This window comes from Peromyscus leucopus, chromosome 1, assembly GCF_004664715.2.
Source record: "Peromyscus leucopus breed LL Stock chromosome 1, UCI_PerLeu_2.1, whole genome shotgun sequence".
NCBI lineage: Eukaryota > Metazoa > Chordata > Mammalia > Rodentia > Cricetidae > Peromyscus > Peromyscus leucopus.
Window position 1 is genome coordinate 95,129,422 of NC_051063.1, and position 72,089 is coordinate 95,201,510.

At 39.8% G+C, this 72,089-nt stretch overlaps 1 protein-coding gene, 1 non-coding gene and 1 pseudogene across 4 annotated transcripts; all 3 read right to left on the bottom strand.

Annotated features, from left to right (window-relative positions):
- Positions 1 to 520: 520 nt before the first annotated feature.
- Positions 521 to 42,756, bottom strand: Ipo7 (importin 7). 3 transcript variants are annotated; one of them, XM_028894625.2, is made up of 25 exons: positions 42,507 to 42,756; positions 33,177 to 33,258; positions 30,572 to 30,725; positions 28,576 to 28,734; positions 22,142 to 22,298; positions 19,617 to 19,706; positions 18,366 to 18,460; positions 18,167 to 18,251; positions 16,099 to 16,233; positions 15,305 to 15,404; positions 14,327 to 14,403; positions 14,098 to 14,214; positions 12,718 to 12,807; positions 12,156 to 12,321; positions 11,841 to 12,001; positions 10,856 to 10,984; positions 9,024 to 9,090; positions 8,820 to 8,945; positions 8,028 to 8,125; positions 6,853 to 6,948; positions 6,064 to 6,284; positions 5,771 to 5,976; positions 3,694 to 3,897; positions 2,858 to 2,974; positions 521 to 2,245 (listed from the first exon to the last, which is right to left on the bottom strand). In XM_028894625.2, exons 1-25 carry the CDS (start codon positions 42,588 to 42,590, stop codon positions 2,148 to 2,150), a joined length of 3,114 nt encoding a protein of 1,037 aa, XP_028750458.1. In that variant the 5' UTR covers positions 42,591 to 42,756; the 3' UTR covers positions 521 to 2,147. The 3 variants fall into 3 exon arrangements, with proteins under 3 accessions (XP_028750458.1, XP_028750457.1, XP_037067466.1); XM_028894624.2 differs by having other exon boundaries at positions 3,694 to 3,900; positions 42,507 to 42,755; XM_037211571.1 differs by lacking the exons at positions 28,576 to 28,734; positions 30,572 to 30,725; positions 33,177 to 33,258; positions 42,507 to 42,756 and adding an exon at positions 27,274 to 27,330 and having other exon boundaries at positions 3,694 to 3,900.
- LOC114710469 lies at positions 12,405 to 12,588 on the bottom strand. The gene has a single exon (XR_003737059.1). It is a non-coding gene; the product is annotated as a small nucleolar RNA SNORA23 (small nucleolar RNA).
- Positions 42,757 to 67,080: 24,324 nt separating the features above from the next.
- LOC114710467 lies at positions 67,081 to 67,220 on the bottom strand (annotated as a pseudogene).
- Between the last annotated feature and the right edge of the window lie 4,869 nt (positions 67,221 to 72,089).

Below are 72,089 nucleotides of genomic sequence, written 5' to 3' on the forward strand. Positions count from 1 at the left end.
AAGTTTTTCGGTCTTGAGACAGGGTTTTTCTGTGTAGCCTTGGCTGTCCTTGTTGTTAAAAGATCTGCTGGTCTCTGCTTCCAGAATGCTGGCTCAACAATAAATGTTTTTAAAGATAGGCCAGTACAGTTTCTTGAAACAAGAACCTCACCAAATGAGAATTTTCATTCTGTGTATGGGACTAACTAAAACCTTTATTAGATATGGTTTTCCGGTAACAGTGTGAAAACTGGATCAATTCAAAGATAACTGAAGTTTGAAAATTTAAAAAGCAGAGTAGATATTAGGGTACAAAAACATAAAGGAAGACCATAATGTTAATAATATTCAGTATCTCCCCTCTGTACAATGCTGCATATATATATATATATATATATATAACTACTTCATTTTTACTTTATTGATTTTGTAGAACAGTGACAATCCCTTAAGCAAACCTAGGGTATACACTTGGTGCCCAACTATGAGACGGTAGTAGTAGCACACTTGATTACAGTTTGTACCCACACATTTAGACATCTTTTTCTTTTGGCCAATATTTTAGTATTAAATTCAGAAATACATTCACACTCCTTCAGAGTTAAAATAGAAAACCAAACAGTGCTAACATCAGTGGCTTGAGTATTGGTATACAAGAAAAACACAACACCAAAGGGTTTTCTTAATTATGCATTTTAAATATCAATATGTGCATTTCATTTGTACAGTTTATAAATTTTGTTTTAGACAACAGTATGTAGTTTGAATCCACTGAGATGTTGCTTTCAATTTGAAATATTGTGTATACATGTATATAAAAAATAATCCAATGTATGACTCATCTGACAGATGTTTAAGATCAATAAGGGAGTATCTTTGAACATGCATTTAGGAAGAGAGGGGAGAAGCCCACCTCGCCACCCTGTTGTTGCTGGCTTGTTTCTGCAGTGGTATCAATAGTGGTTTTTAGAGGGAACCATGTGCCTTCAGTCTACAGTCAGAATAAAGATACCATAATCAAGACGGGTAGAAGAGAGGAGAAAAGAGGGATGGGCAGATATTAATCTTAAGTACATTTTGCACTCTTTCTGGTACAGGATAAAAACAGGTCAGTGGGGATAGGGATTAATTAGGAATAAATTGCAATCAGATCAAGACATAATTGCCGAATTAAGTTCTTTTAATATATTGCATATATAGATGTTTAGCCATACTCTAGATCAACTCTTTAAGAGTAGAATTTTTATATCCAATTTACATGCTTCAGATATCACCTTTGTTTGTTACATAAGGTCTTGTATCCAAATGTCCACTTGTACACTGAGAGCTTTAAGGAACAAAAAAGGACACAGAGGGAGTTGCCATTTTTAGCAGCAATGAAACATCACTAACCCCTTTTTACATACCGAATTCAAGTCACTACCAGAGGTGAGTGCACCACAAAGTCACCAGATACAAAATTGCTAGTTCATTTTTAAATTAATAATTAACCTGAAATTACCCCTGCCCCCCCACCCCATTACATCCCTTTTTATAAACAGCAAACAGTTTTGCTTTTATACATAGGCTAGCAGGCTTGTTTCAATATGAAAGTGCTAATTCATTTACAGATTTTAAAATCAGTTATGTAGTGCTACAATAAATGTCCAATCTACATAGGAACAATCTGATGAATGAAAATGATAGACTGAATAAGGTTATCTGATTACCTTATCTTATTTACATATAAAGGATACCCAATGGTAAGGAAGAGACAGAAATCGGACAAATACTTATAGGTGTAAGAATTACATCTACCTTTGAACTTTATATACTGTAAATGAGACATTTTAAATAGTCCTGTAGCCCATGCCTATTTTTTTCCTCAGAAAAAGAAAAGCTGCCTTCATGACATCCCCTCATTTCAGATTTCCACAGTGTCTCTTGAAGCTTCAGAGTCAGGATCTTACTTTCTTCAAAAAATAAAGAAAATAGCCCCCCAAGTTAACCCCTCCCCAGATCCCTCTAGTTTCTCGTCCAGTGCCAGGTTACATGATCAGCTCCCACCTCCTGGGGTTTCTGTCCATCTATTGATCAGTTAGTAGATAACATGAACCAGTTCTGGAACCACTACTAGGAGGAACACAAGCTCTTCACTACACTCACACAGCAGGAAAGAAAGTAGAAGCTCAATTCATCCCTGGTGCCGGGCCCCCAAAATTGAAAGAACTTGGCACAACTGGAGCGCTAAATTTGTATCCTCCATGTTTCTCAATCATTTTGGATTCTAGAAAACAAGGAGGTGAAACATTAACGGTCATCTGATCATCTTACTGCTTTAATAGACATATGTACTAGAGATCTTAGCCAATTTTGACTTACTGGTAAAGAAAAAAGTCCCTACACTTTACATTATACAAATAAATAATTAAGTACTCATCTTAAAAGGGGACAAATATATCTAATTGGTGAAATGCAATTAAATCCCAAATATAAAATACACCAGCATATTATGCTCAACTTACACTACGACTACTCAGATGGTTGATTGGATATTAACACTTACAGAAAATGGTAAGGCTATGTATCATACATAGTTGAATTTTAAAATGTATACTGAAATGTTTAAAGATAAAATATCTATGATCTTTAATAACTCAAAATTTTATATCTTCAACAGAATTTGTTACATTATCCTGAATTTAAGCAATTTTATTAAGGTACTACACACTGAGTGTAATCTAAAGTTATACTTAAAGACAATTCAGTGTGTATACCTCCAGCCCACATACATTTACAGAATGTTAAATGCCTTCAATTGTAAATAAAGTCCCTTCAATTATAAAGCTGTATGAAGTCATTAATTGCATCAGAGAAGAGTTATGGTTTACTAACATACCATGGGCTGCTCTTCTTTGATCAGCCAGAGTTGCTATGTCCTGTAATTGTTTTCTTTGTTCTTCATTAAGACCATGAGTCAAGGCCTGATACCATACAGGATTACGATTTTGAATAGCTGTATAGGGAGGAAAAGAGAGTGAGAGGAAGAACATTAGATATGATAATAACCAATTTGAGTTCCAAGACAGAGAAACCTTGTCAACACCCCCCCCACAAAAAGATTTAAGTCTCATCACTTTTTTTTTTTTTTGGTTTTTCGAGACAGGGTTTCTCTGTGTAGCTTTGCGCCTTTCCTGGAACTCACTTGGTAGCCCAGGATGGCCTCGAACTCACAAAGATCCGCCTGGCTCTGCCTCCCGAGTGCTGGGATTAAAGGCGTGCGCCACCACCGCCCGGCTAAGTCTCATCACTTTTTAATAAATAACAAACTTGACAGACTTCAGAAATAAAGCTAGCCTAATTCCGACAAAAGATTAAAAAACTAGTTCCAGAATGGCCAGGGCTATAGAGAAACTTTGTCTCAAAAAACAAAAAGAACAAAACAAAAAGGTTTTAACTGTATAATTCATGAAATTTTCTGATAATGTACATCTTTCAAATTACAAATTAAATGTAAGTAATAGAATACAGGCAGAAGCCAGACATGGTAGTACAAATGAGAGGCACGGTGGTACATATTATAGGCAGCCTGGTCTGCATAGTAAATTCCCATCTCCAAAACTCAAAGGAAGCAAATATTTTGTACTGCTTTGCCAAGTGAATCTCTTATCTAAGGGGTAGACATCAAAGAACAGATCTATTCAATTAAATGGTTCATTTAAGAAGTTGGCTTACTTTGAAATATAGCTTTAAAGATCTGATACTCATCAACAGGGTTGTCTTCATCATCGATGATTGTGGAATAGCCTTCCAAAGCTGTTTCCTCAGCATCATCTTCTTCCCAATCTTCATCATCTCCATCTTCACCTGCTTGCTTAGCCAGAATCTCCAAATATTCCTGCCCATCATCATCAATATCGTCTTCATCACTCCCCAGTTCTTCTGCCAAGTCAGGTATTTATGACAATGAAACATTCTGTTACTCAGCAAAGTGACAATTACTTCAACACTCTTAGGTGTCTATGAAACTCAACTGAAAATAACATAATAAAACTTTTTGTTTGTTAAGATAGGGCCTCTCCACAAACTCAGCCTGGAGAGGGACTCATGGTGTCATGCTCCATTTAGCTGCTGAGATTGCATGTGTGTGTCACAACACCTGGCTCCATCTATGATCCAAATACAGGTGACAAAAGGAAGGAAAACTGCCTGATCTCTTCAAGGTGATAGACAAGAATCATTGTCCCCATGTGATAAGGATACTGAATGGTTTTCTGTTATAATCCATGTTAAAAAGGCCTGCTAAGGCCAATCCTGGTCAAGTAAGTAATCCCAACATTGGGGAATAAAAAAGCTGAGTTCCAGGCCAAAACAGGGTACAAAGTAAAACCTTGTCTCTAAGATAAATTACACTAAAAAAAAAAAAAAGAAAAAAGAGGGAGGCAGGGGCGGCAACAGAGACTAGAGAACCAATAGTAAACTTCCAGAGCTCTTTATTTCACAGAAATAAAATACTACTTACCCAATCAAACAATCTAGAAAGCTTCAGGCAAACGAACCCCCACCCTTTCTCCTCCCAAGAATCTTTCACCTTCTTTTCAAGGAGGCTGAACTTTGCTTTGTCTTTTAATAACTGGTTTTGAGGGGCTGGAGAGATGGTTTAGTGGTTAAGAGCACTGGCTTCTCTTACATAGGACACAAGTTCCATTCACAGCACCCAAATGGTAGCTCACAACTGTCTGTAACTCCAACTACAGGGATTTGACATCCTCATACAGACATACATGCAAACAAAACACCAGTGTGCATAAAATAAATCATAGAGACTGGTTGTGAGCCAGGCACGGTGGTACACGCCTTTAACCCCAGTACTTAGGAGGACAGAGGCAAGTGGATTTCCATGAATTCAAGACAGTCTGATCTACATAGTGAGTTCTAGGACAGGGCTCTATATATAGAAAGAATATGTCTCAAAAATCCAGGGGTAAAGAACTTGAGGTGATTTTTTTGGTGATGGCATGATTTCTACAGATATAGCCACTTTTGGTTAGTATGCTGATAAGTGCACTGAGATTACAGGTGTCAAATTCAATTTCCATTAATAGCCTACAGTATCTTATAAGTATTGAAGCCAATATCTACCTTAATTCTAATATTTTTATCTAAAAAATTTCTTTCTTTTATTTTGGCCGGGGAGTGGTGGCACATGCCAAATCCCAGGACTCGGGAGGCAGAGGCAGGTGATCTCTGTGAGTTTGAGGCAGCCTGGGCTACAGAGCTAGTTCCTGGACAGGGTCCAAATCTACAGAAAAATCCTGTCTCAAGAAAGAAAAAAAAAAAAAAAAAAAAAAGAAAATTTCTTCTATAAGTATTAAGAAGTGTTTTGCTTTCATATGTATAAGTATACCATGTATGTGGACCACCTGAGGATGCCAGAAGAGAGCACTGAATCTGATCTTTCTACCTCTACATTCAGAGTGGTGGGTTTATAAGGTGCTGGGATGGAATTCAGGCTTTGTGCATGTTATGCAAGCACTCTAGCAACTGAGCTACATTCTTAGCTCATTTTCCTAAACACCTTTAATACTATTTGGCACTTATGGCCTTTCAAGTTTAACTCTGAAAAAATATGGTCTATTTAGCTAAGGCTGGCCATAAATGTGAGAACATGAGAACTGTTGTAGTCTACCAGGCACTGGGATATCAGGAGGTATTGGCCTATACCTGGCTTTCCTATAAATGAATCTGAGAGCATTTGGCTATGATCTTATGATAAAGAATTCTAAGATGATTCTAAGCACAAATCCCTTACCAGTTTCATCCTCGTCTTCAGCCTCATCGTCGTCATCACTGTCATTCTCATGTTCTGCATGACAGGCATAGGCTCTTTTTAATCCATTAAATAAAAGGATAAATGCTGGCAAAATCTGTCCTGAAACCTGATTTAAAACCTGTGGTATCTGTTCCATATCAATAAGGGCACACAAGCCCAGAACACACATCTTCCTGTCATGAAGCCTAAAATTGTAAATAAAAATGAGAATTACACTGTAGTCATAATATAAAGCAAAGTCCTGCATAAAGTTACAATTTATTATCACTTACCCCAGGAAACAGTCAACGTCATTAAGCCATTGTGTGATAAAATGATTTGTAACCGGTTCAACATTATTAGGGAAGCGAAGATTTTCTAAGGTATTAAGTAGTAGGTGTGGATTATAATACAAGGCTGCAATTGCAACTTGCAGGCACATTGTTCGGAGTTCACTTGTCTTAACCTCTCTCGTCAGTCTTTCTAAAGCCGCCTCCACGAATAATGGAATACACTGTAAAGAGAGATTACAAGATTTTCCAAGATTATAATAGCATCTTAACTAGCTTACTATATTAACTTATTCATCACTTCAACTGAACCTCTGACCCTAAAGAGGACATCTAAAGATGACTAGTATTTAACTGTTACAGCGTTTTCATGGGAAATCTAATTTTTTTTTGGTTTTTTTTTTTTTTTTTTTTGGTTTTTCGAGACAGGGTTTCTCTGTGTAGCTTTGCGCCTTTCCTGGAACTCACTTGGTAGCCCAGGCTGGCCTCGAACTCACAGAGATCCGCCTGGCTTTGCCTCCTGAGTGCTGGGATTAAAGGCGTGCGCCACCACCGCCCGGCCCGGGAAATCTAATTTTAAAGACCAACACTCTAGCTGGGTGGTGGTGGCTTGTGCCTTTAATCCCAGCACTCGTGAGGCAGAGGCAGGCGGATCTTTGTGAGTTCGAGGCCAGCCTGGTCTACAGAGCAAGATCCAGGAAAGGCTCAAAGCTACACAGTGAAACCCTGGGGGGGTGGGAGGGAGAGAGACCAACACTCTAAAGTCTAAAACAGAAAATCAGCAACACTCACCTGATCAATGCCACGCCCTTTGCACTGTAGAATGATGACCTCTAACAATTTTGCTGCATGACATTCTGCATCTTCTCCTGCAACTCCAGTAAGAACCTGATCAACACAATACAAATTGCAAGGCTTTGTGAACTGTTTAAATCAGGGAAATAATTTCCCTCTACATATTTAGATGAATAACTTCCATGATCACCAGAAAAAGGACAGATGCTATTTGTGTGTCACAGCCTACCCTTCTGGCACCCTAGTTTATAAGACAAAAGCACATGTCCTGAATTCTTCTTCTGGACTCTAGTATGTTAACAAACATTAAGTTCTCTCACAGAGGTAAAAACTAGAAAATGCAGGCAGTGGTGGCGCACGCCTTTAATCCCAGCACTCGGGAGGCAGAGCCAGGCGGATCTCTGTGAGTTCCAGGAAAGGCACAAAGCTACACAGAAAAACCTTGTCTCAAAACAAAAGAAAACACAAAAACAACAAACAAAACAAAAACCCACCCACCACCTCAAGTGTGGTAGCACATGCCTATAATCAAAATCCTAGAGAGGCTGAGTTGAGACAGGAGGATGAAAGCTTTTAGATTGGTCTGACACTGACACCACACCCACACCAAATGGCAGAGTAGTTTTGGTTAGTTTTTTTGGTTTTGTTGTCTGAAGACAGGGTCTCACCATGTAATTCTGACTAGTCTGGAATTTGCTCTATACGCCAGGGTAGCCTCTAACTCACTGTGCTGGAATTAAAGGGGTATGCCACCATACTCAGCCAAAGACCTGTAATCTCCAAGCATTCCTTTTTGTAAACATCTCTAAAGTCCAATCTTTAAAAAAATCCCAAATTTAAAATATTTTGTCTATTTATCCAGAATCTTCCACATGCTAGGCAAGTGTTCTATTAATTGAAGATATTTCCTCAAACCCAACATTTCATTCCAATTTTTTGGTAAGAGCCTCAGACTTGTTATGTACCACATGATAACCTTGAACTGTCAATCCCCTTGCTTGAACCCACAACTGTGAGTAATCATGCCCTTCTAAGAAATAATTTTGTAACTTTTAAAATCTTTAATTGTCTGATCAATATGTTCTGTGTTCAGCACAATCTAGGAGCATGTGTTATTTATACCATTTTATTGCAACAACCTTCTGATATCTGCTATTAGAAAAGGGGCCTACCTTTTTACACATACTGTATATCATCTCAAGATACTTGGTATCAGATAGAAGCGTGTCTGTATCAACTGTTACATAGTTATGCAGAAGAGGCATCATGTCTATAGTTAAAATTAAAAAAAAAAAAATCAATTTGTACATCCTTTACCTTTGTTTATCCCCCTCTGCCATACCCATAGTACAAATTCATGACAGTGATTGTGGAGAAAGAAGCAGGGTTGAAATTATCTGTAGCAAAGCATGATGGTAGTCACAAGGCTAAGATAAGAAGATGCAAAGAATACATAAAACTGGTACAGGCTATATACAATGATTTAAAAGGCAGAGTCTCCTATAGCTCAGGCTAACCTCAAACTAGGTAGGTAGCCAAGGATGACTTTGAACCCCTACCTACCTGCCTCTGAGTGCCACCACTATGAACTTACTCATATTTATAAAAATACTTCATTTATTTCTGAAAAAAAGTTTTCTCACCAAAAGGCAAATCTAGCACTATTCTGTCTCTATCAATCACTTTAAAAAGAATTCCTTTCTATTAAACAAAAAATACATACTCATACACTTATTTATATAGAATATTATTATGCATGTGTGTGCATGTGTGGTGTTAAAAGTAAACATTAACAATAATGATACAACAGACATTAATACCTATATGTCATCCTTAGGCATTGTTACTGATTAAACAATGTAGCAGTTAAAGCAGGAAAATGTACAGTGTTCAATTATAAGCTATGTGGTAATCACAGTGGGGGTTAAGTAACAATACATATTTTCATGTTGATTTGACTTTACCTGTAAAGTAATCAAAGCCATCTTGCTGAAATACTTCAAATACAAGGGGCAGTAACTGCCACATCTGTGGAGACACTTGTTGACATGTCAGACTATGTGCCAAAGAGAAGATCTCCTCATAGAATTCTAGAAGAGAATATCAAGTTGTCAAGAAATGCTTATTCACCTTAAATGATATAAAAATAGTAAAATCAGGTATAATACCTAAGACATGCTGTTGTAAAACGGTCCCAATGACTTGTAAGCAGATTCCCTCAAGCTGCTGGGTTATCTAAAAGTTAAAAAAATAAAAATTATAAAGTCACATTTTTATTAAGAAAGTACTTTAAATCTGTTCTGAAACAACATATAAAATTATAAAGAAATCTTATACTGACATTATTTTTATTTTTTTATTTTTTTTTTTGTTTTTTTGAAACAGGGTTTCTCTGTGTAGCTTTGCGCCTTTCCTGGAACTCACTGTGTGGCCCAGGCTGGCCTCGAACTCAGAGATCCGCCTGGCTCTGCCTCCCAAGTGCTGGGATTAAAGGTGTGCACCACCACCGCCCAGCTTATACTGATATTTAATGGAAAATCATTACAATGAGAAAAATAAGGAACCACTTGCTTATTAACAAAAATAACATAATGGGAAAATACTATCACAAATATATATAAAAAGTATATATATCACAAAACTATAAAAAGAAAGCAATGTATTTTGAGCATACATAAACTCAGTCCAGACAAAACTAAAACTGCCTGGTTGAGCCAGGCAGTGGCGGTCCACGCCTTTAATCCCAGCACTTGGAAGGCAGAGGCAGGTGAAGCTCCGTGAGTTCAAGGCCTTTGTTTATCCCCCTTTGCCATATCCACAGTACAATCACTGACACCAAATTCATGACAGTGATTGTGGGGAAAGAAGCAGGGTTGAAATTATCTCTAGCCAACCATTGTGGTAGTCATGAGGCTAAAGTTAAGAGGATAGAAAGAACATATAAAACAGAACAAGCTATATATAATGATTTCAAAGCCTTTGTGGGGATGCAACCAAAAAGTAAGACCTTATCTCAAAAATACCAAACAAAAAGAACATAATCTCTGAGGGACTCAATTTCATCTATCTGAAACTGTCTGTGCTGGGGTATAGCTGAATAGTAGAACTACCTCTTAGCATATAAGAAGCTCTGCCTTGATCCCAGCACAGGGGTGGGGGTGGGGTGGGGGGAGAATAAAAAATTAAAATTGGGTTCTTATGGGAAATAAAACCTAAAGAAAATCCAGTGAAAATGTTAAAATACTATGAATTTAGGTGGGACCAGTTTTTTTCTCTTGTTTTTTATGATCTAAATAATTAAAGCTTTTAATATTCATGATTATATTCCCCTTACATTTCAAAAAGATAATAGGCAAAAAGGATGAAGATAATGATAATTTCAGTATTATGGTAAATGTTTTACACCTATTTGTTTATTCATACATACATTCATGCATTCATTTGTGTGCAAATGCTGTGTCCAGGGACTGAACTCAGGTCATCAGGCTTGGATAAAAGGACCTCACCCTGGTGAATAATCTCATCAGTCCAAAACTAACCTCCAAGTGAAATTAGTACCATGTTTTCAAATAAATCACCATGTGCTGGATCTAAGAAAAATTATGAGCTACAAAAAATGGTAAAGCAAACAGCAGCTACTTCCCAATCACTGTGTGTATACTCTAAAACTTAACATTTGTAAGGTACCAATCTTTTTTTTTTTTTTTTTTTGGTTTTTTTTTTTCGAGACAGGGTTTCTCTGTGTAGCTTTGCGCCTTTCCTGGAGCTCACTTGGTAGCCCAGGCTGGCCTCGAACTCACAGAGATCCGCCTGGCTCTGCCTCCCGAGTGCTGGGACTAAAGGCGTGCGCCACCAACGCCTGGCCTTAAGGTACCAATCTTAACCTTACAACCAGAAGTAATTAAGTCATCAAATAAAAGCAGATAAAATGACTTGATAAGATTCCATAAGAACCGCGTAGCATGAGTCTTTATATTTTGATGTACTGTTTACTTCTTACCTCTTTGTGATCTTCAACCACACTCAGAAGTGTGTCTATTGTATTTAGAATTCCCATAGCAGTGACTGCTTTGTCATCACTTCCTTCCTCATCTGGCCCAGTCTGGATTACTTGGTTAAATGTCATTGCCTAGAATCAAGAGTATGAAATGTATCCAATGTTTTGGTTTTAAGACTGGGGGAAGAGTAAGAACACAGACACACAGAGTATCAGGCAGGATGTGTATCCCAGGCAGGCCTCAAATTTCCTGCCACAGTACTTGGGTGAATTAATTGCAGACTGACAACTATTAGGGTAATGATGCAAGGCAGAGAGTGCTTATCATTAATATTATTAGTGCCAAAAGGACTGGATGAACCCAAGAGTGCTAGTGCTAGAACCTTTCTTTGACTATGCCTAAATTCAGGTATATTAAATCACCAGGTTGCTGATTTGCCTTTCTAAAAACATAATTTAATGTTAGAGTGTGTTGTTTTCAAGTATGTCTGTGGAAAACCTGCATGTTTGGTGCCTGCTCACACAGACCAGAAGAGGGCATCATGGATGCTGTGGATCTGGAGTTGCACACAGTTCTGAGCCAACATGGAGGTGCTGGAAGTGCTTTAACCACTGAACCACCTCTCCATGCCTGATTTGCTTTTTGTAACTATACCAACTGTTCTGAGTATTCAGGAAACCCCACAGATAATGAGCCTAACACACCTAAGGGCCTAAACTATGACAATACAAGGATGAATCCCAGACACACTACATTTAGCTCTGGCAAGTTACTCAACCTTTTTCTATTTCACAATCATTTCAACTAGAAGCATGTGAAAAAATAAATGAGTTACGTATCTGTCAAGGGGTTTATACAACATGTTACATAGTAAGTTCCATGGAATATTTGCTGTTAGGGAAAGCAAGATACCTGTGACAATCTACAGAGATGATACAAAAAGTCAAATTAACATCTTTGCAATAGTAACAGGTTGAAAGAACATACCAGATGCTGTGTCATTTCTACAGCAATGGGAGTAACTTCTTCACTATATTCGCAGATCATTTTCTGAATTACATTTGTAAGATCATCATTTTCTGTTTCTCTTATAATATGAAGAAGAGCCTGCATTACAGGTCTGATAAATGGAGTGATGTATTCTTTAGCTGTAATAGAGCAGGGGAGGAACTTAATAAACAGGTAAATAATAAGTTGGATACAAAAAGAGAAAACACCAAGAGCTTTCATGGAGTATATTAAGTTAGTCCCTAGAATTCTGCCTTACAGTTAAATAAGGGTATTTGTACACAAAGCACTTACCTTTTTCTTGATTGCTGATCAACACTTGTAGTGCAATGGCAGCTTCCACTTTCACAGGCATTTCTCGATCATCAATCAGACATCTTCTTGTCAGCTCTAAAGCTGTTTGGAGGTTCTGATCACTTTTGAACTTCACTTCACAAAAATAGTGAAGTACCCAGCAAGCCTTTAAATACAGGAGGAAGGGTTGTGTGTATGTGCCGATAAACAGCTTGTAATAGATTTCCCAAAAATAAGCTCTTCCCAGAGTTTTGTCTGAGAATTTGGAGGCTGGTCAGTGGGAGGTGTGTTCAAACACATAACACTAGACCAGTACTATGATCCCATATTACTCTTTGGCTGCACATTCTTTGTGTGGATAGCAAGATCTGAATGCAAAACACAAACAGATACTGCTACCAGACATAGATGACAACTATGCACACAGTACTACAGCAGCCAGATGAAGACGTACAGAAAAAGAAGTCTTAACAAAGACACACATTTTCAAGCCAAACATTTTCAGTTATTCCTTAAAGGACATTTAAAAAAATACATGGAATAATACAATTTTAAAACTTACTCTTGCTCTCATGTAGCCTAGCTCACTGCTGAAGAGAGGAAATACATGATTCTGCAACATGTATTCCATTTGATCTTTGTAGATCTTTTTCTGTGAATATAAAAAAAAAATTTCTAAAAAGTTGTCTAAACACAAATTGTCTCAAATTGCAAATAAACACGATAATGTTAAAAGGGACTAATAAAGAGACACACATTTATTCTAATCCGTTTAATCTCATGAAGCTGTCATATGCTACTGATGTTAAAATGTTACAGACATTTTGTGTATCGTTTTTGGTTTTCTAAACATGAGCAATTTAGGTTCTGAGATATATGCAAAATGAAAATATACACTCTACACAAACTTGTAAAAGAATGTTCTTAGCAAGGTTCAGAATAGAGAAGAAGAAACATAGATAATATATATCAGCTGAAACATGAACAAATGCAGTATTAACAATTCAGTTCAGTATTTGGTACTGAGGAATAAGCATAGCCAAGTGCTAGATGAGAAACCTTTAAAACATTACACTAAATCCAAAGACAGTAAAAAAAGGACATGCAACCCTCAGTTTGTGTGAAAGGTCCAAAATAAATTCATAGATAAATGTAAGTGCAGGACTGGGAGGTTTGGCATGAAATAGGGGGAGACTTCTATTTTAGAGACAGGATTTTTTTTCTTTTCGTTTTATTGTTTACTTTTTTTTTTAACAGGGTCTTAGAACTTTGTAGACTTTGCTTTGTAGACTATGCTGGTCTTCAACTCACAAACTTCTGCCTGCCTCTGTTTCCCAAGTGCTGAGTTTAAAAGCAAGACAGGATTTCAATTTTGTGGTGATGAAAATGTCTTGAAATGAGATGGATGCAGTAATGTGAATACCTTAATAACCACTCAGTTACACTCTCTTAGAATTTTCTATTATATTTCTTATTTATTGTCTGTGTGTGTTTGCCACAGTGCTATGTGGACATCAGAGGACAACTTGCAGTAATTCTCTCCTACTATGTGAGACCCGAGAATTAAACTCAAGTCAGGTTTGGTGGCTTACCAGCTGTAGTTATATACTTTGAATAGACAAACTACATGGTATACATATCACACCTCAGGGAAAAACAAAAAACTAAACAAAACAAAACAAAAACCAAGCTATTAATTTAGGGGCTGGCAAGATGGCTCAGCAGTTAAAAGCATTCACTGCTCTTCCAGATAATCAGAGTTCACTTCTCATAACCCACATCAGCCGTTCACATCTACCTGTAACTCTAGCTTCAAGTTATCTAACAATGTCTTCTGGCCTCTGCAGATAGGTACTGCACACATGTGTTACACACATTACATGCAATATATATAATTAAAAATATTTATTAACTACACACACTCTCTCACATGAAGGAATACCTTTAGAAGTATTTCAGCTAAAGAACCAATCATATGTAAGGCTCCATCTTTTTTACGAGGATCAGCATTTGGTTCAGTAAGAATCTGGTAGCAAAATCCCATAGTCTTTTGCAGTACCTGAAGAGACAAGAAATACAGTTCTTGAAGAACACACAATTAACATTGAAAAAAGAGCATATTTGAAGAAATTTAAAATAATAAAGCAAATGTTATCTATGTGATAACTCACCTCTTTCCTTTTACTACAGGCTGTAAACAAAAGTGTCTGGGCAGCGGTAGTAGGAGAAATGAAGTCTTCAAACACATCTAGAAAATAAATGTAAAATGAAAATTTAGAGAAAATGATAGTTTTTGCTTTGTTTTGCAATAATGTAATTAGTATCCCAGGTTGATCTTGAACTCCTTATCCTCCTGCCTCTAACTCCCAAATAAAAGGATTACAGACATGGAATTTGGTACCTGGTTTACTTATTTTCTTTGGAAAATATTTCATATTCCTAATTTACAAATTAGGTTCAGTAAAAAACAAAGTCTTTGAGTCTGTTGTGGTGATGCAAACTTGTAATTCCAGCACTGAAGAGGCTGATGCAGGAGAATCTTGAGTTAAAGTTAGCCACAAGGGTGGCACATGCCTTTTAATCCCAGCACTCAGGAGGCGAAGGCCTGTGAGCTGGAAGCCAGTCTGGTCTACCTACAGTTCCAGGATGGTAAGGCAATACACAGAGAAACCCTGTCTCAAAAACCACACCCAATCAAACAAAACCTATAATGGTTCTATAATGAATGAATAGGCCTAAAAGGACACACAAGACATAAATTATATACTTTATGAAGCTCAGGCTGGCTGCACACAACCTCTATAATCTTAAACTTAAGTATTTTTTTCTAAATGTAAAAATTTTATTTAAAAAATATTTTGATTATATTCACTTATTTATGTGTGAGTAGATGGGGAGGTACATACCACAGTAGGTATGTTGTGGTCTTAAGAGGACAATCTCCTATTTGAGTTCTGAGGTCATCAGGCTTGGCAGCAAGCACCTTACCCATCTTTGTTGACCCTGTTTTGTTTTTGAGATAGTGTCTTACATAGTTGAAGCTGCCTCAGAATTTTCATGCAGCTGAAGATAACCTTCCATTTTCCTTCCTAGTTTTAGGATTATAGGCCTGCACCACCATACCCAGAAAGCAAGGTAAACTTTCTTACCAAACTTCATGCGTATATATTCGTAAGGGTCTTCTTGCCAGAGTTCCTCATCAGCATCTGTATAGCACATCAATGGAAAAATAACATCTTGGATAATGCCCTGCAATTTAAAAGTTAAGAAAGTAACAGTCTTCAGCTTTCAATTTTAACCTGTCCAATCTCCTTTAAGTAGCAAAACAAAATAAATATAAAATGATAGCAAACTCCATTAATTTATTTAATACATTTTACACCAACATCCAAGCTGTATATCCACTTATAACGATTACATACTAAGACACATGTATACATAGGTAGCACAGTTGTGCAGAGCCTGACCAGTACTACAGGGCCTAGGCGAAATCTCTAGCACCCCAAAACATGAAAAAAACAAGGGAAGTAAAGACAAGCAAATTCTAGAACTCTGGAAGTTAATAAATTATCAAAATAACAACATGATGAAAATAGGCCCCTGCTCAGTTCAAATCACATGACAAAAATATTAACTACAATCTAATGGTTAGAGCTTAGATATTAGTTGGAAGTTTGGGCTTTAGACTAAAATGTAGCTGGATATTCATAAAATACCTCTTATTACTTTACTTTATCAAAGTGTTCTCTTCTTTTTCTGCTGCACTATCCAAACAATCACCAGAACTAGACTAAGTTTCAAAACCCAAAATTATTTAACCTTGATTGCAATTAATGTATTTTATTACAACTGCTAACCAAAACAAACAAACAAACAAAAAAAGAAACACCAAAAAAAAATCAATCAACAAAACAAAAAAGCCATCCCGAGAGATAATTATTACTTGTATATGAGGCTTCAGGTTCTTCCAAGTAAGAGCATGGGAAACTCCTTGATTAATGTAATTTAATGTCTGCTGTAAAACTCGAGGAGCCATATATTGTTTCTCCTTGTACTGATATAACACTTTCAATAAAACCTTTAAAAAAAAGAAAAAGCACAATCAAAAACAAAATTCAGATAAATTTTATCCATTACAAGCTAATAAAAACACATCTATTACAAGCTAATATAAACACATGCCTATACATCGCCACAAAATAAAAAAACATACTCCTTTAAAAAAGACATTTAGAACTTGTGGAGAACTACATTTATTTCCAAGGCATTTAAAATAATAAATGGTATAGTGACATGGCTCTGCAGAAAGACTTGCCACCAAACCTGAATTATAACCTGGAACTCACTGGATTCTGGCAAGTTGTCCTCTGGCTTCCACATGCATGCAATGAAATGCACACTCATATACACATGTTCATGCAAAACAAGTATTTTAAATGCAATAAAATGATAAACCAAAGGAAGACTGTGTCAAACTCAACTCAAGGCAGTTTCTGCTTGGTGTTGTTGGCCATCAATTTCATTCTATCTCTGATATTTGTTCTTTGACTTACAAGTCTCACTGTGAGAACATAGTGCTCTGTCCCTGACTCTTTTAATTGGGATCTCCAGCTGTCATGAACAAGACTTCCTAAGTCAGTTTCTGCTGGATATCTTCAATTTGTTAATGTTTATCCCTCCTTTCCCTTTATCCACAATTAGGGAAATTTATTCATTCAAGACTAAAAACGGGCTGGGTGGTGGTGGTGCACACCTTTAATTCTAGCACTCCAGGACAGACAGAACTGTTACAGAGAAATTCTGTCTTGAAAAATTGAAATCTAAACAAATAAAACTACAAAAAACACCCAAACCCTGAAAATATGGCTATCATACATCACTTCCTGGAAGAGTACAAAATAATCAAACTCCTCAGGCCAAAAATGTTTAACAACTGCCAGAAGGTTCAAAAACAGTCTTCTAGAAGAAAAGAAGACAAAGATCAACTTTAAGCCAAACAAATCATGACAAACCTGTAAATCCCAACACTAATGAAATGAGGGAAAGGTTAGAATTTTCAAAAGCATTTTTAAAGTAGGGCTGGAGAGATGGCTCAGCGGTTAAGAGCATGACTGCACTTTCAGAGGACTGACGTTCAATTACCAGCACCCATAGGACAGCTCACAACTGTCTGTAACTCCAGCTCTAGGGCACCCTCACACATACATACATGCAGGCAAAACACCAAAGCACATAAAATATAATAAACTGAAAAGTAGGGCTGGAGTCAGGCTCAGTGCCACACCTCTGGTCTCGTACTCCAGAGACAGAACCAAGTGAATTTAAGCCAGCTTAGGCTACACAGAATAACTGCATTAAAAAAAAAAAAGAGGCTGTTGTTGTTGTTGGTGGTGCACCCTTTTATCTCAGCACTCAGCAGGCAAAGGCAGGCAGATCTCTTGGAGGCCAGACTAGTCTACAGAATAGTTCAGGACAATCAGGGCTATACAGAGAAATCTTGTCTTCAAAAATAAACAAAAAAATCTCACCAACCACCAACCAAATAAATGTGGGACAGGACAGACAACAGTGGTTAAAAGCACCATTTGCTCACACCCGAGCACTCACATATTGGCACACAACCAACTGTAACTCTAGTTCTAGGGGATCTGACACTCTCTTCAAGCTTCTAAGACAGTGGTTCTCAACTTTCCTAATGCTGGGACCCTGAAATTTTACCCAGGTTGTGGTGACCTCCAGGCATAAAATTATTTTCATTCCTACTTGTAACTATACTATAATTTTGCTACTATTATGGATTATAATCCAAATATCTGATATTCAAACCCTGTGAAAGGGTTGTTATAAATCCAAAGGGTTGCAACCCACAGGGTGAGAACTTATGCTGAGGGAACCAGGCATGTGCAAGTGGTGCACAGATGTATGCCCAACACCCATGAACATAAAATGAATCTTTAAAGTAACTCAAACGAAAGTACCACATCTCTATTTAAAGAAATGTTAAGACTTACTTGCTGGACACCAACAGCAAATGCCTTCAGAAAGACTTCAGCAAATTCATTATACTCCTTAGAAACATTTCCAGGGCTTCCATATCTGCATGAACATGAATGTGCACATTATTTCTTTATAATGCTTTACATCTATATTCATAATAGCAAAAGCTTGAAAAAAATAAATTTAAATTACTATGTATGGACAGGGGCATACCTTTCAAAAAGTCTTGCTAAAATATGTAAGGCCCACTTCTTACATTTCCACCAGGGTAATTCTGGTCTGTCATCTTCTTCAACTTGAAGTGTTTCCTATAAAGAGACATTTATTTAATAATATTGACAGACTATAATATAGGAAGAACTGTATCAGGTAAGAATAGACTCAATCATAAAAGTAAAGAACCTAAGCATTCAAAATTAAAGTAATGATAACATAATCATTAAAAGAATCAGCTGGGGGGACTGGAGAGATGGCATAGAGAATAAGAGCACTGGCTGTTCTTCCAGAGGTCCTGAGTTCAATTCCTGGCAACCACATGGTGGCTCACAACCATCTAAAATGAGATCTGATGCCCTCTTCTGGTGGGTAGGCATACACGCAGACAGAACACAGTATACATAATAAAAGAATGAGTTGGACTTAAGATATCCCTGACATTTTTAAGTTTCAAGTGAAACCCAGAACTGAAACATTCATACACTGCCACTGAGAACAATGCCAAATCAGGTGGAAGTCAATTTGGAAGGTACTACTACTAAAGTCAAACATGTATATCTACTCTCGGATCCAGCTTTATACTTTAGTATTTATTCAGGAATGAACACATGTGACAGAAAATACCCATTCATAAACCCTTTCAAGTGACTATAATACTCAAAGCACACCACTTGGGTATCCCCATAAACATGTACCACATCATAAGCTATGGCACTATGTAATACAAAAGGTATTACATGGCAGTAAAAATATACAAATCACAACCAAATATGAACAAATATCCTAAACATATTAAACAAAAGAAACTACAAACAAGATTACTTCTATTAGTTCAAAACAGACAAAATCTACTGTGTAAGAAATGAGAATAGGCTGGGCGGTAATAGTGCACGCCTTTCATCCCAGCCGGGACTACAAAAAGAAACCGTCTTGAACCCCTACCCCACAAAAAAAGAATGAGAGAACGGAAATGAGGTGGAAGTACGAGCATGAGATATACATACAAGCAGCTTATTTTTCTAGAAGTAATCCTTTGAGCACAAATGGAAACTGAAGAGCTGGCTATGGTGGTGCACACCCTTAATCCTGACACCTGGGAGGCAGAGGCAGATGTTGGAAGGGAAGGAGGTGGAAGGCAGTCAGTCTGATCTACAGAGTAAGTTCCAGAACAACCAGGACTACACAGAAAAACCCTATTGAGAGAGAACGAGAACACACATAGGAGAGAATGACCACATAAGAACTTACATTAGGTACATCCCTATTCACAACAGTCTTCAAAATTTCCACCCATTCTGTCAGGTTCTGTTGGTTTATCAGCTCCAGGGGTAGTGTATACTAAAAAACAAAAACAAAACAAAACAAAACAAAAAAAAAAAAAACACCAAAAATTAGTATTTTTAAAGTCCTAAGGGAATCCCATTTCCTTTTACTCTACAATACTTACCAAAGGTAGTTCACTCAATCCCCATTTCTACATTAGTACAGGGACGAATTTCCTTAGTGAACAATGGCATTTGCTAAGGGCATTCTTACTTTGCTCAACTTACTAGGAGCACATCTTGTTCTCATCTTGATGGAGAGTTACCACAGATTCCTAGTGAACATGTTTTTGTCAAGTTAAAGGAATTCCCGTGTAAAGATCCTAACACTTATTCCCCCCCTTCTCTATGTATGCTTACATGTATTCATTCATGTATTTATTTTTGCAGGGCTAGGGATCAAAGTTAAGGCCACAGGTATGCTAGGCAAACACTGTTATTTATCACTCTTATTTCCCCAGCTTTGTTCTCTTTTTAAAAAGGAGGAATTGCTTAATACATTTTAATGGATGCAAGCTGGACGGTGGAGGCACATGTCTTTGATCCCAGCACCCAGGAGGCAGAGGCAGGCGGATCACTGTGAGTTCAAGGCCAGCCTGGTCTACAGAGCAAGTTCCAGGACAGGCTACAAAGCTACACAGAGAAATCCTGTCTCAAAAAACAAAAACAAAAATTTAATGGATGCTTTACTAGGTATCTGGAAATATAAATTATGGAATTTAGGGTTTCTGTTAATATCGAGACAGGGTCTCATGATGTATTGCAGGTGACCTGAAAGTTCGTATGTGTTCCAGGAAAGCTCCAAAACTCTGGCAAACCTTCTGCCTTCTGCCACTTAAAGTGCTGGCATTACAGGTATGCACTACCATGCCTGGTCATCCAATTCAAGATTAGGACATCCACTTACATAACTCAGGTGGTACTAACTTTGGTATCAAGAAGTTTTACCAAGAATTAAACCCTGAATTCAATCCCAGCAGCATACAAACTGGGCATAGTTATACACAGTATGTTGGCCAGGATGATCTCAAAATCCCCAAGCTCAACAATTCTCCTGTGTGTACCAACATACCCCACTGCATACTTAAATGACTAAGAAAATTTCACTAATTTTAGCAGGGAGTGGTGATGTGTATTCATAATTCCAGTTATCAAGAGGCTGAGGCCAGTAGATCACTTGATCTCTTAAGTTCAAGACTATCTTGGGCTCCAGGGTTAAACCTCCATCTTGAGAACAGAAAATTAGTCATACTGGACAGCTATGAAAATTCTAACATTTACATTGTCAGATCTATGAGAATTACTAATACGCTTGTTTAGGCTTTTGACTTATAATACTGGCAACTTACCTTTTCCTAAGAGATAGCTCCTCACAATGTAACATAGGCTGGCTTCAAATGTGCTTCTACCTCCTGAATGTTGGTATCCAGGCATAATCAATTTCTTTTTATTTAATTTTTCTCTAAGACAAGGTCTTCTGATATGCTATCCAGACAAGACAATATACCATATAGCCCAGGCTAGCTTCAAACTCATGATTCTCCTGTCTCAGCACCCAGGAACAGGATTAGAGGCACACACCACCATAACCAGGTTAGACTGTCAAATATAATTATTAACACGAATGATAAAATTCTTCTTTAATGTGGTAAATGACAATCTGTGTTTATATATGTTCCTTAGAGGTAGGCACAATGGTACATGCATCTAATCCCAGCACTCAGGAAGCAGAGGGAGGAGGACTAAAGCATTTAAGGCCAGCCTGGGCTACATGAGAACCTGTTTCAGAAAGTAAAAAATTAGGCTGGAGTCAGGTAATGACCCTTGCATTTAAAAAGAACTAAAACAGCCGGGTGGTGGTGGCGCACGCCTTTAATCCCAGCATTCGAGAGGCAGAGCCAGGCGGATCTCTGTGAGTTCCAGGCCAGCCTGGCCTACCAAGTGAGTTCCAGGAAAGGCGCAAAGCTACACAGAAAAACCCTGTCTCAGAAAACAAAAACAAAAACCAAAAACAAACAAACAAAAAAAACTAAAAAAGAACTAAAACAAGCTCACAACCACTGTCATTATATATAAGCAGCACTAATTATACTATTATTTTTTTAAAAAGAAAAGGACATGAAGGTATGAGAGAATATGTTGGAGGGAATCAAGGAAAGTAGGAAGAGATATGATCAAGATACACTGTATACATGTATGTATGAATTTATAAAAAAAAAAATTAAATTAAGAACTAAAAACACCCTGTTAACAAAAAAAGTACCCCGAGCTTGCGAGATGGCTTAGTAGGTAAAGGTGGCTGCTGTCAAGCCTGAGTTCAATCCCAGATCATGAATAGTGGAAAAAGAGTCGACTCCCAAGTTGTCTTCTGACCCCCACAAGTATGCCATGGCATACACTAAGCCCCTCCCCCACACAAATAAATGTAATAAACATTAGAAAAAATAGTACCTGAACAAGAGCATAAAAGATCTTGAATATCTGCTTTTGGATGAGGACAGACTGGTCCGACTGATCAGAGAGCAGCTGGATAAAGCGGTCCTTCAGAACTGGCAGGAAGTGCTGCATTGCCGCCACCAATGGACTTCGCTCTTCGGGTTTCTTATACCTATGGGTAGGAATACAAACTAATTCTGTAAGAATGTACCTCCGTAACTGAAACATACACATATCTGCCTGCTTTCTTTCACAAGTACTATTTCTAACCAATCTGAGGACACTTAGGAAAAGAAAAGCCTGTTTAGGAAAACAAAAACCATGCCCAGTATCGGAAAGATACTTTAAAAGGTAAAGGCAGGTGCTCACTTCCAGAGTATACACAGTAAATGAAATGATGCAAGGACAAGCTGGCAAGCCTCCTGTTTAATGAGAGCAGACTTGTGAAGCATCCCATCATTCCATATTTAAGGGCAGGAGACAGGATAGGTTTTCTTAAAAGTTGGATTCCTGGGCTGAATGTGTTGGTTCACACTCTTAATCCCAGCAGTAGGAACCAGAGGTAAGCAGATATCGATCGGTGTTCTAGGCCAGTAGTGGCTACAAAATGAGACCCTGGGTTTTGTTGTTGTTGTTAGACCAAAAAAATCCCAGCTAGGCACAGTAGTACAATTCTGTAATCCCAGCATGAAAGGCCAAGGTAGAAGGATGTTACAGCTAACCTGGGCCACATCAAGAGACCTTGTCTTAACAGCAAAAAGACCTGGAATCATTTATCTTACAGAGTTTCATGATAACCAAAGTAAATTGTCAAGAATAGAAAGTACCAAGAAGACTGAAGAGATGACTCAGCCCGTAAAATGCTTGCTGTGTAAGCATAAGGACCTGACTTGATCACATTAAAGTCCAGGTACAAAGCTATAGAGATGGCTCATCAGTTAAGAGCACCTAATGCGTTTGCAGAGGACCAGGGTTCAATTCCCAACACCCAAATGGTGACTCAACTGCCTGTAACTCCAGTTCCAGGGGATCTGATGCCTTCTCCTGACCTCTGTGGGCTGCTGTACATATGGTGCACACACATAGACCCAGGCATACACATACCCATAAAAATTAAATAAAAAAATTCTAGGTGCAAAACATGCATTAGTCCAATTACTAGGGAAGTGTAGATAGGAAGATCACTGCATCTTTTCCAGCTAGTCAGTCCAGATGAGTTAGCTATCTCCTATCTTTATTAAAAACTAAGGTAGCAGGGACATAAAATAGATCAGCAGATAAGGGTGCTGTAATGACCTGAGTTCAATTTCTGGAACTCATGTGGAAAGAAAAATAACTTCTACAAGTTCTCCTATGACCTACACATGCATACTGGTATGCACATGCTTAAAAAATATATAAAACAAACAAACCACGCCATGGTGACACATGCCTTTAATCCAGCACTCAGGAGGCAGAGGCAGGGGTTTTCAAGAGGTGAGTTCAAGGCTAGCCTGGTCTACAGAGTGAGTTGCAGAACAGCCAGGGCTACACAGAGAAATCGTTGTCTTGAAAAACCTAAAAGGAAAAGGGGACTTGCTGTGCAGGCCTAACAACCAGAACCCATAGTGGGAGGAGGAAAGAACAGACTAGTGAAAGTTGTCCTCAGATAACCACAGGTGCCCCACCAATGTGCACATACATACCACACACACTTAAATCTTTTTAAAAGATTATCATGCTGTGGGATGTCTTTCTGTATGCTGTGAATATGTGATTGGTTGATAAATAAAGCCATTTGACCTATGGCAGGGCAGGATGAAGCCAGGCAGAGAAATCCAAAGGAGATAGTAAAAGAAGAAAGAACAGTATATACAATCTCTTTCTAAAACAGAAAAGGGCTAGTATAAATAAGATAGGATAAAAGGGTAGATTATTGAATCACGTTTAAAGAGCAACAACTTATTTGAAATGTTTCACATTGCTACGGATTTTAGTTTATTGATACAATTTTAAAATTAATTTTGTTATACTGTATGTATATTTCTATTCTTGTTTAAGGTATTATGTTTGAAATTGAAATATATAATTAAGAAACATGGGGCTGGAGAGATGGCTCAGGGGTTAAGAGCACCTACTGCTCTTCCAGAGGACTCGGGTTCAATTCCCAGCACCCACATGGTAGCTAACAACTGTCTATAATTCCAAAATCTGACACCCTCACACAGATGTACAAGCAGGCAAAATGCCAATGCACATAAAATAAAAATAAATTATTTTTTTTAAAAAAAGGAATACAGATTAATAGTCATCTAGGATAAACTTATAGGCATGTTAGTTAAGTTTTTTAGGTCAATAAAGGTATATTTCAACTACGTAGATAATCTTCAAACACTTCAAAGACTCACAGAATATGGCATTTAAAATGTTTGAAAAACTAGACTTTTCTGGATAGTGAGACATGTCTGTTCCTGGTAGCACCATTTACTTCAAAGAGAAAGATGGGCATCGAAGACACTCTATATGGAGTTTATCTTCTTCTTGGCACAAAATGGCCATTTGGACAAGAAACTGCTCTTGCCTGGACTACTTGACAGTATATTGTACAAACTGGACATGCAGGACCTATAGGAAGTTGACCACTGAACTTTGCAAGGCTCTTGAGATGGTCCTTCAGGTTCCTGCTTTGCAGAAGAAACTGCCAGACATTCTACAGGACATAGAGAAGCGACTAAGAAACTGTAGGCGTATAGTCTGAAGATGGATGCCCCTACGTTCCAGAGGAACTTTGGGTGACTGTCCAGGTAGGCGGTTGTCTCTGTTATTCAAGAGTTTTGGAAGTTGCTTACAATACTCTTCCTGTTTACTTAGGTAATATAATATCCTTCAGGGGGTCTTTGATGTAGTTAAAGACTTTAGACTCACAATTATAGAATAGATGATAGATATTTTAATTTTGCCAAATACAAATAGACTAGATATTGTAACTATAATTCTTGATTGATATCTGTTCTATATGTAATTTTCCTATGATAAAGCTAAAACCTTTTTTGATTAGACAGAAAAAGGGAAGTGCTGTTGGATGTCTTTCTGTACACTGTGAATATGTTGCTCTGTTTGATAAATACGGCTGTTTGACCTATGGCAAATCAGGTTATAGCTAGGCAGGAAACTGAAGAGACAGGAAGAAAAAAGGCAGAAAGGAGAGACAAGAGCCTGCCACCCAAGGAACAGCATACCAGCAGACCAGTAAGCCACAAAACATGTGGCAAAATAGACTAATAGAAACGGGCTAATTTAAGATATAAGAGCTAGCTAGCAAGAGGCCTGCCATAGCCCATGCAATTGGTAATTAATACAAGCCCCTGTGTGTTTACTTGGGTCTGAGTGTCTGTGGGACCGGAGACCGGAGAAATCCTCTGACTACATTCTCATACTTCTAAGTCAATAAAACAGTAATAATTTATGAAAGAAATTCCTATGATGAGGGCTGGCAACATGGCTCAGCGTATGGTAAGAGACTGTGCTGCACTTAAATTTGAATTCCCAGCATCCACACACAAAAAAGTAAGCACCAGCCACAGCCATACAAATGTAACCAAATTTACATGAAGGAGGAATACTGGAGCTTTATGGTTTTTCAGCCAAGCTCTAGGTTGAGTGTTTCATGGGAATAAGACAATAGTGATAGAGCAAAACGCCAGACTTCCTCATCTGGCCTCTGTGTACTCCCATTAGTGGTGTGTACCCTGCACCCGTGGGCCAAATACCTCATACTGAGGTACTCGAATACGCCAATTGACACTCACACACCTACACAAAGAAAGAAAACCATGTGAACTCCCCAGTTGAACTACATAAACTACAGACAAAAGTCCCTAACAATGAAGGTAAAACTACATTATGTACTTCCCTCCTTCCATCTTTATAGCCCAGTTGCTCACCTACAAGAACTGAAAACTTACATGGTAGGATTTCTTTCCTCTTACCTCACTAACCACAATGAATATTAGACTGGGAATTGGTTAGCAGTAGCTAATCTAAGCTAGTGGCAATTAAAGTAATTTACTGTATAAAATGCATTTATTACACTGTGAGACCCAAAAGCTTCTTAAAGTGTGATATTAATAAAAAGCTCACACCAGGCAGAGGCAGGTAGATTTCTGTGGTAAGTTAATTAACTATATTTAAAAAAAAAAAAAAAAAAAAAAAAAAAACCCTAGTATTACTAGTACAACTCTCCAGTGATGTACTAAACTAATGAACCACACTCACAGGAATCCATTAAGTTCAATTCTTTTGACTTTAAAATAAATAAATAAATAAATAAATTTTTTGTTTTTTGAAACAGGGTTTCTCTGTGTAGTCATTGCTGTCCTTGAATTCAGAGATCCTGTCTCTGCTTCCCAAGTGCTGAGATTAAAGGTGCGGACCACCACACCTGGCTTAAATAAAAAGCCAGTGGTTTGTCAATCCAAAATTCCTACCTTGCCAAGCAACAAAACAATTCAGCTGATAGAGTGTTTGTCTAACATACACAAGAACCCAACTTCGGATACAAACTAAGTGTGGCAATATTCAAAACTTGAGAAGTAACTTAAGTCACTCTTTACTATGTAAGAAATGCAAGGTCAGCTCTGTTGCAATTTACTAGACCAAAGTACTACCGTAACATGTCATCAGAAGTTACTCTAGCTCCTAACATTTCAAGACAGGTTAGCTGGACCCCTAAAATCTCCCCAGGGGCTACCTGTGCCATTAGGTGTTCCCCCTATTACCAGTTCATGCTTCTGGCTCTCTACCCTTTTTCTCCTTTGACACTATTATTCAGTAAGGTGTCATCTAACTTCCTCATCAAATGCTCCCTTTGATCTCCTCCTACAAACAAGCATTTCCTGAAAATATATAGTGCTGAAGGCCATTCAAGTCCAATTTTTTTCATGAATTTTCTTAGAACTTCTTCAAGCCACAGATCTCTTGTAAATACCTTGGTACTCTATAAACACTGCTTGAAAATAAACTGAAATTCCAATATTGTAGTAGCCTCCTCTATATACCATTTAAAATCCCTCACATTCTTTCCTGCTAAGGTTGTAAGAGAGACTCAAACCCTCTTAATGACATTGCCAACTTATTGTTATTGTCTCTGGCTTTAGTCACTCACTTACCAGAACTACAACTGGCACTCTGATAGAAGTTGGAGCGACAGCTGGAACATTCCTTAGCAGGAAGATGGGTAGCTGGTGGGGACACAAGAAAACACCAGTACCAAGGGTGTAAATGGTGTGTTTCACGCCTACTCGGAACAGCACAGTTCTTTGAAATGGGATCCCAAAAGGGTGTCAGAGGCTGCCTAAAAGCCCCAGAACCTGAGGGCTCACAGTGGTATCTATCTAGCTCTTAGGAATGGAGGTCAAGTCACGAATATCATATTAAATTCTTCTTTATAATTTTTCCACACCACACTTTCACATGCCTACCAATTTCACTGCTTTGACTACATGCTTGAATAAAAACCCTTCCTTTGGCTTACTACTCTTTTAAGCCTTTTTTGAAAATTTATGTGTATGAGTGTATTACCTGCATATTGCATGTTCTGTGCACCGTTTACATACCTGGTGCTGCCAGAGGCCAAGAAGAGGACTTTGGATTTCCTGGGATTGTAGTTATAGATGGTTGTAAGCCACCATGTAGATGCTGGGAATCAAACTCAGAGCTAAGGCAATTCTTTAGTCTAAAATCTTCCTAACCTATGAGAATTACTTGTATCAACTATAATTCATTCAAATATTCAGGAAACTAAGTAGGCTAATGTGAACTTCTCAGAATACATTGACTTTAAAAGATCAAGAGCTGGCCATGGAGGCACACATTTATAATCCTAGCTCTTGGCAGGGCAAATACACAAGGATCAGGATCTCACTGAATAAAGTGCTCTATTGCTCAATGCACTCCAATCATCTTCAGACAAGCGCACACTCACAAATCTAAAGGCCTGCTGTCGGTACCTACCGAGGAGCCCCAATTTTAGAGACAATTTGTGAATAAGAGTCAATGATTGTAACAAAACATTGAGGTCAGTGGGCGGGACAGTTTCTCAGTGGCACTGACAGAAAAAAATCTTATAGATTAGAATAAATGCCCTGAGCCTGTGGAGGGCTGAGCAGAGTGGGTGTCCTTGCATTGAGACAGAAATCTAAGGTTTTGGCACCTGTATGGTAGAGGAAGTGATACCCCCAGCTTATCTTCTGGACTCCATTTGTACACTGGGCCACTTGAACACACATATGCACACATTTAAAATAAGTAAGTATAATAAATTCAGAATAAGATTCCTACTTCAACAGGAAAATACTAAATTAACATATAATTCACTAATTTTCTTATACTGAAAACAATTTTTCATGATCAAATTTTCACAATTACTCCCACTCCTCAAAAACTTTGCTGGAATTAGGAGGAACACTTACTCATAATTTTTCACAAGCTGATAAAGGCAAAGAAGAATTCCCAGCCAACAAGCACTGTTATCAGACTGAAGGTAAAATCCAATCTTGTCCACAATGGCAGTCCAGCGGCTTGGGTAGTCGTGTTTGATGATATGATGAATGCATGTAGTAAGCTGTACCCTGAAAGTCAAAACTTAACAGTGAAGAAGAAACCTCATCTAAGCAACATCTTCATAACTTAAAAAAATAAATGGGTTGGTTGTTTCAACAAAGCTTAATTTCAAATAATCCATCAGGTATTTGGATGCACATAAAAAGCAGATAATGCAATACAACTCCCTCTGCAACAACTACCTCTTCCAGCAAATTTAAAAGAAACCCAGCCAGGCAGTGGTGGAGAAAGCTTTTAATACCAGTACTCAGGAGGCAAAGGCAAATGGATCTCTGTGAGCTTGAGGAAGCCTGGGCTACAGAGCTAGTTCCAGGACAACCAAGGCAACACAAAGAAACACTGTTTGGAAAAACAAAACAAGGAGTTAAAAGGAACCCAATAGCCATCCAAGCCTGATTGCACACACATATAATCCCAGCAAGTGGGAGGTAGAGGCAGAAGGATCATCTATCTATTTGAGGTCAGTGTGAGGTACACAAGACCTAGTTTCAAAAAGCCTTTTTAGTTTTCATTGCAGAAAAGTATCAAGTACGCCAGACGGTGGTGGCACACACCTTTAATCCCAGCACTCGAGAGGCAGAGCCAGGGGGGATCTCTGAGTTCGAGGCCAGCCTGGTCTACTGAGTGAGTTCCAGGACAGGCACCAAAAGTACACAGAGAAACCCTGTCCCCCAAAATAAACAAATAAATAAATAAAGTGTCAAGTACACAAAGTCAAAAAACAGTTGTTCATACTCACTTCTCAGGACAAGTTTAGAGTTCAAGGCTAGTCTGGACTACTAGGTTACCAGACCTACTAAAAGATCCTTTTCAAAAGTTCAAAGATGATATAGTCAGCATAGTACTTGCTGTGCAAGTCATTAGGACCTGAGTTTGATCCTCTAAAACCAATGGATAAACTCAGGTGCAGCACTGCACACCTGTATAATACTAAGCTAGAAAGACAGAAGGATCCCTGGATCTTGCTGGCTAGCCAGCCAGGTCAAATCAATCCTATCTTACAAATCTCAAAAAGTAGGTAGGCAACAATTAAGACAGCCAGCATCAATTGCCAAGTCCTATAAAATATGAGCGTTGGCTAGTCAAGAACACTGTTAATCTAAGCACTTGGGAGGCAGGTGGATCTCTCTGAGCTCCAGGCCAGTCTGATATAGCATGTTCCAGACCAGACAGGGTAGTAATATGGGCACTTGACTCCCATGAGCAGGCCTTATTTCAATGTCTACTCTGCAGAGAAATTGGAGTAAAATCATTCCTACAGACTGCAAAACAGCATTCTGCAATTTTTCCTCCCCTCTAGCTTTTTTAATCTTTTTTTCTTTCTCAGTGTAGGAATAAATGTTCAGACACCATGTTTGTTACACAAGTCTCCTACTACTGAGCTATACCCTCAGTACTTGTCTTTTCTGAGAATGGACTTTCTGTTGGTGCAAACTAACCATTATCCCACCTCTGCCTCTGAAATGCTAATTGTAGCCATGTACCACTATGTCAAGCTCTACCATATTTTTTTATTCTTTTGTCTGATCACACTATGTTCCATAAGTTTTATATAAAAGATTTAAGTTTTGGCCTTATAAACATAATATTCAATGGCAATACAAGGATTCTAAGTGCATTCTATGATACCATAGGCTATAATTTTGTGCTATAAAAATGGCAGGGTGGGTGCTTTTAATTCTAGCACTTAGTATGCAGAGGTAGGTGGCTCGCTGTGAATTCAAGGCCACCCTAGTCGACAAAGTAAGACTCTGTCTCCAAAAAAAAAGGTTCTGAAAAAAGACAATTTTAAATAGATACACAGAAAACATATCTGTAACAATGGATAAATTTCAATAAACATACCTGATAAGCTCAGGTGAGTGGATAATGGCTTCTACAATGTTTTCTCGAATGCAATGCCGGTCTTCTTCTGGAATTGTGTATGGGGAGATGTCCCCTGGTGTGACTTCCCGATCAGGCCAATACTGTGTTATCATATTTTTCAAATAAATAACACCTAAAATACAGACCAGTCATAAAGTAATGTTTACTGAAAAACAGTGAGAATACCTCTTGGAGTATCAATATTAGAAAGGGATTCTTTGGTAAGCAAATAGCCAATTATTTCAAGTCAATACATTTAACATTCAGTTACAGACATTAGCCACAAAATTATTAAACAGAAAGCCCAAGAGAACCCAGCAAATAGACACAGTATACCAAAATCAATTTCTAAATAAAACCCCCAACCACTAAACTATACAAATACAGTTCCAAAGGCGGTGCATGGTGGTGCAGGCGTTTAATCCCAGTACTCAGGGAGGCAGAGACAGGTAGATCTAAGTTTGAGGTTAGCATGTTCCAGGACATCTAGGGATTACACAGAGAAACCCTGTCTTGAAAAACCAAAAATACAGTTCCGACAACTGACTACATGAATGTGATAAAATGTTTTATCACAGGAAAAACCGTAGTACAAAAGGTTCTCAATATCTAAATCCTGTACTTCTATTACACAGCACTTCAAATTCATATTATTTTATGAGAAAATTTGCTGTGCTCAATGGATGGAACTAGAAAATATCCTGAGTGAGGTAACCCAAACCCAGAAAAACAAACATGGTATGTACTCACTCATAAGTGGATTCTAGACATGAAGCAAAGAATAATCAGACTGCAACCCACAGAACCAGGGAGGCTAGATGGCAGGGGGGACCCAAGGACGACTGTGGCTTATAATAAGTTTTGGTTTTGCCCAATCACTGGGTAAGCCTCAGTGAAACATTTCACTATTAGGATAAGAATTTATACTGTATCAAGTTGATAATAGAAAAATAAATAAATAAATACAGTGAATGAATGAATAAATGAAAAAAATTGCTGTGCTCAAAAATCATAGATTCCGATCTGTTGCAGCCACCACACTGCTACCTTTGCACATTGCTATCTGAGAGTTAACAAGCTGATGAGGCAGTGTGATGTAGATCACTTAGACAGCTTTTTACTCAGCCATCTGGAGAATGTGGATTATAAATGTGTAACATGAAACTGACTCCTGAATTCTGTAGACTAGTTTTTTTATTGTTAAATTCAACCTGAAGTCCTACATCCATTTAAACAAAGGTAACCGAATCTTAAGAATTTAATAAATACTTAATCTTAATGTATTAAAAAAGACAGACAGACACACACACACACACACAAAACCATACCTACAATGAAGATACGGGGTTGACATATTCCAGATTAATACTACTATACAATTAGCTTCATCCCCCCACAAACACAGCAAAAACAAAATTAGGACCTGACAGTTCTTACTATGTCTGAGTATTTCTTTCCATTATAACAAATACAAGAATCAAGTGTATACTTACTTGACTTGTTAGCATGAAAGCTTTTCATTTTGAGTAAACATAAACTGAAAACTACAGTGTAAATATATCAGGATTCAGTCTACCCTAAATGTACTAGTATAAAACCAAAATGAACTTATCATTCAAAGCCTAGCAGATGAAAGTACCACAGGCCATGCAATAGAATTTCAATTAGCCTAAGAATGTCACTTTAAAATGAATGATTACATTTTACAATTATATTAAGTTTATGGGTGGTTAGCTAGTTGGCCTGTCTATTCATCTGTCTATTGAAGTGGCGGGGATACACGTGCTCTAACAATGAAGTGCATCAGTCCCAATTCCACAGTTTAACTGGTTCCATTTTATATCTACTAAATAATTTAATTTTCCAATATCCAAAATCAAGACTACACTGTGTTAAGAGCCAACCTTCTTATATGTTAAACACTTTCATTCTAGTAAAAATTTGGGAATTAAAGGCTTCATAACCTTCATTTGAGCTGGAGTTATAGGCAATTGTGGTAATAATAAAACTAAAATCATTAAAAGAACACAGGAAGGCTAATCTTCCAGAGGACCCAGTTCAATTACCAGCACCCACATGGTGGCTCACAAGCATGTTAACTCCTGTTCAGTCGGACGTGATGCCCTTACTGGCCTCCACAGACACACACAGGAAAAACATTCACACAACACATGGAAGGAAGGAAGGGAGGGAGGGATTTAGTTAGTTAGTTAGTTATGAGCACTGGGTATTCTTCCAGAGTACCCGGGTTTGACTATCAGCACCCACAAAGGCAGCTCACAACTGTAAGTCCACGTCCAGATCTGACACCCTCTGCTGACCTGAGGCGAATGGATGCACACAGTGCACAGACATACATGTGTGGAACATCCAACACAAAATATGAAAATAAATAAATCCCAAATTTTCCTTTAAATCCTACCAAATATCAAGAAACTTGCTGTTGCTATACACACCAGAAGTAAATGGATGCCAAGGGAAGGAAATTACTGAAGGGTCAACCCACAATACTTCTATTTCATTAACATACCTTTCAATCAATATCTTTTGTTTGTACATTCAAGAAATAATTCAAGAAACTCACCTGCCTGTCTCACAGGTAAATCCAGTTGTTCTGACATAGTAATCTGGAGCAGTGTTGAAACAAAATTCAAAGACTTGTGTGCCTACAAACAAGCAAACAAAACCAAGAGTGTAAATTTCTGTAGATGAACATACTTTTTATTTAGAGCCGGTCTCACTAGAAAGCCCAGGTAAGCCTTGAACTCACCATCCTCCTTCCTCAGCCTTCTCAGTGACGGAATTACTAGGGTCTGTCAGAGGCTTAATATCCATTTCTGCTATTTTATATAAGTATAATGTTTATATAAACTGACTCCCTGGAATGACTGTATTCTGCTGGGTACAGTGGCTCATACCTTTAATCTCAGCTCTCAAAGAAGCACTCAGAAAATGGAGACATTAAAAATCAGGAGTTTGACCTCATAACCATTCCCTACCCAATTCCAGAGGATCACACATCCTCTTCTAGTCTCAAAGGACACTGTACACATATGGTGCACTCATATACATAAAATAAAACAATTAAAAAATAAAAATTGGAGCTAGGTAGATCTCTGTGAGTTCAAGGCCAGCCTGGTCTACAGGTCAAGTTCCAGGACAGTCAGGGCAGTTTAACAGAGAAAGCCTGTCTCAAAAGAAAACAATACAAAAATATGAACCATAATGAGGTTAAGTATTAAGTCACCCAGTAAGAGGAACAAGACCAGGCCACTGTAGCCACCTTCCTTTCATCAAATAACAATATTATGTACATTCTTCCAAAATAGGAAGGTCTGTTTTAGAAATTAATTAAGAGACCAAAAGCCCACTTTAGAGTTATCATTACGGTGCCACTGACAGAAATAAATACATATATATGTATATGTGTATACATATGTGCATACACACACACCCTTACTACATTTGACAGATGACTGTCTTTTTAAATTGTTTTGCCTACATGTATGCCCTGTGCCCTCAGAGGCCAGATGAGAGCACGCAATTCCCTGGAAGAGCAAGCAGTCAGTGCTCTTCATCACTGAGCCATCTCTACAGCCTGTTTTTAAAATTTTTGTTTATAATTTTTAAATGTTAGTTTATAGCTTTGGTTTAGCCTAAAGACTAAGTTCTTATCTCACAGCCTAAGTATTCAGATTCAAATTCTAAATAGTATTCTTGGTAATAAATGTTATGAGGGTTGGAGAGATGGCTCAGCAGTTACGAGCACTGGCTGCTCTTCCAGAGGACCCAGATTTGACTCCTAATATCCACATGGCAGCTCACACCTATCTTTAACTCTTGTTCCAGGAGATCTGACTCCCTCACATAAACATCTATGCAGGCAGAATACCAATGTACATAAAATAATAATAAATTAGTAAATTAGAAAAAGGGAAATGTTACGAGCCCAGCGGCAGTGGTACACACTTTAATCCGGCACTCTTATGCAGGCAGAACACTCATACACATATAAAAGAAACTTAACAAGAACTATTTTTTAAAAGATTTATTTTACAGGGTGGTGGGGGCGCACGCCTTTAATCCCAGCAAAGGCCAGGCGGGTCTCTGTGAGTTCAAGGCCAGCCTGGTCTACAGAATGAGATCCAGGACAGGCACCAAAACTACACAGAGAAAACCTGTCTCATAAAAACAAAGAGAAACTATAACACCTAAGTCTGTATATAAATATACATATATAGTTTAAACCAAATTCTCTTATCTGGGCTCCTTCCAAGAGCTAAAGACCATCCAACAAAAACCCAACATCAGGCCTGAGAACCCTACTACCTTACTACCCCCAATAGGGTTTCTCTTTGTAGCCCTAGCTGTCCTGAAAGGCTCTGTAAACCTTGAACTCAGAGACCCGCCTTTCTTTGCCTCCCTAGTGCTGGTATTAAAGGTGTGTGCACCACACCAGGCCAGACTCCCAGAACATTACACAAGCTATTGTTGTTGCCCTTGGTGGTCCCCCAGAGGTAGTGGTAAGTCCCTGTTATGAAGACACAGGGACCCAGAAGCCCTTGAGCTGGAACTGACATGAAAGTCTCCTCCCTGAGGACCACCTTTCATGGTACAAAAAGAAACCATGCAAACTTCCAAAGGACCAATAGTCTTACCAGTTATGATGCCTATGAACTATGACCAGCATGGTATGATAACCCTAAGGATACAATAATGGCACACATACCTTGGTAGTAATTTAAGATCTTCTCCACAGAAGGAAAATCATGCCTGGTACCGTAAACCTAGCCAACTACCCAAGGCTAGTAAAGTCATGGATCTTGGAGAAGAATCTACAACCACACCGCTTTACTAAACCAGCATAATCCCTAACTACACTCTAAATATTTGTCTTTATATCCACAAATTAAGTGTCTTCATCTTTCAAAGAAACTGGTCTACAAAGTGAGTTCCAGGACAGCCAGAGAAACCCTGCCTTGAAAAACCAAAATAAATGAATGAATGAATAAAATAAATAGATAAATAAATCTCTTTACAACAGATGAAGACCAAAACAGAGAAACCATTTCCTTGAAAAATCAAAATTGCCAGGCGGTGGTGGTGCACATCTTTAATCCCAGCACAGAGGGAGGCAGAGGCAGGCGGATCTCTATGAGTTCGAGGCTAGCTTGGTCTACAGAGCAAGATCCAGGACAGGCACCAAAACTACACAGAGAAACCCTGTCTCAAAAAACCAAAAACTCAAAAAAACCAAAACAAAACAAAACAAAAACCACACCAAAATAAATAAATAAACAAATCTCTTTACAACAGATGGAGACAATTACAGAAAATCACAACCAACCAAAATGTAGAATTGTGGAGCCCAGACCCAATGGATACATCTATAAAACAAATCCCATACCTAAGGTTCAGAGATCATTGTGGAAGAGAGGTTGGAAAGTTGGAAAGAGTGTAACAGCCAGAAGATTGAGTTTTGCTACTACTCAATTGTGTCTCACAGGAGTTTCAGAAGCCACACCCATAAAATCTCACCAACACAACTGCCTAAAGAAAACTGAACAAGGACAACAGCAAAAACCCAAGAAGTCTCAACCCTACACAAAGAACTACAGGCAACTAAGGAATGCTGAGAGCGGGAGAAAGTCTTTTCCAGGGAAGAGCAAACTAACTGGTTATCCAACAACCAAAATGGTCAGTCTTGAAAACATACATACAAGTAACATTAAACAGACTGAGTAGATTGTATTCATGTATTTAGGAATGTGTGTGTGTGTGTGTGTGTGTGTGTGTGTGTGTGTGTGTGTAACAGCAATTAATGAAAAAAAAAAACAAGAGAGCCATGAATTAGTTTGAAAGAGAGCACAAGTAAGGATATATGGGAGTTTGGGGTGAGAAAGAAAGGGAAAATGATATACTTGGATCTCAAATAAATAAAAGAAATAATTAAAAAGAAAAACAAAACAAAAATTAGATAATTAGATTAGACTTGTACTTTTCTGGGCAGCTGAGAGGCAGAAGGATGAGCTCAAGGTTATCCTTAAATACCTAACAACTTTGAGGTCAGCCTGTGCTAAATGAGACCCTGTCTCTCAAAAAAATAATAATAATAATAAAAATAAAAATATAATATATATATATGCATCATAGTAGTGAAAGTAACTGCTTGAGGCAATCATCCCTGGACTCAATAGTTTGAAACACAAAATAAAGTAAAGTCCGTTTACTTTCTTAAAGCAGCCTGGATTGCAGACTAAAATCTACCACTGCACCCAAAATGTTATTTGTCACATAATAAGCACTCAAAATTCCCATCTAAATACTTGCTAAATATTGTCTACTGTAAGCTAATACTCGTGTTAACTCCCACAAATTGTCTTCTATGTCCACACATATGCATCTACACACATATATACAGATACATAACATATATACTACATCAAAATGATTTTTCCTAATTAAAAAGAAACTATACTCCTAGATAAATACACATCAATTAATCTCCAAAATATAGCATTCAAGTGAAGTTATATATAACAAATTTATTTATCTTTTAAAAAATTTTTTTACGTTCATTGGTGTTTTGCCCACACGTATGTCTGTGTGAGGGTATCAGATCTCCTGGAACAGACATATGACAGACAGGTGTGAGCTGCCATGTGGGTTCTGGGAACTGAACCCAGGTCCTCTGGAAGAACTCAGTGCTTGTAACCTCTGAGCCATCGCCCCAGCCCCCATCTTATTCATTTATTTATGGACAGATTTTTTTTTTTTTTTTTTTTTTTTTTTTTTGGTTTTTCAAGACAGGGTTTCTCTGTGTAGCTTTGTGCCTTTCCTGGGACTCACTTGGTAGCCCAGGCTGGCCTCAAACTCACAGAGATCCGCCTGGCTCTGCCTCCCGAGTGCTGGGATTAAAGGCGTGCGCCACCAACGCCCGGCTATTTATGGACAGAATTTTACTTTTTATTTTTTAGGCCAGGCTGACCAGGAACACTGCAATTTATTAAAATCCTCCTTTATCAGCCTCTCAGTCTAGAATACTTTTTTTTTTAAAGTATTCTAGACTGGAGAGATAGCCCAATGGTTAAGAACACTGGCTGCTCTTCCAGAGGATTTCAGGGTTCAACCCCACCACTACATTGTAGCTCACAACCATTTATAATTCTAGTTCTAGAGGATATAATGCCTTCTTCTGGCCTCCAAGGATATTAGGAACACATATGTTACATACATACTGTCAAACACTCATTCATACACATAAAATAAATGTTCTCTTTTGTTTTTTGGTTTTTCATAACAGGGTTTCTCTTTGTAGCCCTGGCTGTCCTGGAACTCATTCTGTAGACTAGGCTGGCCTCAAACTCACCACCACCACCCTGTAAGATAAATCTTTTTTAAAAGTGTCCCAGGAAGCCAGGACTGTTACACAGAGAAACTCTGTCTCGAAAAAAACAAAAACAAACAAACAAAAGTGTTCTTCACAGAAATTTGTTTGCTAAGTTTATTCGGCTATTATTTGGCTTAAAGGGGTTTATTGGGAGATGTTAAATACTTTCCAGTTTCAAATAACTTTAGACTTTGGAATTATAACCTGTTTTTAGGTTAAAAAAAAAAAACATTTAAGTGGAAAATGCTGAAAGACCACTGAACTCATATTTACATCTCTATACCTATATAAAATGATTATAAATGTTTGTTTAAAAAGTGCAAATGTGAATTTAACAAGAAGTTATAGATTTTCAACACTGTACACAAACTCCTTTGTTACAAATAAATATTTATGCTTCTAAAAAAAAGTTTATTTTACATGTGTATGTTACTATGTGCTTCCAGTGCCTGAGGAGGTCAGAAGGATGTCAGATGCCCTGGCAATCAAACCCCAATCCTCTGGAAGAGCAAAATGGGTTAATTACTGAGCCATCTCTCCAGCCCAAATGAATGCTCTTAACACTTCTATTTAGGTCCTTCTGTCTTGAATTCAATAAATACTTCTTGTGTCTATTATGTGCCATTTACTATATACCTAGAACTGAGTCAATTTTCCGCCAATAGTGCTACCTCACAGTGACCTCAGTGTTCAAGAAGCATTTCAAGCAAGGGTAGAAGGACTAAGATGGAAGTAATAGACTGAGGTGGGAAACAAACTCTAGACCTCTTGAACTTGTACAGCAAGTGGCGTATGCAGTTCAAATAACTTGGAGGACTTACTGATGCCACTTCCCTAGATTTTTACATACACCACTTCCTTAAACCATAGAATACAATGGCAGATACTATTTCATTATACACACAAGGAAACCAGCACTCAGCAGGTTTCACAGCCTGAAAATCAACCTAATGTAGATGGAAAACATTTAGGGAGAAAAATACACCTGTACTGAATATATAAAGACTTTTTGCCATTTCTTTTCCTTCCTTCTTCCTTCCTTCCTTCCTTCCTTCCTTCCTTCCTTCCTTCCTTTTCTTTCTTTTCTCCCCTTAGACAGGGTTTCCCTGTGTACTCCTGGCTGTCCTGGAACTTGCTCTGTAGAACAGGCTAGCCTCAGAAATCCTCCTGCCTCTGCCTCCCAAGCACTGGAATTAAAGGCCTGCACCACCTCCTGGCTTTTTTCATAAACAATACTGTATAATAGCTGTTTACAGAACACTGGCTATTATAGCTAATTAAATATTTAAAGTACAGGCATCTAATGATTTAAGTCAGTAGTACACAGGCTAATATGTAAATATTATTCCATTTTACATAAGAGACTGTGACCACTGTTGATATCCTTGGGGAGATATATTGTTGCCTAGGGAAGACTGTATAGAATTTTGAATTTAATTACATGTATGTATGTTTGTTTATATGTATTTGCCACAGCACACACGTGGACATCAGCATGTATGAGGACAACAACTTGCTAGATTTGGCTCTCTACCACTTGAGCAATTTGAAAACACTATCTAGGCTGGGCATAGTGGTGTGATGCCTGCAATCCCAGCACTCAGGAATCTGAAGCTGGCCTAGACTACGAAGACACCATGTTTCAAAAGAAAAAAGGAAGTAAAAAAAATACACGCCCCAAACAGTCATTAGTTTCTTAGTCTAATGTCATTTTTTTATTTTAGTCATATGTGATATAAAAAAGTAAATCAAATATCCTTTAATTAATGTTCATGTGAGCTAAGCTTTATAAAACAAGGGAAGGAAGATAGGAATGTAGTTGGGAAATGGGGACTCCTCCATGGTAATAAAGAGACATTTGAAACGAGACAAAAGGTACAAAGCTGAGCACACAAGCTCAGTAGCAAGAGTACTGTCATAGATTCAAACCAAAAACTTTGAAAAGGTGGGCATAATGGGTGCATGCCTTTAGTCTCCGGCAAAGGCAGGGAGATTTCTTGTATTCAAGGCCAGTCAGGTTGACAGAGCAAATTCCAGGCCATCCAGGAACTACTGAGGCTCAAGCACCCTCCTCAAAAACTAACTAAATAAATAAATAAATAAACAAACATTAATAAATAAAATTAAAGATGTTTTAGGCCAACAATTATGTAACAGTGAGGGGACTCATTCAAATATCAAAAATCTTTTAACCTAATGAGCAACTTTTAATGTCTGAAGGAGCAAAACCAGCTTTGACAAATGGATGATAGATCGTGCACCTTACCATACTCAAAGCAAAAGTCTTTCAAAAGCAAGATGTTCTACTCTCATTCTTCAAGATTTATCTAAATTAAATATTCTAAAAGTTACCTTAGAAAAATTACTTTAAGCCGGGCGGTGGTGGCGCACGCCTTTAATCCCAGCACTCGGGAGGCAGAGCCAGGCGGATCTCTGTGAGTTCGAGGCCAGCCTGGGCTACCAAGTGAGTTCCAGGAAAGGCGCAAAGCTACACAAGAGAAACCCTGTCTCGAAAAAACCCAAAAAAAAAAAAAAAAAAAAAATTACTTTAAAACAAGACATGTAAGACATAAAGAGCTAAAAATCACAAAATACAGGCCAGATAATACATTTTCTTTGGCAGTAAAGATTATCAGTGTTTACTGTTCTGTGGCATTCCAGAACAGCAGATCAATGGATGAGTAAAAAAGGCTGATTACTATTTTGATTATTCATTTATCTTTTAAATCATAAGTTGTGAAATAACTTTCTCCAAATCTCTCTTATGTGAGTGCACAAAAGTGGACATGCAAAACTGGATGTGCTAGGACAGGGACTCGGAAGGCTGAGGCAGAAATTTACCCAGGAATCTGAGGCAAGCTTGGGCTAAAGAGTGAAACTCTGAAAACAAAGCAAAAACCCAAGAAATACAGTAACTGTTCACAGAATTCCAAATTTGAAGAAAGCATTATTACTCAAACTTTACACAAGAGAAATCAAATCTTTTAAGAAACAATTGAGTCAAATGTACTCAAGATAGAAATACCTAAGGGAAAACTTTCAGGTTTTCTAGGTTTATTTTATTTTATAGAGATAGATAGGGTCTCACTCTGTAGCCCAGGAAGTCCTCAAACTCCTGGACAATCCTTCCAAGTGCTGGAATTATAATAGGTCCACCCAGGGCAGAACAAGTGACCCCTAACTTCTTGTGTGGTTTAATAACATTTTCAAGGGACAATTTGTTTTATTTTACCATTTTACATCCCACTGTACGATCTTGCCAAGGTGACTCTGGTCTAAAAGTTTGAGTACACTATGATCCTTCAGAATGATGGTCTCATTACATTACTTACCTTTTCATTTTGAAATAATTCAATTTATCTGAACTGTGAGGTCTTGTGGAACTGTAAATTCCTCGAGGGCAGGAATATCTAGCACAGCACTGTAAACTTTAGATGTTCAATTAGTAGTTTCCCTGACGTTTCCTGTAAGTCAATACTTTAAAATTTCTCTAAACAGAAAGTTTTTTACATTAACACACACACAAAACCTGAGACTCAGTAGTATACCAAGATCGATTTGCTCTCGAGAGTTTATTAACCTCCTAAATTCTTACTAATACATAAAACTGCAAAGTTCAGAAACAAAGAACGAGGATGAAATCAGTACAGTAGAATATTCATGAAACACTACTGTTTTCCAAGGGGCACTCCCCCAAACACGTGGGAGAGAAACCAACTCTCCGCAAATGATGAAAGATCTACAGGCGGACTTCCATTATCTCACTTGACCATCAGAGCAACCCTGCGGCCTAATTTCATGAATGAGTAAATCTCAGGATCAGGAGAGGTTAAGGGACTTGCCCAAGGTCACTTCGGAAATCAGTGAGGGAGCTATACCTAGAAGGTCGCACTTATCTGATCCTTTCCACTACATCATCCCGCCTCCCAACTATGGCACTATGACAGTACGAGAGCGGGGAACGCACTGTGTAACCCGCACTACCCCAGCCCTACCAAGGAGGCGCAGACTTACATCTGTCCCTAGCAGTTCGCCGGTGAGAACTAAGTTGTACCCGACCCGACAAGCTCAGAGCCGAGACAAGGCTGACAGCGCAGACCCCAGCGGACCAGCTAGCCTTCCCAGGAGCCCTGGCATCCCCGGCGCCGACGAGACTCGTCTGGGACACGTCTGTACACCCTCCCAATGAGTTTCGCCCCCTCCCGAGAGCAAGGAACCAGCTGGGAGTGAGCCAGAGGGCGGCGGGCCACCCGAGCCGGCCATGTGTTCAGACCGTCACGCCCGCCTAGCCCGTCCGGCTCCTCACGGCCAGACTGCAGCCACAGGCCCACTCGGAAGCCGACAGAGAGGCGGCCTGGGCGCCGCGGCGCCACAGCGCGACACCGAGCCTGGCACGGCAGGCAGATCTCCGCCCCACCCCTCCAAATAGACCCGTCGGCGACACGGTCCGCGCTCCCAGCCAGGCCGGAAGGTTCGGCCTGCCGGTCCACAAGCCCGCAGCAGCCGCTAGCCGGCCGTCCTTACTTCATTGAGCTGGCGCTCCGCGGCCTCGCGCAGGGCTGGGTCCATGGTGCCCCGTAGGGCCTCGATGATGGTGTTGGGATCCATCGCCGCGCGGTCGGTCAAACCCGGGACACCGGTGCTACTGAGACAGAAATAGCGCCACTCACTGCGCACATGGACCGGCCGCGCTCCGCAGCGGCAACCGGCGCGAAAGGAAAGAGAAGCGCCAAGGCCCCGGATAGAACCTTCTCGCCTCGGCGTGGAGGCGGGAGATGCTCCGGCCACTTCCTGTCAGCGCACCCGCGGAGCACCTTGGGAGATGTAGTCCACAAACGCAGGCACGGCCCACGTGGCTGGCTCCAGCAGAGTAGTCCTACTATTGAAAGAACATTCAAATGCCACAAAAAGAAAAGAAAAACAGTTACAAAGATTTATATGCTATCCCTAGAGGACCTCAAGCCATGTGTGATGCAATCTGTTGTTACTAACTGTATAATTAAAAGAAACTTCTGTTTTGGTTTTTGAGACAGGCTTGCTATGTAGCCCAAGCTGACCTTAACTTGATGCAATGCCACTGCCTTGGCCTCTCAAATGGTACTTTCTGAAAAATGATTTGAGATGTATTTCTAAATGCTATAAAAATTGTTTCACTCTGACTCACTGATCTCATTTGTGAGACTTTATCCTAAGAAAGCAGTGTGATACACTTGATTGAATGTACCAGACCATGGTGGCAACACAAGCCTTTAGTACCAGCACTCAGGAGGCAGAGGCAGGTGAATCTCTTGAGTTCAAAACCAGTCTGGGCTACATAGTGATAGTGAGTTCCAGAACAGCCAGGGCAATACAGGGAACCCTCTCTTGATAAACCACACACACACACACACACACACACACACACACACACAGATTGAATGTGCTTTGTTTATGAAAGATGGCAATTTAAACATCTGTAACTACAGTATACTGAAGTTATGTCTTATTAACAAGTGTTCAAATTTCAGCTAGGTCATTATATAAATTATTTCTAAATACAGATTAAATGCATGGTATCTATGAAAACTCACGGTCTTCCCAGGTATGCGTACACAAACTTCTGATTCAGTGGTTCTCAACCTGTGGGTTGTGACCCTTTGAAGTGTGACTCTTTTACAGGGGTCACATATCAGATATTCTGCATATCAGATATTTACATTACAATTCATAACATTCGCAAAATTATAGTTATGAAGTAGCAACAAAAATAATTTTATGGTTGGGGGTCACCACAACATGAGGAACTGCATTAAAGGGTTGCAGCATTAAGAAGACTAAGAACCACTGAAACACATCTCAAACTTTTTTTTAAATGAATAATAACTCAGAAGGCAGAAGCAAGAGGATCTTAGTGAGTTCAAGGCCAGCCTGGTCTAGAAAGCAAGTTGCTAGGTAGCCAGGGCTGTTATACAGAGAAATCTTGTCTTGAAAAACAAAAAAGCAAAACAAAACAAACAAACAAATAATAATACTTGAAAGGCTGGAAGCTACACAACATAGTAAGAGTGTCTCAAAAAAAAAAAAATTCAGTTCCAAGGAATTTAATGCCCTGTTCTAGCTTCAGTGACACCTGCACTCACTTGTACAAACCTAACCAGATATATAAATACAGGAATAATTAAAAAAGAAAAACTAAGAGGCTGGAGAGATGGCTTAGTGATTATGAACACTAGCTACTCTTCCAGAGGATCCAGGTTTGATTCCTAGCACTCACATAGCAGCTCACAACCACCTATAACTCCAGTCACAAGGGGTCGAACAGAACTCTACTGGCCTCACAGGCACCAGAGATGCAGGTACAGGCATACATGTAGTCAAAACACTTATACACATAAAATAATAAAATATTTTTTAAAAAATAAATTACAACCATCATTTGCATAGATTTTATATCATGTTGGGTATTAAAAGTAACCTTAAAGGAGGCAGAGTCAGGTGGATCTCTGTGAGTTCGAGGCCAGCCTGGTATACAGAGCAAGATCTAGGACAGACACCAAAACTACACAGAGAAACCCTGTCTTGAAATAAACAAACAAAAGTCACCTTGAAAAGATGACTATTGTAGCCTGGTGGTGGTGGTGGTGGTGGTGCACGCCTTTAATCCCAGCACTCAGGAGGCAAAGCCAGGCGGATCTCTGTGAGTTCGAGGCCAGCCTGGGCTACCAAGTGAGTTCCAGGAAAGGCGCAAAGCTACACAGAAAAACCCTGTGGTATAGCTAGGTCTTGAAGAAGATTGATTCCCAACTTTCTGAGAAACCGCTATACTGATTTCCAAAGTGGTTGTACAAGTTTGCACTCCCACCAACAGTGGAGGAGTGTTCCTCTTGTTCCACATCCTCTCCAACATAGACTGTCATAAGTGTTTTTGATCATAGCTATTCTCATAGGTGTCAGGCAGTATCTCAGAGTCATATTGATTTGCATTTCTCTGATGATTAAGGATGTTGAGCAATTCCTTAAATGTCTTTCAGCCATTTGAGATTCTTCTTTTGAGAATTCTCTGTTTAGCTCTTTAGCCCATTTTTTAATTGGATTGTTCAGTATTTTGATGCCTAGTTTCTTGAGTTCTTCATATACTTTGGAGATCAGTCCTCTGTCAGATGTGGGGTTGGTGAAGATCTTTTCCCATTCTGTGGGCTGTCTTTTTGTCTCATTGACCATGTCTTTTGCCCTACAAAAGCTTCTAATTTTTAAGAGGTTTCATTTATTAATTGTTGCTCTCACTGCCTGTGCTACTGGTGTTATATTTAGGAAGTCATCTCCTGTGCCCATGCGTTCAAGAGTACTTCCTACTTTCTCTTCTTTCAACTGTGTAACTGGATTTATGTTGAGGTTCTTGATCCACTTGGACTTGAGTTTTGTGCATGGTGACAGATATGAATCTATTTGTAATCTTTTACATGTTGACATCCAGTTATGGCAGCACCATTTGTTGAAGATACCTTTTTTTGGGGGGTGGGGGGGTTTCAAGACAGTTTCTCTGTGTAGTTTTGCGCCTTTCCAGGAACTCGCTTTGTAGACCAAGCTGGCCTCGAACTCACAAAGATCCACCTGGCTCTGCCTCCTGAGTGCTGGGATTAAAGGCGTGTGCCACCACCCCTGACTGAAGATACTTTAATTTTTTCATTGTATAGTTTTGGCTTCTTTGTCAAAAATCAGGTGTTCATATGCCTGTGGATTAATGTCAGAGTCTTCAATTTGATTCTGTTGGTCTGTATGTCAGTTTTTATGCCAGTACCAACCTGTTTTTATTACTATTGCTCTATAGTAGAGCTTGAGGTCAGGGATGGTGATACCTCCAGAGGTTGCTTAATTGTACAGAACTCTTTTAGCTATCCTGAGCTTTTGGCTTTTCCATATGAAGTTGAGTATTGTTGTTTCCAAGTCTGTGAAGAATTGTGTTGGGATTTTGATGGGAATTGCATTGAATCTGTAGATTGCTTTTGGTAAGATTGCCATTTTTACTATGTTAATCCTACCTATCCATGAGCATGGGAGATCTTTCCATTTTCTGATATCTCCTTCAATTTCTTTCATTTTTTTTTGTTTGTTTTTGTATTTTTTAATTTTCTGGAGCTGAGGACCGAACCAGGGCCTTGTGCTTGCTAGGCAAGCGCTCTACCACTGAGCTAAATCCCCAAACCCTCATTTTCTTTCTTTAGAGACTTAAAGTTCTTATCAAACAGGTCCTTCACTTGTTTAGTTAGTGTTACCCCAAAGTGTTTTATATTGTTTGTGGCTATTGTTTTTTATTTTTATTTTATTTATTTATTTATTTTGGTTTTTCGAGACAGGGTTTCTCTGTGTAGCTTTGCACCTTTCCTGGAACTCACTTTGTAGACCAGGCTGGCCTTGAACTCACAAAGATCCGCCTGCCTCTGCCTCCCAAGTGCTGGGATTAAAGGCGTGGGCCACCACCGCCCTGCGTTTGTGGCTATTGTAAAGGGTGATGTTTCTCTGATTTCTTTCTCAGCCTTTTTAACATTTGTACAGGAGGGCTACTGACTTTTTTTTGAGTTGGTCTTGTATCCTGCCACTTTACTGAAGGAGTTTATCAGCTGTAGGAGTTTCCTGGTAGAAGTTTTGGGGTCACTTATGTATACTATCATATCATCTGCAAATAGTGAAAGTTTGACTTCTTCCTTTCCAATTTGTATCCCCTTGATCTCCTTTTGTTGTCTTATTGCTCTAGCTAAAACTTCAAGTACTATAATGAATAAATATGGGGAGAGTGGACAGCCTTGTCTTGTTCCTGATTTTAGTGTAATCTCTTTGAGTTTCTCTGCGTTTAATTTGATGTTGGCTGTTGGCTTGCTGTAAATTGCCTTTATTATGTTTCAGTATGTTCCTTGTATTCCTGATCTCTCTAAGACCTTTATCATGAAGGGGTGTTGGATTTTGTCAAAGGCTTTTTCAGCATCTAATGAGATATTCATGGTTTTTTTCTTTCAGTTTGTTTATATGATGTATTACATTGACAGATTTTCGTATGTTGAACCATCTTCTGGAATGAAACATGCTAGGTCAAGGTGGATTTTTTTTGATGTGTTCTTGAATTCGGTTTTCCAATATTTTATTGAGTATTTGTGCATCAATGTTCATGAGGGAGATTGATCTGTATTTCTCTTTCTTTGTTGCATCTTTGTGTGGTTTGGGTATCAGTGTAACTGTAGCCTCATAAAAAGAGTTTGGTACCAAGAAGGAAGGGCTTGGACCTGCCTCAACTGAATGTACCAGGCTCTGCTGACTCCCCAAGGGAGACCTTGCCTTGGAGGAGGTGGGAATGGAGGGTGGGTTGGGGAGAAGGCTGGGGGGAGGGAGGAGGGAGAACAGGGGAATCTGTGGTTGGTATGTAAAATGAATAGAAAAATCCCTTAATAAAAAATTATTAAAAAAGAGTTTGGTAATGTTCCTTCTGTTTTTAGTGTGTGGAACAATTTGAAGAGTATTGGAATCAGCTTTTTGAAAATCTGGTAGATGCCGGGTGGTGGTGGCATATGCCTTTAAACCCAGGACTCGGGAGGCAGAGGCAGGTGAGTTCGAGGCCAGCCTGGTCTCCAAAGTGAGTTCCAGAAAAGGCGCAAAGCTACACAGAGAAACCCTGTCTCAAAAAACCAAAAAATAAAAAATAAAAATAAAAATAAAAAATCTGGTAGAATTCTGCACTAAAACCATCTGGTCCTAGGCTTTTTTTGGTTGGGAAACTTTTAATGACCATTTCTATTTCCTTATGGGTTATTGGTCTATTATAATTTATCTGGTCTTTATTTAACTTTGCTATGTGGTACCTATCCAGAAGATTGTGCATTTCTTTCAGATTTTCCAATTTTGTGGAGTACAGATTTTAGAACTATGACCTGATGATTCTCTGGATTTCCTCATTGTCTGTTGTTATGTCTCCCTTTTCATTTCTGATTTTGTTAATTTGGATGCTCTCTGCCTTTTGGTTAATTTGGATAGGGGTTTGTCTATCTTGTTGATTTTTTTCTTTTTTCTTTTTTTTTTTTTTTTTTGGTTTTTTCGAGACAGGGTTTCTCTGTGTAGCTTTGCTTGATTTTTTTCAAAGAACCAACTCTGTGTTTCATTGATTCATTGTATTGTTCTCTTTGTTTCTATTTCAATGATTTCAGCCCTCAATTTGATTATTTCCTGGCATCTATTCCTCCTGGGTGAGTTTGTTTCTTTATGTTCTAGAGCTTTCAGGTGTGCTGTTAAGTCATTAGTATGAGATTTCTCCAACTTCTTTATGTGTGCATTTAGAGCTATGAATTTTCCTCTTAGCACTGCTTTCATAGTGTCCCATAAGTTTAGGTAGGTTGTACTTTCATTTTCATTGAATTCTAGGAAATCTTTAATTTCTTTCTTTATTTCTTTCTTGACCCTTGGTACTTCACATGGGCATTATTCAGTTTCCATGAGATTGTAGGCTTTCTATAGATTTTGTTGTGGTTGAAATCTAACTTTAAGGCATGGTGGTCAGATAAAATACAGGAGGTTATTCCAATGTTTTTGTATCTGTTGAGATGTGCTTTGTGACCAAGCATGTGGTCAGTTTTTCAGAAAGTTCCATGGGGTGCTGAGAAGAAGGTATATTTTTTTGTGTTAGTGTGTAATGCTCTGTAGATATCTATTAGGTCCATTTGAGTCATAACATCTGTTAGGTCCTTTATTTCTCTGTTAAGTTTCAGCCTGGTAGATCTGTCCTTTGGTGAGAATGGTGTGTTGAAATCTCTCACTAGTGGGGTTTGATATGCGATTTAAGCTTTACTAATGTTTCTTTTGCAAATGTTGGTGCCTTTGTATTTGGGGCATAAATGTTCAGAGTTGAGACTTCATCTTGGTAGATTTTCCCTGTGACAAATATGTAATGTCTTTCCTGATCTCTTTTGCTTGATATTAGTTTGAAGTCTATTTTATTAGATACTAATAGCTACACCAGCTTGCTTCTTAATTCCATTTGACTGTAAAGCCTTTTCCCAGCCTTTTACTCTGAGGTAGTGTTTGTCTTTGAAGTTCAGGTGTGTAAGCAGCGAAAAGATGGATCCTGTTTTCATATCCATTCTGTTAGCCTGTGTCTTTTTATAGGTGAGTTGAAACCGTTAATATCGATGGATATTAATGACCAGGGATTATTAATTCCTCTTATTTTTTGGTGGTAGTGTTGTATTTCCCTTCTTTGTTATTAGTTGGTGTGGGATTATCTATTGCCTGAGTTTTCATGGGTGTGTTTAATTTCCTTAGGTTGGATTTTTTCTTCTAGTGCTTTCTGTAGAGCTGGATTTGTGGATAGGTATTGTTTAAATCTGGTTTTATCATGGAATATTTTGTTTACTCTGCCTATGGTGATTGAGAGTTTTGCTAGGTATAGTAGTCTGGGTTGGCATCCGCGGTCTCTTAGTGTCTGCATAACATTTGTCCAGGACCTTCTAGCTTTCATAGTCTCTATTGAAAAGTCAAGTGTTATTGTGATGGGTCTGCCTTTATGTGTTACTTGGCCTTTTTCCTTTATGGCTCTTAATATTTTTTCTTTGTCCTGCATGTTTAGTGTTTTGATTGTTATGTGGTGAGGGTACTTTTTTTGGATCCATCCTATTTGGTGTTCTGTAAGCTTCTTGTATCTTCATAGGTATTTCTTTCTTTAGGTTAGGAAAGTTTTCTTCTATGATTTTGTTGAAAATATTTTCTGTGCCTTTGAGTTAGTTTTCTTCTCCTTCTTCTATCCTTATTATTCTTTAGTTTGGTCTTTACAGGGTGTCCCAAATTTCCTGGACATTGTGTGTTACGACTTTTTTGGCTTTAGTGTTTTCTTTGACTGACAAATCTATTTTCTCTATTGTGTCTTCAATGTCAGAGATTCTCTGTTCCATCTCTTGCATTCTGTTGGTTATGCTTGCATCTGTAGTTCCTGTTCATTTACTCAGATTTTCTATTTCCAGCATTCCATCAGTTTGTGTCTTCTTTATTGTCTCAATTTCAATTTACTTCAATGAAGATGATGGGTATCCAAGAAACTCTGTATGGAGTTTACTTTTTTAATTAATTAATTTTTAAATTACACTCATGATGTTCATTAATTACACTCATGATATTAATTACATTTGTGGTATTAATTGATTACATTCATAGTATTCATTCAATAATTATATTTATGATATTCATTAATTACATTCATTGTATTGATTTATTACATTCATGATAATTATGTCCTGATACTTACTGTCTTGATTTCAATTTTTATTTTTATATTTATTTATTTATTTATTTGGTTTTTCGAGATAGGGTTTCTCTGTGTAGCTTTGTGCCTTTTCCTGGAACTCCCTCTGTAGCCCAGGCTGGCCTCGAACTCACAGAGATCCACCTGCCTCTGCCTCCCAAGTGCTGGGATTACAGGCGTGCGCCACCACTGCCCAGCTCTTGATTTCAATTTTTAAATCTTGAACTGTTTCCTTCATCTGTTTAGTTACTTTTTCTTGGCTTTCTTTGATTTCTTCCAATTTTTTGTTTGTTTTTTTCTTCCATTTCTTTAAGGGAATTTTTCATTTCCTCTTTAAGGGAGTTTTTCATTTCCTCTTTAAGGGCCTCTATCATCTTCTTAAAGTCACTTTTAGGATTGATTTCTTCTGCTTCTTCTGCATTGGTATGTTCAGGTCTTGCAGGTGTAGAATCACTAGGTTCTGATGTCATGTAGGTCTTTATGTTGTTGCCTGTATTTTTGCACTGGCATCTACTCATTTCTTCCTCTGCTTGGTGCAGGTGGTGTCTGTTTCTGAGGGTGCCTCTCTTGTTCTAATTGATAGTCTTGGTCCACTGGGAGTTCTTGGTTGAATCGGTGCTGTTGGGTTCTATTTCTCTGGGAGTAGCTTAGTCCAATCAGTGTTAGTGGGTTCTGTCTCTGGGAGCAGTTGTTCCCAATTGGTGCAGGGTGGGATTATGGCTCCAGTGGTTGTTGGTATCCCATGGGATGATTTTCTTGGTGAGGAGGCAGGGAAAGAGGCTACTGTCCGGTCCCTGGGGCTCCAATGACTGTTCCCAGTAGGTGTAGGTTGGGCTTCTGACTCTGGTGATCTAGTTCAGTGTCTGGACAGCTCCTTCTCTTGTGTTCTTGTGTCGAGTTTTGCTTGCTTGCCAACTCTTCAGCTGACCTTGTTTCCTCAGACTGCATGTAGGCTTCTGAAACTTCTCCTGAATGAATCTCAGCTGAACAGGTTGATCAGTAGGGCAGTCTCACCAACACCTCCAAGTTGTTGGGGTTTGCAGGATTGGCAGCTGGGCCTTGGGTCGGACTCAGGCAGAATGTTCAGTCTGTTCTGGTTGCTCCCCACGGAGATGGCTCCTTTCTCGACTGCCTGTTTAAAAACAACAACAAAATAAAAACTTTTTAAAAAAATTTTTATTTAATTTATTTATTTATTTATTTATTTATTTATTTATTAGTTTCTCAGACAGGGTTTCTCTGGGTGGCTTTGTGCCTTTCCTGGAACTCACTCTGTAGCCCAGGCTGGCCTCGAACTCATAGAGATCCACCTGCCTCTGCCTCCCCAGTGCTGGGACTAAAGGCATGATAGGATGGCCAAACACCCTAATTGTAGTGCTAGAAACCCCATCCAATGACTGAGGGAACTGGATGCAGAGATCCACGGCCAAGTCCCGGGGTGGAGCTCTGGGAGTCCAATTGGTAAGAAAGAGGAGGCTTTATATGAGTGAGAATTGTTGAGACCTAGGTTGGATAAAGCACAGGGACAAATAGCCAAACGAATGGAAACACATGAACTATGAACCAATGGCTGAGAGGCCCCCAACTGGATCAGGCCCTCTGAATAGGTGAGACAGTTGATTGACTTGATCTGTTTGGGAGGCATCCAGGCAGTGGGACAGGGTCCTGTGCTCAGTGCATGAGTTGGCTGTTTGAAACCTGGGCCTTATGCAGGGATGCTTGGCTCAGCCTGGGAGGAGGGGACTGGACCTGCCTGGACTGAGTCTACCAGGTTGGTGTCAATCCTCAAGGGAATCTTTGCCCTGGAGGAAATGGGAAGGGGAGGTGGGCTTGGGGGAAGGGGAGGGGATGGGACGGGGAGAACAAGGGAATCCGTTGCTGATATGTAGAATTAAATTATATTGTGAAAGAAAAGAAAAAAAAACTACCAAGCAGCTCAGACTCTCAGCACACCAAGGCTCAGCCAAATCCAGACTTCTCCAGGGCTGTGTCTTCCACCTCTCATTTAAAATATTCCTGGAGCATCTCTTTTGTTCTTTCTATGAAATCCTCAATCTAAAGAGAGCTCCAGCAATATTTTTTACTTATCTTTATTTTTTGGTTTTTTGAGACAGGATTTCTTTGTGTAGGCTTGGTGTCCTGAAACTCCCTCTGTAGACCAGGCTGGCCTCAAACTCACAGAGATCCACCTGGCTCTGCCTCCCAAGTGCTAGGATTAAAGGCATGTGCCACCACTGCCAGGCCTATTTTCTATTTTTTTTAAAAATTAGTATTATGTTGTTCAGGACTGAATCCAGAGGCTTGAGCAAGCTAAACAAACTCTCTGCCACTGAACTAAATTCCTAGTCCAGCTCATCAATTTTTTTATTACATTTATTTATTTTATTTGTGTGTCTGTGTGTGTGTGTGTGTGTGTGTGTGTGTGTGTTCATACTTGTGTGTGCCACCACAGTATGTGTGCAGAGGTCAGAGAACAACTTGTGGGAGTCAGTAAAAGTTCCTTTATCCAGAGACATCTCATGGCCTCTGTCCCATTACTCCTGAAGTAGTTGAATTATTCAACTACTAGCTTCCTTTGTTTTCAATCAAGAGACTCTAAAGCTACTATGGGAAAGTAAATATTCTTTTCTTCTTCAACTTAACTTTTCTTTTAACCCAAGGGAACTTATAGAATCAGTCATATTATTTTATTTGAAATGGAAACTTTTCCATTCTGTACCTAAGTGGGAGAGATATACATACTTTACATAAAACTCTGATGTAGAAATCCAATACAACAGGAAGACTCAAAAGAAAAACATTAGGAATATATTTGAGGTAGCTTTAGTTTTGACTGAGCTAAGTTTCTCATAAGAAAATATGAAAATGCTGCTGGGCGGTGGTGGCACACGCCTTTAATCCCAGCACTTGGGAGGCAGAGCCTGGCGAATCTGTGAGTTCAAGGCCAGCCTGGTCTACAGAGCGAGATCCAGGAGAGGCACCAAAACTACACAAAGAAATCCTGTCTCAAAAAACCAAAGGAAAAAAAAAAGAAAGAAAGAAAAGAAAATATGAAATTGCCTGGCAGTGGTGGCCTACGCCTTTAATTCTGGCATCAGCAGGTATCAGCAGGCAGATCTCTATGAGAAGGCCAGCCTGGTCTACATAGGGAGTTACTAACAGCCAGGGCTACACATAAAGCCAGAGAGAGAGAGAGAGAGAGAGAGAGAGAGAGAGAGAGAGAGAGAGAAAGAGAGAATATGACAAGAGTGGTGCACATCTTTAGTCCTAGCACTCATGAGGCAGAGGCAGGAGAATTTCTGAGAGTGTGAGGCCAGCCTGGTCTTCATTGGGAGTGGAGAACAGACAGCCAGGACTATATAGAGAAACACAAGAAGAAGGGAAAGGAAGAGGAGGAGAAAGAAAGAAAAGAAAATATGAAATCAGGGTATCCCATCTCCTAGAAAAAAAAAGTGAGGCTGAAGATTTGATACTCCTCACTTGTTTCCCCCCCTTTTTTGTTTTATTGGTGGTGGTTGGGCGTTTTTTTGTTTTATTTTTATTTTATATATGTAAGTGTTCTGCTTCATGTATGTCTGCACACCATGTACATGCAGTGTTTGATGGGGCCAGAGAAGAAGGCATCAGATCCTCTAGGACTGGAGTTAGAGATGGTTGTGATACCATGTGGGTGCTGAGAATTGAACCTGGGTCCCCAGGAAAAGCAACCAGTGCTCCTAACTGCTGGGCCATCTATCCAGTCCTGTTATTTATTTGTTTGTTTTTGTCTTTGTCTTTTTTCTTTTTTGGTTTTTTTGAGACAGGGTTTCTCTGTGTGACTGGGCATTTACTCTGTGTGAGGGATTTTTTTTTTTTTCTTAATAATTTGAAGTGGAAAGATCCACTTCTAGTGCAGATCTTTGAGGTTGGAAGATCCACTGTTGGGTTTTATATTTATTTTGAGTTTTTGTTTGTTTGTTTGTTTGTTTTGAGACAGGGTTTCTTTGTGTAGCTTTGGAGCCTTTCCTGGAACTCGATTTGTAGACCAGGCTGGCCTCGAACTTAGAGAGATCCACCTGGCTCTGCCTCCGAGTCCTGGGATTAAAGGAGTGTGCCACCACCACCAGGCTTATTTTGGTTTTTGAGATAGGTTTTCTCTGTGTAATAGCCCTGGCTGCCCTGGATCTCGCTTTGTAGACCTGGCTGGTCTCACACTTAAAGAGATCTGCCTGCTTATACCTCCCAAGTGCTGGAATTGAAGGCATGTGCCACTACTGCCAGGCAATTTCATATTTTCTTTTCAGAAGATCCACCTTTAATCCAGACCCTTTGAGTTGGAAAGACCCACCTTTAATCAGGACCACACCCTCTGCTGGCAACCTATATAAAGGACGGCCGGAAGAAGGATTCTCAGCTCTCTCTTTGCCAGCTTGCTCTTTCTGATAAGTTCATTCCTTCATGGCATTAGGGCCTACATTGGGATTCTGGCATATACTGAAGATTAGCTGAGACATGCAGAGTTATGGTCTAAACAACTATTGGATTCTTGGACCTTCCATTGGCAGACAGCCATTGTTGAACTAGACCATAAGCCATCCTAATAAATCCTACCTTCCCCCTTGTCTGAGAGAAAGAGAGAGAACATTCTATAAGTTCTGTTCCTCTAGAGAACCCTGACTAACACACATACCTTGTACTCAGTGTGTTTAATCGCCTTTAAGAGAACAATGTAACAACCAACCTTACTTGTCTTGGAATTCTCATGTGATCAACTTTTACAACCTAAGCAAATGAGTAGCTTCAATCTTCAATTATGTGCTCTACCATGCCCCTGACCTAATTAATACATGTGTACCATTTGCTGAAAGCAGCAAATATGGAAGTTGAAAGAAACTTTGTAAAATCTAACATAAGAGTTTAAAGCAACTATTTATGGGTATTGGTTTAAAAAACAATGATATTCATTTGGTTAAAAAAACAGGGCTTGCTGGGCGTGGTGGCGCACGCCTTTAATCCCAGCACTCGGGAGGCAGAGCCAGGCGGATCTCTGTGAGTTCGAGGCCAGCCTGGGCTACCAAGTGAGCTCCAGGAAAGGCACAAAGCTACACAGAGAAACCCTGTCTCGAAAAAAACCCAAAAAAAAAAAAAAAAAAAAAAAAAAAAAAAAAAACAGGGCTTGCCAGGCAGTGGTGGCTCACGCCTTTAATCCCAGCACTTGGAAGGCAGAGGCAGGTGGACCTCTATGAGTTCAAGGCCAGCCTGGTCTACAAATCGAGTTCCAGGGCAGCCAAAACTACACAGAGAAACCCTGTCTCCCAAAACCAACCAAACCAACCAAACAAACAGCAACAACAAAAACAGAGCTATTCATTATCTGGTATATTGAGATTAGTTGGAGGCAGTGACTTAATCCTTTGCAAATTTTTGTTAAAATTTTCTGTGAAGTATCCCATTCCTTCCCCATGCGATGCTTTCTATACTGTTCAATAAATATAGTCCCACCACTCACAGACAGGGTCGGACTCACACTGGGACAGACACAGCCAGGGACCAACAGATTCTCAAGACAGCCTTCACATTCACACAACAGTGGACAGAAGACACAGGGAGCATGAAGCAGAGAGTTCAAATCTGCACTCTCTCTTGGTTAAATGACTTCAAGGGGAAGTGCTTTTCTTTCTTTCCGTAAGGAGACACTGACACATTGTTGGCAGCTTGGAGCCAAATACTAATGCACTACAATCCTTGAGGTCAAGGGTAACTTTGACCTTCTGTTCCTCTTGCCTACATTTCCCAAGTCGTGGAGTCACAGGCGCGTGTCAAGCCCTGAACCAGAGTTTTGTGCATGCCACACAAGCATTCTACCAACCGTGTTACATCCCCAGCCTCTTCCTCCCTCTCCCCTCCCACACAAATGTTAAACATTATGCGAAAAGATTAGGAAAACCATATCTAGCAGGGTACTTGGGGGAAAAAAAGTTATATTTAACAAAATGCACATTGAGAAAAGGAAAATAGCTGCAAACACAAAGTGATTTTGTTCTGTTTGTTTTAAGATCGTGCCTCACTGTATAACCCAAGATGGCCTTGAATTCACCGCCTTTCTGCCTCTCCCTTGCAAGTGCTGGGGTGACAGGCATGCATCCTTTATTACCATTTCCTTTAAAACTGTATTTTGGCTGGATATGGGGATGCCATTCCTAAAGGTGGGTTTCTTAGTAAGTGTTTGTGTACATGATTTTATGTGTATTACATGTGTACAAGAACCTTCAGAGGCTAGAAGAGGGCATTGTATACCCTAGAACTAGAGTGACAGGCAGTTTGAGTCATCATGTGGGGCTGGGAACTGAACCCAGATCCACTGAAAGAGCAGAAAATGCCATTTCTCCAGCCTCCCCCAGGCCTGAAATATTTATTAGGCCAGTTATAAATAGGTGTGAAGTCCTCCTTATCATATAAAGGGTTTCAGTGGATGTCATTCTGTATAAGTAAAACACTGACTGGCCAGTGGCTAGGCAGGAAGTATAGGCGGGACAAGGAGAAAGGAGAATTCTGGGAAGTGGAAGACTGAGGGAGGGAGACACTGCTAGCCGCCCCCATGACCAGCAGCATGTAAAGATGTCGGTAAGCCATGAGCGACGTGGCAAGGTATAGATTTATAGAAATGGGCTAATTTAAGATATAAGAACAGTTAACAAGAGTCATACAGTTTGTAAATAATATAGGTGTCTGTGTGTTTATTTTGTAAGTGGTCTGTCGGACTGCTGGGGCTTGGCGGGAGCTGGAAAGAAATTCTCCAGCTACAAAGGGTATTTCCAGAACTCCTTTCTCAGTGTGTTTCCAATATCATTTTATGTAATGACACTGTCTATCTGAGATTCCTTCAACAGAAACTGAAACAGAGATTCAGAAAATGAAGATGGTGGCCAGGCATAGCAGCACTCGTCTTTAACCCAAGCACTCTCAAGGCAGAGACAACTGGATGTCTTATAAGTTCCAGGCCAACCTGGTCTATATAGTGTGACACCCTGCCTCAAGAGAGGAATAGAGGACAAAAGTGAAGGACAATCTGGGGGTGATCAAGGAAGATAGAGGAGATAATTAAAAATGGGCTCAGGGCTCAGCTGTTATTTGGATAACTGGGTACTAGATCTTGTGAGACCTCCTTAGGAATTATTGGAAATGTACCTCAAGACTTTCTATTTAAGGGAAGAGATGAAGAAACATGCAAGTGTCTATTCCTGTTACATTGATAAAGGGTTGACTCACTGGGCTTAAACCTGCTCAGACCTCTGGACTGCTACATACTAAGATCCACATACAGGGCCACAAGAATCCAGAGATGCATAACACAGACATCTTGGAGCATGATGGCAGATATAAATACAGGCGGGAAGCAGGCTGCTGCCAAGCTGCCCCTGTAGGAAGGTAGGCAGTGGGCAGACTGTGTAGATTAGTCACTGCAGCCAGAGCCAAAAGGACTTGAAGAGCTGCCTAGAAGATGCACAAAAGATGCTTGAAGGCTAGGGAGGTGACTCAGTACGTAAAGCGTCTACTGAGCAAGCATGAGGACCAGAGTTTTGATCCCCAGAACCCACATAAAAGCAAGGTGAGTGTGACAGCCTCCTGATCCCAGGGCAAGCAGGCTAGCTAGAGCAGCTGGAAATCCAGAGGTCCAGATTCAGTGAGAGACTCTCCATTGATAAATAAAAGTAGAGAAAAGTTAAGAAGGACTCCCAACATCTACTTCAGACCTCCATGCACAGGCACACATAAGTGCATGCACAGGCCCACACACATACACACACACACACACACACACACACACACACACAGACCCATGAACTTGACCTTCTGAAATACTGCCTCTGGTAACACCTGTGTTCTTATCTCTCCTTTGTGCTACAAAGCCCTTTCATCTAGTATATCTACAAGCCTATCAGTTCCTTCCAAGTCAACCCCCATATTATCACTTGGGTCACTGTTCCAAAATGACAGGTAATAATCTAGTTCCAAAAATAGCGATTATGATAATAAAAAGGAATAATAACAAGGGCCAGTGAAATGACTTAGTAAAGGTGCTTGTTGCCAAACTGATGACCTGAGTTCAGTCTCCAGGCTCTACATGGTGGAAAGAAAAACCCAACTATTGCAAGTCACCCTCTGATTTATGAATGTGCATGCATACACACACAATTAATAAATAAAATGCAAAAAAAATTTAAATAATGACATTAATTTGGAGGGAAGCAAACATTCAAACCAACCGTGTTTTTTTAGACAGGGCCTCATATAACTCAGGTATAGTGCTTTGAATAAGAATGGCCCGCATAGGCTCATATATTTGAATGCTTAATCACCAGGGAGTGGCACTATTTGAAATGATTAAAAAGATTAGGAAGTGTAGCCTTGTTGGAGGAAGTGAGTCACTAGGGATGGGCTTTGAGGTTCCCAAAGCCCAAGCCAGGCCCAGTGTGTCTCTCTTCCTGCTGCCTGCAGATCTAAATATAGAACTCTCAGCTACTTTTCCAGCACCATGTTTGCCTGCATCCTACCATGCTCCCTGCCGTGATTGATAATGGATTAAATCTCTGAAATTGTAAGCAAGCCCCAATTTTTGTTTTCTCTTGTAAGAACGTTGTTAGCCAAGGGGTCGGGCCTCATGCCTTCAATCCCAGCCCTTGGAAGGCACTCTGTGTGAGTTTGAGGCCAGTTTGGTCTACAGAGTGAGTCCCAGGACACACAGAGAGACCCTGTCTCAAAAAACAAAAACAAACAAAAAAAGAATGCCCTTGGTCATGGTATTTCTTCATAGCAATAGAACATTGACTAAGGCACCAAGGTAGCCTCTGGCTTCAAATTTACTATAAATCAGAGGCTAGTCTTAAAATCCATTCCTCTTGTGTCTGCCTCCTAAGTGCTGGGGTTACAGGCATGTGCGACCACGCTACTTGACCTATTTTTAATGATTTTTCTTACTGTTGAATTTTAAGAATTCTTTGGCAGACAAGCAAGTTTATGAATGAAATTGACACCTTCAATTAGGCCAAACTGAAAAAAATGGAGACACAATACAGGAGAACACCCTGTCTACCAAAGAGACCGCTGATCAGGAAAGGCAGTAATTTTCCTAAAAGTCTAGACTGAAGGATTCCCCCATGTCACCCTGTCATCTCCAAGACTCCCTTATGATGCAGAGGAAGATTCATCTACATGACAGACCCCAGACACAAACTACACTGTAAACCCAGGCACTCCATACCAATGCAACCGCTGGGTGTCTCTGGAATCAAAACTTCCACCAATCAGACTGTCAGATTTCACTGGTTTGCCCTGGGATGTTATAAAAACTTATTCATATGATAATGAAAATAAAACACATCTCATATTTAAAAAAAAAATAAGAATTCCTTGAATATTTTGAGTACTAATTCTTTTTCCTGTATAGGACTTGTTTGCTTTTAAGCCCATCTCTGCACATCTCTACCCCCCCAACACACACACACACACACACACACACACACACACACACACACACACATCTCACTACATAGTCCTGGCTGACCAAGACTCACTATGTAGACCAGGTTGGCCTTGAACTCACAGAGATCCCCTGCTTCTGCTTCCTGAGTGCTGGGATTAAAGGCATGTGGCTTTTTAAATCTCTTGATTTTGTTTTTTTGAGACAGGTTCTTATTGTGAGGAACGCTCTACATAGACCAGGCTGGCTTCAAATTCATAGACATCCACCTGCCTTTTCCTCCCAAGCACTAGGATAAAAAGCCTGTGCTGCTACATCAGAATTATTGAACTTAGAAATTTATCTTGTATTTAATAGATTTGCTGATATATCTTACTTTTCTAATGATATCTTCTTTTTTTCTTTTTTTGAGACAGGGTTTCTCTGTGTTGTTTTGGTGCCTGCTCTGGATCCGTAGACCAGGCTGGCCTCGAACTCACAGAGATCCTCCTAGCTCTGCCTCCTGAGTGCTGGGATTAAAGGTGTGTACCACCGCTGCCCAGTTCTGACTGGAGTATTATATGAGGCTGGATCATCTCAGCCAACAGTCTTAAAGCTGTTCTGGATGCATAATTCTGAGGAGACTGTAACAGAAGCATTTTGAGTTGTTAGATCATCTAGACCATCTGTTTTCATTGGTGTCAGTTCCCCTTGCTCATAAACTTTTAAAGGTAACATACCTATCTTCATTAATACAAGTATAGACTGTGCATTGTACATAAATCAGCCAAAGATGATTTTTTTGTTTTATGTTTGAGCAGGTAAAATACACATCATGTGTCTTGTGGTTCTTTTAGGTTTATTTCTTTATGTTTGTAGCCAGGACTTTTCAGGATGTCTTCCTCAATCAACTTGATTTTCCTTAACCTGGAATGAATCCATAGCCTCTCCCCAAAGTAACATACCTTTTGACTTTTTTTTTTTTTTTTTTTTTTTTTTTGGTTTTTCGAGACAGGGTTTCTCTGTGTAGCTTTGCGCCTTTCCTGAAACTCACTTGGTAGCCCAGGCTGGCCTTGAACTCACAGAGATCCGCCTGGCTCTGCCTCCCAAGTGCTGGGATTAAAGGCATGTGCCAATCACCACCCGGCAACTATCCCTTTATATGTATATATTTGGTTTTTCAAGACAGGGTTTCTCTATGTAGCTTTGTGCCTTTCCTGGAACTCACTTGGTAGCCCAGGGTGGCCTCGAACTCACAGAGATCCGCCTGGCTCTGCCTCCCGAGTGCTGGGATTAAAGGCGTGCGCCACCACTGCCCGGCTTGATTTATATTTTGAAGTCAAGGTTTTGTTTTTTGTTTACATATATAGGTTGGTTGAATCTTGCAGTTTTTATAATCCAGTGTCTCTTAGCAGCCCAAAAATTCAAAGACAACACAATAACATACAGGGTCCAGACTCTCTGTGTATCTTTACATGGCTTATTATATTTTTATTACTCTATTCTCTTTTTAAGGACTTTCTCTACCCGTTTTCTTTTCTCTCCCAAGCCTATGTAAATTTTCAAACACACTGTAACCCATTTAGAGGTTTCTTGAATCTATCTCTACTGCATATTCACAACCTTTTTCTGACTGCATGAGTCTTTAAACTGTAAGTGGTATGGCTAGGATCTCCACCTCTGCCCTGGTGGCTGGCTCAGCTCCATCTGGTTTCCTAAGAGCCTAAGTTCATGGAAGAGGCCACGTTCAACACCCCAACTCTGGGGAGCTTCTGGGTCCATACTGCCACAGAGCAGCATGCTGCCTTTCTACTTCCTTTTCTTTATGCATATATATGTATGTGTGTGTGTGTGTGTGTGTGTGTGTGTGTATATATATGTATATATTTCACAAAAGACATAAAGTGGTTAAATCCACAGCTTCTTGAACTACAGGATATGACTGACCCTACATATAATATAGTATGGGGATCTCAAAATATCTGGGAACATCATCTGGGAATATCAGTAAAAGATTTCTGAATGTGCAGCAAACAAGTATCATTTAAAAACCAAACCTACAATGAATCTGAGTTCTTGCTAGCAGTGCTTATCTATGTTGCTGCCAGGTATTTTTCACTACAGACTTGTTTCTGGACACAGTGTGTTCACTTTGCACACTGCATGTGCCATCACACCACACGACACAGGTGAATGCTGCCTGAAAGACCCTGGATAACATTGGATATTATGAACTGTGGTATTTTTAATATGCATACAAAGCTGTCTACACTTGTAGAAACATAATGATTTAATTTTGGAAAACAAAGACTTTAAATATGTCTCTATCATCATTCCTTAGTTGGCAATTGTATATCTTTTGATAGTATTGTGTTAAAATGTTTGATTTTAAAAATTAAGCCAGGCACTGGGCGGTGGTAGCACACGCCTTTAATTCTAGCACTTGGAAAGCAGAGCCAGTCAGATTTCTGTGAGTTCAAGGCCAGCCTGGTCTACAGAGTGAGATCTAGGACAGGCACCAAAACTACACAGAGAAACCCTGTCTTGAAAAAAACCAAAACAGTCGGGCGGTAGTGGCGTACACCTTTAATCCCAGCACTTGGGAGGCAGAGGCAGGCGGATCTCTGTGAGTTCGAGGCCAGACTGGACTACCAAGTGAGTCCCAGGAAAGGTGCAAAGCTACACAGAGAAACCCTGTCTTGAAAAACAAACAAACAAACAAACAAACAAAAAAAAGAAAGAAAGAAAGAAAAAAAGAAAAGAAAAAACCAAAACAAACAAATAAAGTAAAGTAGTGGTGGTGCATGCCTCTTTGAGTTTGGGGCCAACCTGGTCTACAAAGCGAGTTCTAGGAGAGCCAGGGCTACACAGGAAAACCCTATCTCAGAAAACAAACAAACAAAATTATTAGCTGGGTGTAGTGATTTATGCCTATAATCTCAGTACTCACACAGAGGGGATTCAAAGTTCAAGGTGATTTTCATAGTAAGTTCTCTCTCTCTTATACACACACACATACACACACACACACACACACACACACACTATCTGTGTGTGTGTGTTTGATTTTCTTGAGTTTTATTTTAATTTTTTAATTTTTTGTTTCCTTGTTTGTTTTCTAGACAGGGTTTCTCTATGTAGCTCTGGCTGTCCTCAAACTTGCTTTGTAGAGCAGGCTGGCCTCAAACTCAGAGAAATCCACCTGCTTCTGCCTTCAAATGCTGGAATTAAAGGCGTGTGCCTTAGCCAAGGGTTCCCAGCACTTGGAGGCAGAGGCAGGTCTCTCTTTATGAGTTCAAGGCTGGTCTACATAGTGAGACTTTGTCTCAATACTAATACTAAGAATAATAATTTTAAAAGGATAAGCGTGCTGAGGTTCTGGGTTGTTCTGAAGTTGGGGCTGCCTGACTCCAGCTCTTCTGTACAGTCTGTGTGTCTGTTTTTTCTTGGTTTCCTGATTGCCCCAGCCAGGTTTTGTTGTTGTTGTTTTGATTTTTTGTTTGTTTGTTTGTTTGTTTTTAAGAAAGACTTTCTCTGTGTTATCCTGGCTATCCTGCAACTCACTCTGTAGACCAGACTGGCCTCCATCTCACAGAGCTCCACCTGCCTCTGCTTCCTGAATGCTGGGATTAAAGGCGTGCCCCACCACCCGGCTCCAGCCAGGTTTCTAAAACCAAGCTGTGTAGGATGTGGAGCATTGTTTTAAAGAGAGATAGCAAGGTTGGATTCCCTATAAAACTAGGCATGGTGTTTCACGCCTATAATTCAAATACTTGGGAGGTAGAGGGAAAAAGATCAGAAATTCAGGGTCATGGTTAGCTAGGGTAGCTATGGTAAGATGCAGGAGTTGGAGGCCAGGCTGGGATACTGGAAACCCAAACTGAGCAATAGGAGAGAGAGAGACAGAGTGTTCATGTTGGGTGTAATGGTACACGCCTTTAATGTTTAGACCCTAGAGGGCAGGAGGATTATGAATTAGAATGAGTCCCTATCTCAACAATAAGAAAGAGGAGAGAAGGAGGAGTGTAATGGGAAGGAGAAGAGGAAGAGAAAGCAAAGGAAGGCCTCTGAAGAACAAGGGACTCATTACTTGTAGCTAAAGTATCAGGGATGGCAGGGTGGAGGAGGAAGCATCTGAGCTGGACTCTGGAACACGGCAGTACAGTAGGTACTTCATGGGCAGAACAGTCCGAGTGGAGGAGATGATAAATGTCCAGAAGGGAAAGCCTGATCTGGAGACTACAATAGACAGTGTCTTTGGTTACAAAGATCACATTACTTAAGATGACAGTGATTTATTCCAAGGCTATGTGGGAAAAGAAAAAGAATTTCAGTCATGCAGATTAAGGCTTTGAAGGGTATTAAATTCAGTCTGGGACCTGAGAGGCTGTATTAGATCCCAGGTGGCCTAGAAAATCAGGTCTGTTGTCTGGATGCTTCTCTGGGTTCTGTATCTAATGGTCCTGCTTAACTTCCCCCATGCTTCTGAATTCTAAAGATTCCTGTCTGCCTCTGGCTTCTCCTGTGTCATAGCTTCTAGTCAGAACCTTCCAGCTTCTGACTCTGCTAATAATGACTTATTATCTGTGTCTCAAACTCAATCTTTGAAAAAGAAAATTTGATTCTTCTAGTTAATTATTATCATTCCTATTGAACAACCCTCTGGAACAGATTATGAAGAGGTGTGATGAGTTCAACTGGGTATGTCAAAGGTAACATAGTTCTGTGCTGTAGAACAAAGATGTACCTTAGTAGGTTGAGTGCTTGCCTAGCATGTACAAAGCCTGGGGTTCTCTCACCAGAACTACAGAAAACTGGGCATGGTGATGTATCAGGGACTATGGGGGTCCAGCCCCTCGATAGTCCCCGCCCAGGGTCCGGGAAGAATCTACAACCAGCTGACAATTAATCTTTGATGAAATGAAATGAATCTATGTACACGAAACTCCTTAGTCCATATACTTTATTATTCTGTGACAGTTACAAGCTTATATTCTGCTCTCATATTTAGGTCATCTTTAGCCTGATTTCTCTCTACACTTGTCTGCTATCCCCTCTATGTTCTATCTTAATTCCTTCATCTAGTTCTGTCCCTTCTAGGTTCTCATCTATCTAGTTCTTTCCCCTATCAGCTCCTCTCCCGTCTCCTTCTCTCTCATCTGGCTCTTCCTCATCTTCCATCTCGTTCCTCTAGTCCTCTCTTTTAGCTCTTCAATCTAGTTCTTCCCCATCTCAGTTCGTTCCTCTCAAGTTCTTACCCATCTAGTTCTTCCATTCTCTTTTCTCTTCCCCCCTGCCTCCTGGAAGTCTCGGTATATAAAGGGAGGGTCTGAGCTAAATTGTGTAAAGCTATTACTTAACGTCCACCTCTCCTAGGCGGTTTCTCCTTGTGGAATTTACCGTAAATCAGGAGACTTGCATGTGGGCTGTTATCATTGTTAGTCCACCTGGGACTAACAATGGGCGCCCACCTGGGTGGTGTTTCCTGTAGTCCTTGAAAGTGGCCAAGGGAGATAATCTGATTCCAGAGAAAGCCTTTCCTGAGGCTGTTCTCCAAATACCTGGAATGTGTATGTTCAGAGAGTGATCAGTCTACACTGTTAACCCTTCTTAGGGAAAAGTCAATTGGGAAAGCTATGAAGGCACACATGATTTTCATAACAGAATACAGCTGATATATAACAAGCCAAGTAACACCAAAAACTCCTTGGGATTTGGCTTCCTCTGGAGGAATTCCCTGATCCCTCCAGGTAGTGACTTTGCCATAACCAACTGAGTTCTTATGATATATTCCTGCGGCCCGCAGCAGTGATGCATGCCTGTAATTCTAGCCATTAGGGGGTAAAGAGAATTGAATTTTGGGCCTCAGGAATGCTTGGAGAGATCTCTACCCTCGAGCTATATTCCTACCTGAGAAATGATTTCCTGATGGTCTTTTCCTCCATGCCTCACTGCCCATGACAGGTCTAAGTTTCTAAATATAAATTTTTTCAAAAGATCATGTGATATATCTTTTTTCAGCTTCATCCATTTCCACTTTATGAAATCACTGATCTGATTAAGAAGAACTGAACTTGAACTTGATTTTTACAGGTGGGGAGAGTTTGCAAAGAAACATTTGCATCACTTCATCCAGGACAGTCATGCCAGACTCAACCATCATTCTTCCCTGCAAGCTGGGTGCAGTGGTTCAATGCCTGTGATCCCAGCACTTGGGAGTTAGAGCTAGGAGGATCAAGAGTTCAAGGTTGGGACTGGAGTGATAGCTCAGTGGCTAAGAGCAGTTATTATTCTTATAGAAGACCTAAGTTAGGTTCTGAGTACCCAAATAGTGGCTCACAAACAACTGTAATTCTAGCTCCAATGATCTAATGCCCTGTTCTGACCTCCAAGGGCTCCTGCATGTATGTGGTACACATAATGACATTCAGGCACACACACATAAAATAAAATAAAAAAAAATGTATTTTTAAGGGTTCAAGGTTATCTCCAGCTATAGAGCAAATTCAAGGCCAGTCTGGGCCTTGATCCTGCCTCATGAGACTAAACTAAACCAAGACAAAAAGCAAAGTGACAAGCAATAAAATTGGACAAGCAATAAAATGTAGTGGCACAGCCATATTCTCTCCAATAGCAAAAAGACAGTAATACTTGTTTATAAGTAAAACTTTTTAATGCACTAACTACATCATTCTAAGCACTCACAAATAGGATCTCTTTTAGCTCTCACAAGAAGTTATGTAGTGTTATTGTCTCCATTTTCTTCAAATGGAAAAAATGGAGACTAAGATGCTAAAACACCTGTTCAAACTCAAGTAGTTAAGCTGGGAATGAGAGTTCATTTCTTTGATACCAGCACTGGAAAGAGACAAACAGATCTCTGCAAGTTCCAGGCCAGCCTGGTCAGAGCTACATAGAGAGACCCAGTCACCCCCGCCCCCCAAAAAAAGAAAGTTAGAAAAGAGGAAGGATAGGGTCTCCTAGCCTACTTGAATTTCATCTTAGATCTTGGAGATCAAGATTGTATTTTTTCTTGGAATTCTTAAAGTTGCCTATTTTTTATTTTTTCAACTTATTTATTTTTAGTTTGTATATCAATAATGTAACCCACTATGATCCTCCTGCTTCTGTCTCCTGAGTGATGATGGATGGGATTATACACCCTGATACTTTTTTTTTTTTTTAAGACAGGGTCTCACTCTGTAGCCCAGACTGGCTTGGACCTGTGGCCAGTCTCCCGCCTAGGCCTTCCAGATGCTAAGATTACAGGAATTTTTTAAATTAAACAAATAAACTTGTGTTTATGTGCATACTTCTTTAATTATTATTATTCACTGCATTTTGGAACTGATTGAGGCGAAACATTTTGCCCCTATGCAAGTGTCTTTTTTTTTTTTTTTTAATTCATGGGGCAGTCCCCACTATCACAAATTATGCAGTCAGTTTCCTGCTTTTGAGATCAGCACATCCGGAGCACAGTGAATAAACCTCGCTCTGGGAAAATCACCTTCTTGATCATGGTATCTCCACCCTCCTGGGTAGGTGTCTTTGATCTTCATCTAATCAGTCTTGGAAGCTTTCTGATTTTGACAGTGTCTCCCCGCCCAGGCTGGCCTTGAACGCCTAATCCTCCTCCACCGCTTCCCAAGTGCTTATGATCTCAAGGGCTCCGCGTCTGGCCCAGGGGCCGGACCGCACTCGTGTCTTTTACAAGACACTGAACCTGCATACAGTATTTGTAGCTTGGACCACTTCGTGACTTTAGATTCGGATCTCCTGTGATGAAGCGCAAGAACAGCAGAGGTCCAGGAACACCAGATGCGCACGCCGTGCGTGGCGCGGTGGTCCCCAGGCGCGTCGCGGCGCTGACTCAGCCTTTCGGGTCAGTCACCTGGAGTCCTCTGGGCCCCGGAGGCGCGGACGCCAGAGTCACCGCCGCCCTCAGCCCCTGACTCAGCCACTTCCGGAGCATCCGAGCTTCCCAGCGAGGCCGCCTCCCGTACCAGGCAGGTCTCCTAGACTTTCTGTCCAGTGTGCTCTTCTCTCCAGCGGGAATGGAATACATAACATGGCAAGGCTCTCCGCAGTGCACCAAGGTTGCAGCTCAGGGACTCGGGAGTGCAGATGCTCACTCCCACCCTATGTGGCAGGAGTTTTGTTCTCTGGCTGCCTTCTCTAACCAGGCTAAGCCACCTGTTCTTAATAAGCCAATTAAAGGAGAAAATTACTATCGGAAAGCAGAAAAGATACACCCTACGTGGCCACATTAGGAAGGGGGACACAGAGTTTAAATTAAGGGACACCACCCCCGAAACCCCTTCCTAAGTTTATCTTCCTGCATGGGATTTAGGTTGAAGTGGAGGGTCAGTGTTAACATAGCTAAGCAGTTATGAGCAAAGAGTGGCCCCAGCCCACCCATCAGTGACCACCATAGTTTTATCTGTTCCAGTCCTGTAAAGTGATCTGACAAATTGCCAATCTCTTCCCAGGGTTCTTTCTGCGGTGGCCGGCGCAGGCTCCAACCTTTTTCTTTTTCTAACATGGGATTCCTGGGGGAAGGGAGGGAGAATTCCAATTTCTTGGAGTCCATTGTTTTGATAGTCTGATAGTCAAAGTGAGGGGCTCAAAGGTCCTTTAAAATGTCCTTTCTGTTAGGACTTGTTACACCTAGAGTCATTCAATCTGGCTGACTTTCACCTAACACTTGGACGCAACAGGCGTGACTTGATCTTCATCTTGGTGTCCCTGGCATAACACACAGGGATTTGGTAGACCCCAGTTTTGCTACCACTCTTCAAGTAACATTTTCTTCATGAGTTATTTGTGTTTGTGTACATGTACACAAGTGTGTGTGTGTGTGTTGGACATGCGTGCTATGGTCAGAGTACAACTTGGAGAAGTTGGTTCTCTTCTACCAGGGATCAAACTCAAGTTGTCAGTCTTGGTTGCAAGGGCCTTTCCTGGCTGAACCACCTCAGCCCTTCAAGTGACTTTTAGATTTACTGTTCACTCTCCTTGGCCATACAACCTTCTTAACCCAGTCCTGAATACCCTACTATAGGGTGACCTCAATGACTTAAGTGGTTTTGCCACCTCCCTATCCAACCTACGCACAGTAATCACATTCTTTTTTGTGGCACACTATACTTTTCTCTGCATTTCTCTGCACCAGAAAATTTAATACTCTTATTTTGAATAGAAAGCTATTTTCCTGCTTTATTACAGCATGGTCTGCTCATTCCCAAACCTATCCCTTCTATTATGGTACACAGATTGCTGCTCTCTGGAGGCTCTAGTGGGAGGCACACATTTACATAATTAGAGTCTTGGGGATATATTCCATGCTGCCCGAGTGGAGGTCAAAGGATAAGTCACTTCTTTCCTTCTACCGTGTGGGTCCTGGGGATTGGATTCTGGTGGTCGGGTTTGATGTCAGTACCTTCAGTGGCTGAGCCATCTCACCAGCGCTGGGGAGATCTTAGAGACAGCAGCTTTATCAGAATCTCTTGGTTGCTAGAGACCCTAGAAGCTATCTGAGATTATGCTGTGCTTGGTGTTCCAGAATGCATGAAATATCTAGTCCTATCCCCTGGATATTCCCAATCTTCCTCTCAAGGTCTCATTTAGGTAACTCACTTATGTAACGAATGGTGACCTCGAACTTCTGTTCCTCCCTCTGCCCCCTGAGTGCTAGAATTACAGGTCTGCACCACCATCTCCCATTTGTGCAAACCCAGGGCTTCATCCATGCTTGGGAAGCACTCTAATGCCTGAGCTACATCCCCACATTTACCATTTGCCAAAGGCTTTTCTCCTTTGGCTTCAATCAGCCACAGGGCATGTGTAGTATTGAAGATTGTGGAATATTCCTTTACATTGTGCAAATATATGTCACTGTGATTGGTTTAATAAGGAAACTGACTGACCAATAGCTGGACAGGTAGAGGTTAGGCAGGACTTGCAGACAAAAAATGAGCACAAAGAAGAAGGGGAGGAGTCTCAGGGTCACAAAGAGAAGCAGAGGAAGCAGATGAACTTGCCATACTGAGAAAAGGTACGAAGCCATGTGGCACAGAGTAGATAAGAAATATGGGTTAATTTAAGTTATAAGAGCTAGTTAGTGACAAACAGCATTTATAATAAGTCTCTGTGTGGTTATTTGGGAACTGACTGGTGGGACAAAAGAAAGTTTGGGGACCTTCAGATCCTAACTCAACCCTCCCAAGTGTCCCCTAAGTCCTGAAGAGGATAGAATGTACCAAAGTAGAAAGAGCTGAATCACCTGGAGCCCAGGTCCTTTTCTGAGTGGACCTGGGTTCAGTTTCCAGCACCACCATCAGGTGGCTTACAAATGCCTATACATCTAGCTCCCAGGGGCCCAATACCCTTTTCTGGACCTCTTGCACACACAGCATACAATCACATAAGTACACAGACACAGACACTGAACAGACAGACACACACATAAGTAAGCAGACACAGACATACAGACACACACACACACAGATTTTATTTCTTTTTTTTTTTTGACCTAGCAACTTATAGATTTTTTTTTAAGATTTATTTATTTATTATGTATACAACATGTATGGCTGCAGGCCAGATCTCATTACAGATGGTTGTGAGCCACCATGTGGTTGCTGGGAATTGAACTCAGGACCTGTGGAAGAACAGTCAGTGCTCTTAACCTCTGAGCCATCTCTCCAGCCCCCAGATTTTATTTCTTGTTATGTGTATGTAGGTGTAGCTATACATGTATGAAATGAAAATGACTGTTCATGCCAGAGGCATTGTATCCCTTGGAGCTGGACTTACAGGCAGTTGTGAGATGCTTGCTTGAGTGCCGAGAACTAAACTCAGGTCCTCTGCAAGAGCACTAAGTACTCTTTTTTTTTTTTTTTTTTTTTTTTTTTTAATTTGGAGCTGAGGACCGAACCCAGGACCTTGCGCTTGCTAGGCAAGCACTCTACCACTGAGCTAAATCCCCAACCCCCAAACACTAAGTACTCTTAATCCCTGGACCATCCTGCCAGTCCCCCTATTTTTTTTTTTTTTTATTTTGGGAAGACAGTCTCACTCTTTAGTCTATAATGAGCTAGAATTTACCATATAGGCCACTGTGTAGCCTCAAACTTCAGATGCTTCTGCCTCTGTCTCCTGAGTGCTGGAATTACAGACTTCTGCTCCCATAGTGTCTTTCAGAGTTGTTCACTACTTTGATTTTCTAATTATTAGTGCCAAGAACCCTGCGTCACATAAATACATAGTACTGCCAGGTACAGTGGCATATGCTTTGTAATTCTACTTCTGAGGATGTGGAAACAAGATCAGGAATTCAAGGTAATTCTGAGCTATACAATGAGTTTGATACCAGCCTACGCTGAATGAGACATGACCTCAAAAAAACCAACCAACCAAAAGATAATGACTATATAAGGATAGTTAGAGTAGCTTGAGACACTGTTGGAAATTTTCTTGTAACCCTTAAAAGTCGTAATGACTTCTTTTTTTAGAAGATTTATTTTTACTTTATGGGTATGGGTGTGTTGTCTGCATGTATATCTGCATACCGAGTGAGTCCAGTGCCCTCAGAGAACAGAAGAGGGCACTGGAACCTCTGGAACTGAAGTGGAACAGTGTGAACTGCCATGTGGGTGCTATCAGTTGAACCCTGGTCCCTTGAAGAACAGCTAGTGCTCTTCACCAATGAGCCATCTCTGCAGCCCCTAATGTTGTTGTTACTGTTTGTTTCATTTTTTTTTTTTAAATTAAACTCAAACTGGCATCTCAGACCATTTTTTTTCTTTTATTATTTTTTGATATAGTGTCTCACTATGTCACCCTGACTGGCCTGGAATTCCCTATGTAGACCAGGCTGGCCTCAAATTCACAGAAATTCACCTGCCTCTGCCTATCAAGTACTAGTTTTAAAGGCGTATACCAACATACCCAGCTCCTGTTTTTGTTTTCTGAGACTGAGTCTGAGTAGTTAGTATCTGGGGCCAAACAGACTGTCTGTCTATCTGTCTATCTGTCTATCTATCTATCTATCTATCTATCTATCTATCTATCTATCTATTTCTGTCTGTCTGTCTGTTTTTTGAGACTTGGTTTCTCTGTGCAGCCCTAGCTATCTTGGAACTTGCTCTCTAGACCAGGCTGGCCTCGAACTCAGAGAATCTCCTGCCTCTGCCTCCCAAGTGCTGCAATTAAAGGTGTGCACCACCACCACCTGGTCAGAAAATGACCTATCTTAATGAGAGACAGAGTTCTGAAATAGTCATCAGGATTTCAAACAAATAGATAATTCTGGGTAGTGGGTAATGGGATGGCTTAGAATCCAGAAGCATTCCAGTTATAAACAATGGGAATTAAAAAGAGTATAAAGAGTATCTAGGTTTCACTTGTAGATCAG

Bases quoted from the DNA above. Each gene is read 5' to 3' on its own strand.
- Ipo7 (XM_028894624.2), bottom strand. From the start codon at position 42,590: ATGGATCCCAACACCATCATCGAGGCCCTACGGGGCACCATGGACCCA. The intron at 18,461-19,616 runs GTAAGTTCTTAT...GTCTCTTTATAG, and splicing joins TGAATAGGGATGTACCTAAT to GAAACACTTCAAGTTGAAGA. The intron at 10,985-11,840 runs GTATGTTCTTTC...TCTTGATTCTAG, and splicing joins TAGAAATGACACAGCATCTG to GCAATGACATTTAACCAAGT.